Source organism: Zootoca vivipara, chromosome 4, assembly GCF_965207765.1.
Source record: "Zootoca vivipara chromosome 4, rZooViv2.hap1.1, whole genome shotgun sequence".
NCBI lineage: Eukaryota > Metazoa > Chordata > Lepidosauria > Squamata > Lacertidae > Zootoca > Zootoca vivipara.
The window spans coordinates 44,768,540-44,840,628 of record NC_142587.1 but is presented as its reverse complement, the minus strand read 5'-3'; the positions used below and the strand labels follow the sequence as shown (position 1 = coordinate 44,840,628).

The window sequence follows — 72,089 nt, the reverse complement described above, 5'->3', positions numbered from 1 at the left end:
CCCCTAAATATGTTTTGGATATGTTTTGGACAGCGGCGGGGGGGGGGGAGAGGAAGAGGAATTGCCATTGGGCAGCCAAAAGTGCTTGCACTATTGGAACTGTTTAGTTGGATACTACGGTATGCTTTATATCCAGGAAGGGCAGTAACACAGTAATTCTTCCAATTCTTCCTGGTTTATCATATCTGAGAATCACTTATAAATTTCCAGCCACCAATCACCACTGAGTTTGCTCATAGAACTGCAACATTACACATTTATAGAAGGTACAAAGGAGTAGATGAATCCCAAGCCGGAATTAAGATTGCCGGAAGAAATATCAACAACCTGAGATATGCAGATGACACAACCTTGATGGCAGAAAGTGAAGAGGAATTAAAGAACCTTTTAATGAGGGTGAAAGAGGAGAGCGCAAAATATGGTCTGAAGCTCAACATCAAAAAAAACCAAGATCATGGCCACTGGTCCCATCACCTCCTGGCCAATAGAAGGGGAAGAAATGGAGGCAGTGAGAGATTTTACTTTCTTGGGCTCCTTGATCACTGCAGATGGTGACAGCAGTCACGAAATTAAAAGACACCTGCTTCTTGGGAGAAAAGCAATGACAAACCTAGACAGCATCTTAAAAAGCAGAGACATCACCTTGCCGACAAAGGTCCGTATAGTTAAAGCTATGGTTTTCCCAGTAGTGATGTTTGGAAGTGAGAGCTGGACCATAAAGAAGGCTGATCGCCGAAGAATTGATGCTTTTGAATTATGGTGCTGGAGGAGACTCTTGAGAGTCCCATGGACTGCAAGAAGATCAAACCTATCCATTCTTAAGGAAATCAGCCCTGAGTGCTCACTGGAAGGACAGATCGTGAAGCTGAGGCTCCAATACTTTGGCCACCTCATGAAAAGAGAAGACTCCCTGGAAAAGACCCTGATGTTGGGAAAGATTGAGGGCACTAGGAGAAGGGGACGACAGAGGACGAGATGGTTGGACAGTGTTCTCGAAGCTACGAACATGAGTTTGACCAAACTGCGGGAGGCAGTGGAAGACAGGAGTGCCTGGCGTGCTCTGGTCCATGGGGTCACAAAGAGTCAGACACGACTAAACAACAACAAATGAGTAAGTTCCAAGACTCAAAATATTTACTGGAATCCAGTGCACACCTCCACTGCATATACAACATGCAAGTAGACAGCCCCTTTATCAGGGGTAGGCAACCTAAGGCTCGTGGGCCGGATGCAGCCCAATCGCCTTCTCAATCTGGCCCGTGGATGGTCTGGGAATCAGCGTGTTTTTACATGAGTAGAATGTGTGCTTTTATTTAAAATGCATCTCTGGTTATTTGTGAGGCAGAGGAATTTGTTCATCCCCCCCCCCCCCAAATATAGTCTGGCCCACCACATGCTCTGAGGAATGGTTGCTCACTCCTGCTCTATATAAACAATTGACATCATAATTCTAGAATGTCAACTAGGCGAAATTGTTCAACAGAAATCTAATTTGATAGGTAATAATCAGTAATAATTGTACCATAAATGACCCCATGCCCTCCCTAATCTCTGTGGGTAGTTTTGGCAGTTTCCTTACTTATCTCTTGCAGCTCCCCTGAATTTAGGGAAGAGGGGCTGGCAATTAGATAAGCTTGCTTTTAAAAGCAAACCAACCCAATTCACATTTTCTGTAACAATACATGAACAAAAACAGAACCATCCTTCAAAACTCTTATTTGAATTTCAAAATGCTTTCCTCCAGCCAAGTAAAGAGTACAAAAACATGACCACCACCATATGCTAGGATAATGTTGGCATCTGTCTGTCTTGAGTGTTAGCAGCACTGAAGTGACCTCCCCAGGACGCAAGTCTGAACAGTGTGTATGGAGCTCCTGGGCTCCCCAGATGACACAACCCCCTTCTCGGCCTCACTAAAGTGGTCCAAAGTAAAGTAGAGCAATACATTTGGCACCAGCTTGGGTGCAGGAGTTGCCAAAAGGCACCATCCAACCATCTTAGGGACTCCACTCAATATTTGCTTTCCTTCTGCTAGATGGGTCCCATCTGTTCCTCACTTCTCTCTACAGCACATACAAAAATCACCTTCTTTACTGTTCTGCCTGCCCAGAGACTGTCTTTGCATTGCAGAGGGAGTCCCCATCTCACCAAGGGTTTGATACCCATTGGCTACCCTCATGTGGTTTTGCCATCCAGTCAAAACATGTTATATTCATGAAAATAACATACAAAAATGTATTATATTAGGGGAAATTAGTTTGCAAAAATGTGTATAGTGGGAGAAATTCACACTAAAATGCCGATGAATTTTTGTGAGGATTTCTCTTTAAAAAATCATTAACTGATGGGGAGATACTGAGAACTAAACTTAAGATTGAAAAATGAGAAGCTTGAATAAATGAAAATGACAAATTCGCCCATCCCTACAGTGAAATTAACTCTCCCTGCAGTGAATAAGGCTGATTCTTGTTGCTTTTATTAACCTAGCAGCAAACATGGCTTGTAGTTTATGGATTAGAAGTTCCAGTGCCAGGCCTTATTGTTGCTTACTTGGCTCCTTATCCCTGATCTCTCGCTGCTCCACTGCAAAGCCATCTTGTCTCTTTGAATACAGTGGCCTGTCAAGAAGCACTCATTATGCAAAATGTGACACCAATTTCTCTCACATATGCTGCTGTCAACAAGCCCAGGGGAGTGTGGAGTCCCTGTTTCTCCCTTTTGTTCATTATGCTTTTTGATGCACCATGGCTAATGGCTTGTGAACATTCTTGTGTTGAGCGCTGGGTGCCTTTAGCAGAATTCCTGCATTTGGCAGAGGAGGAGATGGGCAGCTGCTGGGTTCTGTTACACCATCTGGATGGCTCTTTTTTTCCTGGACCCGGCAGGGACAGGAGATTGTAAATCTTGACTTGCCACTTTTCAAAGGGTTAACAAAAGAATTAAGGAGCTGCATTAGCATCAGAGAAGGAGGGCAGCTCAGCTACCATGGCTTACATATGTAGGGTGTTGAGAGATATTTGTCACTGTGCAGTTGAGGCAGCCAAGGAGAAGGACAATGAAGAGTGTTACGGAAGCAGAGAAAATTATCTTTAGGGAATTTAGAGTTGGGAACACAAATAAGCATTTTAAAGAGATGATAGTCACTCACAACATATTCTTGTTTTACCAATGATGTTGTGATATTCCTTAGCCTCAGTAGATTATAATTTGGCAACATTTATGTTTTGTTTGATTCCTAGGCCATGCCTGCTTCTCCACATATCCCAACATCAATTGCCCATATGTCCAATGTGTCAAATCTGCAGATGATTTATGCAATGTGCCCTGTGCCAGGCGCCAGTTTTACTGTCTTCCATTGTCACTGAGGAGGTGGAGAAAAAAGAGGAAGAGATGATGGGCTTCTCTGGGTCTCTGTTTGACCTTTGATGACTATATTTTCATGCCTACCATGTTTTTGCAGGATTAATGACCTCTGTCTGAGGATAGGATCCCAACTAATGCTGAGTCTCCCACCATATCATGAATTCACTCAGCTTCCTTTCTTGGGATGGCCAACTCTTCCCAGTGTAATGTTGGCTGTGGGAGTGGCCTTCTACCCCCACCCCCAGCCAATCACTACCTAGCAGTCATAGCTTAGAGGACAGGTTGGCATGGTTATTGTATGTTCCAAGGATTCCACAGGCAGGAATGGGAGACATGATTTAGATTTGTTGTCTGATGGTTTTAAGTATTGCATTAGATATTGTTAGCTCTCCTGAGCAAGGTATGGCAGAATGCTTACACTATGGATCTTTGCCAATCATTTATAAGCTTGCAAATACTACACTGAAGTCTTTTCTTTTCTGAGAGACTCCTTCAGCATAAGGAACAGGCTTTTGGGAGGCTAAAGGCAATGCCTGAACGTTGTCAAGTTTATGACACAGAAGCAAAGTAAACTCTGGAGTGTTTACCAAAGACATCTTCTTTTCAGAGCGCTTATTATGTTTATTCTTCTTTCCCGTACTCAGTTATGTTAACAGGGGTCTATAATTATCAACTATCATTTACATGGGGAGATTGATTAGCACAATTAGTCACTGAAAGGTAATTTTCATCACCAAATACTATATGGTTTCTTTTCAGCTCTTGATTTGTGCTTCCACTTGGTTATAGGGCAGATTCAGCTCTGCAGCAAAATGTTGTTCCTAGGACAAAATGCCTATCTAAATATAGTAATCGTTATGCATATATGTGTGATAATCTGGGTGCGTATTTATATATGTAATTTAAAGGAACTTTATGAGTTCATCAGTCACCGCTACGCTAATCAGGAGAAAGCATTAGATATGATTAATAAAAACTAATTTGCATCTGCAATTAAAAAGGTGACTTCAGTTCTCCATTTTTATATATGGATTTCATCCTACCTGCTCCAACGTTGGAATTATTTGAAATAATAATTACCCTTGAAAATCCTCTTGGATTTCTGAGAAAACCTCCATATCTATATTTACACACATACATCAAATTCCAAAAGGAGGTTCTGCCGATGCAATAGGGAGGTGATACGACCACACTTGTAAATCACACCATTGGTCTAGCACAGCCTCACAACCCCTCAGTTTAAAGGGGAAAAGCTTAAGAACTGCCTGTGTTGCATCAGACAATGATTCATTGCATCAAGCATTCCGCCTACAACAAAGGCCAGCTAGACACTTCTGAAAAGTCCGTAACAAAATAGACATACCCAGTTCATGCTTTTTACCCCCAGGAGAAAAGAGAAGGGCTCATTAATAGAACCAAATGTGGCCATGTACTTTGAAAGTTGGATATACAGCTGAGATCCTTAGAGAGAATTCCTACCTCTGCCATGCCATCTTCAGCTATCTTTCCATCTCACAAAAGTTAAGCTATCCTGACATACCATGTAATGCTGCCATGAGGATGAACCCCAAAAGCCATCGGAAATTAAAAGCAGACATTCTGCCACATTCTCTGGCCATTTGTTCTAGATTATTGTAAGGTGCTCGAGGGGAGGCATTTATCGATTTTTGCTTCACCAGCAACATCCCCTTGTGTGCATCGATTATGCCAGTCTTTGAAAAATTAATGACTGGACACCTGGAGTGCTTATCCCACCCTGTAAGCCATTGGCAGAGAACACCCCTCTGGCAATTACCTCAGAAATTAGTCTTCATTATTCGTTCGTTCATTCAAAAACATTTATACGCTACTTTCCTCAATATGAAGTCAGTTGACATAAAAAGCACAAAACAACTGCAAGCCACAGTTAACATAAAGCATGGTGGTCAGCAATAAAGTTGAGCAACAAAAAGAATTAATCAAATCCATATCTAAAACCTACTCAGAAACACACACACACACATTCTATAATTGTTTCATGAATACCCTACAGAGGTCATCACATAGTCTTGGAGAATTAACACACAAACCAGCCGTTGGATATTTTACTTCATGTAACATAAATACCCAGAACAGGGATCCGATAACACCACCAGTGGAAGGAGATAATCATACAGGAAGAGGTAGTGTCCCAATCCATAAATGATTTTAAAGTATTGGTCCCAGTCCATAAATGATTTTAAAGTATATACATTGCATATATAAATTGCACAGATAAATTATTACTAAGGTTTCCTATGTTCTTGCTCCTCTTTTCACTTCTATACTGTCTGCAGCTTCTAAGTTGTCAACAGGGCCGGCCCTAAGGCAAGGCTGGGTGGCGCAATGCGCCAGGGCGCCGGGCCGCCAGGGGGATGCCGCGCTGCTGCGCCTGCCAGACAGCCATGCTGGAAAACGGGGCGGGGGGGGGCACCGGAGGGATCTTCGCACCATGGTTCCAGGGTGCCAGATATGCTTAAGACGGCCCTGGTTGTCAAGAAGGGTAGCCCTACACAGGGTGTTTATAGAAATCATCTCTAAAACCCCATGTAAATTTCCTAGCATTCTGAACTCCTACAGGCTCTATAAGTCTCTGGCTTTGGACCATTCCAACTGATCCTCCCCACTTGCCTTTGCAATCATATTGTGGAGGCACATATGGAAACATAAATGCTCAAGGGACTACCAGTATTTGGGTGGCGTGTGTGCTCTGGTACAGAGATGTTTGATTTCTGCACTCTTGAGAATTACTAGACTCTCCGGGGCTAAACAGTCCAACCACCTTCTGGATGCATAGGCTTCATAATAAAGTTGACATAACCAGCAGCATAATAAGCTTCACAGGTACAGAGCGTGCAAAATATCACACTGATAGTGATGCAGATGTTTCAGAGAGATCTAAAGCAAGAGCTTACATGTCCAATGTGAGCTTTCAGTCTGCATTAATCCTTGTGTGGTGCTTGGCTGCATGAGCATCAGCGCAAACTATCAGTATGTTCATGGTGAGTCCTTGCAGGAAAGAAAGACTACGTAGCTAAAAATAAGTCCAAAAGTGATGTGTGAGAATTGGCTCTGAATTATTCGTGGGCTGCAACCCAGGTCCAATCCTCATCACAGTTACATGGGAGTGAATCCCAGCAAGTCTAATGGGATACTTTTTGGCCCAAGTGCCATGGAATACATTACTTGCTGTTAATTGTTTTCTGAGATAGTGGGGTGACATCAACAGCAGTGCTTATGAGAAGTGTCGGGATTGCATACTAATAAAATGAGAAGTGATAGGAGTCCTCCCCCCCCCCGCTACGGTTTTGTTAGCAATTACAGTACCTTGCAGTCAAAAATTAATTAGCACAGCTTATTTTGTTGACATCTTTTGTGCTACTTAAAAAAAAAAACACCACCTGACTGCTGAACTAGAAAATATCTTTAAATACAACAGTGCAGTCACCAAAATGGAGCACTGACTCTGAGCTAACTAAGAATTTATCTAACTTGGTTTCCAACAAAACAGCTCGAATAACGGTGATAGGATCTTTCTGTTTTTCCTTTCCTAACGGCTTTTACAGATTATTTTATTCTGGAATTTTTTAAAACATTCTTACCTTGACTTTCAAATTATTCCTCATTATATGTCAAAATTATGCTACTCAATTAACTTAACCTCTTATTTATAACTAAATTTTTGCAGATATCTCAGGTGAGGGACAGACTTTGTATTTCTATGCAGAGCTATGTTACTGGAACAAGTACAATTTGCACTAACGTTCAACAGCTCTAAGAATATAAAGATGATATTGTCATAATGGATCAAAAGAACTATCTAATTTGTCAACTATTTAACAATAAAAGCTGGGGTGATCACCTCAAATGATGAGGCGAATATTATTTATTGAAATGCTCTTCTAACTGACCTATCTGGAGGGTTTACAGAGCTCAGCCTCATCCCCCAACAGGGGGCATAAGAAGCTAGATCACTTTGCCAAATAAGGATACCATGGATTTTGTGCTCCTGTGCTTCTATCAAAACTAAAATCATTTTGCATTAAGAAAAATGATGGGGAAATACACCGGGAATTGTGGGATAACAATTGCTTGATGTGACATCATAAAACCTCCCTGCACACAGATGAGAATTAATGTTCAATAAACAACCAATGCCATTTAACTTCCCTGCAAACTTTCTGCAAACAAATCAGTATCAGTGTTCAATAAACAGGTTATCTGTAAGTGATCAGAGTTTGAAATGTTTGACTTGTACCCAAGACTGCCAATGAAACTTGAATACGTGAAAAAGAAATGTTCCATCAGAGTTTGCATTAACTTTCTAAATTCTATGGAGAGCATGCGAATTGATTTTCTGCAGAACACACAAAATAAATATGTACAATTAAATGTCTTTGGGAATGTCTAAAACTAATAGAGAACTGGTAACAAAAGGAGAAAGAGATTCATTGAATAAGCTTGTCTGTCAGTGCAGTGGCAAAATCAGATTTGCAGCAGCACAGCTGAAAAATGTGCCATGGTTCCTCTTTTTATATTGTGTCTGTCTTCAGCTTTAAGAAATGAGGTCTTGGTCTGCTTTAACTGAGACTCCTGCCCAGCTAATATAAAATCCGTAATACACAGTGAAGCAGAAAATAGAATCTAGATTGCCTCCTTTGGTCTGGAGATGTGCAAAATTTCATTGAAAAAAAGACATACTTGAAACGGGTCTCCAAACTGCAAACAACAAGGTTAGCTTCCAAAGTGGAACTGAGAATTGAAATGCTGTTTCTAGCACACCGGCAAAAGGAACATGTTTTCTTAAACAGTAAGATCAAAATCCTCTTCAGTAATGAGTATCGGAATACTATTGAAAAGCTGGCAGTGGGCCAGTATAGAATATAATCTCATTTGTATGGGTAGCCTAGGAAACTTTCAATATCTACAGATGAACAGGGAGATTTATTTATTTTATAGTCATGTAAATTGGTATGAAAGGCTCATAATATTTGGCATACAGGGTTGAGTGGTGCAGTTGGGTAATATTAGCCTCTGGACATAATGGGTGTTTCTTTAAGAAGGAATGTGTATCACTTCACTTACTGAAAAAGGTGGTTCACCAGCTCTACTGCTCATTTTTATTGAGTGGGACCCTGGACTTCTGCCTCAATGTCCTGCCCTGAGGGTACCATTGACAGTGCTGGAAGAAGGAGACAACTCATCTGGTCATCCTAGTCAGTGGTGTGGCATGGGGAGAGACGGGGGTGGTTGCCCCAGATGCAAAATTGTTAGGGGCACAACAATTCAACACCCAGTGCTTCCTCAATACAGCTGTGTGCTCCTGTTGAAAGCAGCTTTCCCATGCAAACTAGGAAATGACCTCCCCGGACAACAGAATGACTCTTCTTTTCTTATTCCTATGGCTGCAATCACCTTGGTGTTGCGGGTGCCATTAGGCAGTCAAATGTGCATGCGTACTCTGCTCGTTCGCTTTTGTGCAGCCCTGGGTGCTGGCAACCCACGCTACGTCACTGATCCTAGTACATGACTAATGAAAAGCTCATCCAATCATGGATATGCTCCAGCATATTCCTTCTTCCCTTCCACAGCTATATGCGACCCAACTGCCTGACATAAGAAGGGCCACAGCTCTGTGGCAGCAGCGGAGGAGGAGGAGGAGGAGGAGGAGGAGGAGGAGGAGGAGTTTGGATTTGATATCCCGCTTTATCACTACCCGAAGGAGTCTCAAAGCGGCTAACATTCTCCTTTCCCTTCCTCCCCCACAACAAACACTCTGTTAGGTGAGTGGGGCTGAGAGACTTCAAAGAAGTGGGACTAGCCCAAGGTCACCCAGCAGCTGCATGTGGAGGAGCGGAGATGTGAACCCGGTTCAACAGATTACAAGTCCGCTGCTCTCTGGATCTCTGGTTTTTGGTTCTCAGATGATTTTGGGTTCAGGTTCTAGCATCTCCAGGTAGGGCTGGAGATGTTCATTGTCTGAAACTCTGAAGAGCTGCTGCCTGTCATTGTAGACACTCCTGAGGTACATGGACCAACAATCTGAGTCAATACAAGGCAGTTTTCTACCACTGTGCTCTTGGGGTGGGGAGCAGCATTGACCCATGTGTGTGGTGTGCTTACTTCTGCTCCTGGCACGTTTATCACATCGGTTTATGATGTTCTGATGTTCCAGTGGGATGTCCTGATGTTCCACAAAACTAATATTAAAAATCCCAGTGTTTCTTCTAATATGCCTTGCTAAGTTGCTGCCGAGAAATGAGTGTAGGACTCATTTGCTGCCACAAGGATAGATTCTCTGGTGTGCTTCCCTACAGTTGGAGAGTAATTGTGACGTAAAATATATTCCAGTAAATACAATCTCTCATGTTTTTGAATTTCAGGCCAAATAAGCAATTTTTAGCTGTCTTGGTTTTGGGCATTAAAGATTAATACATCTAATATAATTTGCGTATAAGCAAGCCATTTTTCAACATGCACACCAAATTGGATCATCTGATTTATTCTGGATATAGCAAGGTTATTGCAGTCATGTTAAACCCCATTGCCTTGGGAATGGAATTGAGCGGGTGGGACAGGCCATAGCTTAACAGAATAGAAATACCTTCTGCTGGTCTATCTGGTGGTTGCAAGTGACAATTTTACCATATCAAAACAGTCCTCTAAAGGCAAAGCTATTAATCTTTACTGGATTATAAAGGGAGCATGTATTTGATTCTGAGACAGCCTAGATGGGAATGGTGGTCCATCCGGGTCACAAGTTGCACATGTTCTCACTACTTCAAACAGTTTGATCCTGCATCCAACAAGCCCTATGTTGCAGGGTTGGGAAAATAAATGTTTACCACATGTTGGAATCAAGTAGACATAAACTGATAGCTCCTTTTTCAAAAATGCTGATTTGACAGCTTTCAAGTGCAGATCCTCTAAGCAAACTTTCTTCTCACTAGTTTCTTGCCATCATATTGCACCTCCTTAGCTCCAGGTGACCTTCATGCTGTTCCAAATGCCATCTACTCTGCCCTTGCTGTTTATTTGCCTTCATGCCTTGCCAGATTTAAAGATTTTCTGTTCTTCTCTTCTCTCTCAGCTCATGATCCCAATGTTAAAAAAAGAAATCCTAATATGAGGATAGTTTCACTGCTTTGTTCTTAGATGCTTCCTCGACCCCCAATTTTTATCTGTGCAATTTGATACGATGCCTCTTTTTCTGCTGCCAAAAAATCATATTGCTTTGTCTTTATGGTTTTTACACTCTGGAGTTACAGCTTTCATTAGTGCATGATCGGGGCTTATGGAAGATGAATTGACAAGCCAGTTCCCTTGTGTTTTCAACTGTCCCATTATCTCTTATTAATTCTTGTATAAGGTCTCATACATGCAATGTTCAGCAAGACTGTTATAAAATGTTCAGCTGCTTCCCCTCATTAACAACACACCCTATTAAAGGTTGCCCTTAAATGTGACCTGTATAATATTATGTCTCCCTATAAAGTTGCCATCAAAAGCATTTTTTCTCCATCTGGGGCATAATCTCTCTGTTTCATTTTAGTGAGAAGTGACGTGTCAGGTATGATCAGCATTATCACTGGAGTCTGACGTTAGCACATTTATGTAATGTTCCTGTGATTTATTGCATGGGGTGGGGAAATATTTCGAGTCTTTGTATAGTTTTAGTTCTGTTGTGTGCTTAAAAATACTCTGTTACAGCTGAGTTGCAAATCCACATATCCCGGGACAATTCTATTGATTGCTATAGAACTACAGTGGTACCTCTGGTTAAGAACTTAATTCGTTCCGGAGGTCCGTTCTTAACCTGAAACTGTTTTTAACCTGAAGCACCACTTTAGCTAATGGGGACTCCCGCTGCTGCTGCACTGCTGCCGCCGCACGATTTCTGTTCTCATCCTGAAGTAAAGTTCTTAACCCGAGGTACTATTTCTGGGTTAGCAGAGTCTCTAACTTGAAGCGTCTGTAACCCGAGGTACCACTGTAATCTGAAATAAGTGGTGATTGCCTCTGGTGGTAAAGCAGAACCATTTCTGCACTTTGTTCTCGTACCTGTTGGTGGACCTCATTATAGCCCCCATGACAGTCACTCCCCATGGACTATGATCTCACTTCAAAGCATGCCTAAAACTCACCTGCTGCAGCTGCATTTTGCACAGGGAATATCAGTAGTGATTGGGTTTGCTGTCTTTCTGGGTAACTTGTCCGCCATATTGATCTGCTCATTGATGAATTCCTGGCAAGCTTCTGAGGAATCCTAGGGCTCACCAGGGTACAGTTTGAAAACCATTGGCTTACTATACCATTCATCTCCCATAAGGAACCAAATAGGCTTTCATTGATGCATTTATTATTATATTGCTTTTTAATTATTTATAATGTGCGTAGGGCTGACTTTTAGGGTCAAACCCAAGGCAGCTTTCAACACATAAATTCACAATTTGAAATCAATACTGTACGAGTTTGAAACCATAAAACATAAAAAACCTATTAAAAATAAAACCAAAATACAAGGATTCAGTCTAGTAAGTAAATCAGATATTAGCACTGTTCATATACACAACAGACTAATAAGATCTGCATTCAAGAAAAGGCTGTTTACAAGTTGGTCTTTAGAATCTGATGCATTTCAACTAGAACAGAGTTCCAAAGGTGTGAGGTCATAGTTAAAAAGGGCTATGTCTCTTTCCCACCTGTGGGCACGCAAGCTGAGGCTCGTCTCAAAGTATGGGCAAACTGGTATAGATGAAGGTGGAAAGTAGTTTTGCTTGATGCTTTTTAAACATGATGTTTGGCTGCCAAGTCTCACCAAGCCCACTGACCATTACCCCTACCTTCTGATCTGTGTGGGTACAAGTGATACTGCCAGACACAGCCTTCAATACATTGCAAGGGACTATGAGACTCCGGGTAGAAAGCTGAAGGACCTTGGTTATTGCCCAGGAAGAGAAAGGAAAACACCGGAAGTAAACAGATCATATCAATAGGAAAGATTTGGCTTCCTGGACCACTGTCTCCACTTCCACAAAGAAAAACTTTTGGCAAGAGATGGGTTTCAGCTCACAGCGGCCAGCAAGAATGTGTTTACTAAGAAGAGAAGACTGAGGGGTGATATGATAGCTACTTTCAAATAGTTGAAGGACTGTCACATGGAACATGGAGCAAAGAACACCAAAGGTTGAAATAATTTTCACTAAACATAAAAAAAAAATTAATTATAATTTGTATTTCAGTTTTACTTGAGACATTATAGTTAAAAAAGATATTTTGATTATATAGAAATGACATTTTCCTGGGTGTAAATGATAAATTATTAAAACTTCACACTTCCTTTTCAGTGGTGTTACTGAATTTACACATCCCAAGTGTTCAGGGGGGGTGGGTTGGGGCAGGATACGAAACTGGTGGGAAACTCAGGAATAATTGCATATGTCTATGCACATGCACATGTGCAATTCGGCTACCTTCAACACCTCAGGCACTTTAAAATGCTGTCTGACACTCCTTTTTAAAAAGTGTTGCCTTCTTTCAAAAAACAGAAAAAGAGAAGAAACGAGAATGAAAAAAGGAAACCTTACTGAATCAGATCAGTGGTCCATATACATAATATCTTCCTCATTTTATCTGCCAGCTCTAGATCCTTTAAGGAAATGTATAAAAGTTCAAGGTACTAATTTATTTTGTTGTGTAACCTTTTGAAAAAAAAAGATTTTAGAGAACAACATCCATAGAAACAAAATAAGGGTGCATTAATAAAAATGCACAAGAACATCCCTTCAGCATATTTTCTTTTCTCCTTAAGTTGCAAAGTAAAGTCTTCAAAATAAAAAATAAAAATATAAGACAGGTTAATGAGGTGGAACTGGAGAGAGGGAAGGGGGGAAAAACTACTGGGGGAAGAAATATATGTTATCTGAGGAAATGCCAGAGAGCAGAGTGCCAGATTCAATTAAAGTATTCTAATTTTCCTCATTTCTAAAATACAGTCCATACTCTGGTTGCCAATAAAGACAAATGTGAGGATGTGTAATAATTTGCAATGCAGGGAAGATGCAAAAGGATTAATCTGTTTCTGCTCTCCCAATCCCAGTGGGTAGCTGGTCCCCACTGGGTTTTGTAGGGCAGAAAGCAGAGTAACCAACAATAGGTGGAGCCAGAGCCACAAACAGGCAAGCCAGCTAATTCTAGTTTCATCCCCATCCTCCTCCTTGCTGATTTCTACAAGGGCAACACAGGCAGTGCCACCCCCGGAATGGATTTAAGCAGGAAGGGAGGCAGGCAGAGAGTTCTGAGGTTTTCGCAGATGGCACATGCCCTGGGTGAAAATAGTAGGGCAGGGCGGGGAAACCTTTTGCACTGGCACTAATCCTTGTGCTAGCACAACTGCTTAGTTGAAAACTATTCCAGGAAACTATGATTGGTGGAAGGGACGAGTATTGTCAAGTCTCCCTATCCTATCTATAGATGTGCACATGCACAAAAAGAAACATGTAATATTTGCCTATTCTCAAGAATGTTTCTCTGACTATATGCATTTCAGGATTACACAAATGGGGGAAAAACAAGTGAGAAGATTGTTGAAGAAACAAATTCCTAGCAGTCGTCTGCTATGCAGCATCAGTATATGGGGGTGGGGTGGTCTTAAACAGGATTGATATAAAAAGAAGCAGTTAGAGAAGAGACCTTCTAATGGTTTAATAAAAGCTAAGTCTACCTGAACTTAGCTGGCCATCAATACTTTTTATTAGTCTGTCCCATTCCATGTGATGAAATGAATGTCACATGATATAAATTCATTTTAAGAAAACTATAGCCTCCTTTCTGGGCTTGTAGCTTGTAATTTTAAGTAAGCCCACCATGGCCTATCCTGTGGGCCCATAAAAAGTTCCTAAGTATCTGATCAATCCTAATGAAGTATTTATGTGGAATTATCACTAGCAAGCTCAAATACCATGGATTATATATGGAAGAATGGCCACTTTAATAATGTTTATCCATCCCCAGAGTGAAATTTGCAAGGCCTGCAACTTCTGTTCATGTCAGACTGACTCTTAATTTCATTTGTCCCCTCTGGTTCTCATCTGAAGCAAATCAATAACAAATACACCATATTCTCTTTTTTTACAAGCTAGTAATAGGTTTATCTACTCCTGTTTACTCCCCATCAGTGTGGCATCTCTCTCTCTCTCCCTCTCTCTTTTTCTCTCTCTCTCTCTCACTGGAATCCTGATCCTTTTAGATTTGTACAGATGGAATTCCATATTAATGAATGTTTGCTATTTACTGAGGGTTGATTCATGTCTTGTCTCTTGAAAACATTCAAATGACATTGCTGATCCCAGTAGAACACACACTCAATTTGTGTGACTTGGTACCTCCATGTGAAGGCTGCATGTGGAACTACCATGATTTGGACAACTGAGATAACTCAGAAGAATCGAAGAGTCTGAAACCCAATTGGATCACAGTGCAGAGCTAGCTAACAACCCTGGCAACTGGCCATGCTGGCTACGGCTTTAGAGTCAAACAAAATCTGGAGGACACCACATCGTCTACTCTTGCTAGAGTGGAACAGAAGACATTAATACTTTCTTCTTCACAGTTCTTTCTAGAACTTGGTGTAAATGGCTTTTAGAAATTCTCCACCCTATTTGTGGACAGGGAAAAGGCGGGGAGAGTAGACCAATTCATCTATATTTTTCTATGGGGAGGATAAATTCTTCAACAATTTGCTGGGGACCGAGCTCACTCTTTGTTTTCTTTTTCCTTAGGGGGAAAAAAGGGTTGACACCATCAGCCAGCATTTTGCACCTTTCACAGTGTTCCAAACTTAGCATTGCTCCAGGGCATTGTGGGTGTAGAATGGCAGCTGTCAAAAACAAACAAATTAAGCAGAGAATATTTGAATGAAATTCTGCAAAATTCTGTATTTTTCCAGGTTTCACTTTTTAAAAAATATAAAAAAAATTCACTGAAAACTCTTTTCAGAAATGGTGGCTCAGATCTAGCTAATACTTGTTGTTACATTCAGTAAGCCTTTGAAATAAGATAGACTAACAAATACTGTATAGGACTTTCTCGATGACCAAACACTGCTAGAAACAGATGCATATTTCTGGTGTACCTTTCCTTGTGCAGCTGAGCTAAGGATCAGATATTGTCAGCCAGGCGTGATTTTTCTGCAGCCTGTAGAAATACAAAATTTCATGGATTCTCTCTCATTCTGTTCTTTACCAGTAATGATGGAAATGAGGTCATTGTCAATCATTCACTGCAGACCGAAAACTAAAGGAAATCTTACATGCCCTATGGTTTTTTAACTCATTAGGACAGAGTACAGTTGGGGGGAGCTTTGATGTTTCACTATATCCCTCTGTTTCCTTCATATGCAGGTCCACTCGGTCAAAAAAGCAATGAAAAGAATGAAGGAATTTTGTCTTTAATCCATCATATAGCCTATAACATTTTCTTTCATTTAGTGATTGCTGTAACCTCTGAAAACCACACTTCTGAAAACTGCTTAGTCACACTGTTAGCCTACTGCTCTCTTCATTGGATAACAGGATTTTTCTTGTATATACTAGATGTTACTGGCACTATAGTTAATGAACGTAAGGTTCTTTGACAGCTATGTGCAGCTGCACTGTAATAATAAGATTCCTGCTCATTTGAAAGAACGATGAATGGGGTGCTTGGCAGAGGGGCCCTGAACTTAATAAAAAAGAATATTATACATTTGTTACTGAACTTCTCATAGCTATAATTGTAAGACTGTGGGGTTGATCTTCAGCTGCGGCATAAGCTTTCGTGAACCAGAGCTATTAACACAGTAGTCCAAGTCCAAGGTAGTCCAAGTATGGACAAGTTGCCATTCTGCGCTTCTTTGGAGAAATGTATGGGGTTTAATACAATATTAATAATATCCTGTAGCCTTCCAGATGCCATCATCTTTGATTATTGGCCATGCTGGCTAGGGCGGAGGGAGTTAGAGCCCAGAACATCTGGAGGGCTACAGGTTGCCTATTTGTGTAGAGCCTAAGGTAAAACTTTTCACCTGATAACAAGAGCCTGGTAGTGTCATCTTGCACACAGACCATAGTCCAGCGACTACTCCTATTGGCTCAAACATAGAATCACAGAATTGTAGAGTTGGAAGAGATCCCAAGGGTAATCCAACCCCCTGCAATGCAGGAATCACAGCTAAAGGATCCCTGACAGATGGCCATTCAACCTGTGCTTTAAAAATTCTAGCGAAGGAGAGTCTACCACCATTGAGAAGAGGTGGAGTGCAGTGTACTCCAAAGAATTGTTACATACTACCTCCAGGTGGCGCTGTGGGTTAAACCACTGAGCCTAGGGCCTGCTGATCAGAAGGTCGGCAGTTCGAATCCCTGTGACGGGGTGAGCTCCCGTTGCTCGGTCCCAGCTCCTGCCAACCAACCTAGCAGTTCGAAAGCACGTCAAAATGCAAGTAGATAAATAGGAACCGCTACAGCGGGAAGGTAAACGGCGTTTCCATGTGCTGCTCTGGTTCGCCAGAGGTGGCTTTGTCATGCTGGCCACATGACCTGGAAGCTATACGCCGGCTCCCTTGGCCAATAATGCGAGATGAGCGTCGCAACCCCAGAGTCGGTCACGACTGGACCTAATGGTCAGGGGTCCCCTTTCCTTTACCTTTACCTCTGCTGTGAACATTAGATGGGGAAAGACTATGTGTGGAAGTGTATCTTTTATCATTTCCTTTATAAAAGAAGTGGCTGGAATACGAGGGTAGAACCATGGAATGAGTCTGGGGATGCAGGAATGTGGTTGCAGATCTTGGGTTTCTATTTTTGTCTTGTAAAACCACTCCTTCCAGTAATGACATTTTAACAAAGTGCTGACTTCGAATGGCATTGACTGGAACCACCATCCAACTAGAAGGATTAGGAGGCACTATCTTTATGGGCCTAAAAGGAACTTCAGGTAAGCTGGTTGCTTTTCAGAGACTGCGTCATCTGTAGCAATTGGCACAACAAATGAATCCAAGGTCCCATAAACAAGCAAAAAAATATGAAAATAACAAAACAGCAGCAACAACATCAATTCCGCCAGTAACAAATGGATTCTTGTTCCAGCTTGCTTCCAGGCACGCGTGAAGTCTCAAACTATGAGTGAATTAACACACTCCGTCAGCCATACAAACAGAAACAATCTGAGGAAAAGATTCCAAGATTCAATGTGAACAGAATTCTAACAGGCAACAAAGAGCAAAATTAAGCCAGTTCCTCAAGTGCATTGGCTTGGAGGGTTCGTGGTGACTCACTTGGCTGCGCGGGGTAATATAATGTCAGTAGATAATAAAGAGTCCTCATAATCACGAGCGCCTTCTCTTTGCTGCAGGATAAATGCATCAGCACTTGCTGCCCATCATCTCTGTTTCTCAGATAACCGTCATTTTCACAATGTATAGCATCTTAATCAACTGCTGCCTTCCACTGCGCTGTGCATTATACACTTGTCTCATTCTGGCAGGGACTAGATAAAAACACTTCAAGTTTAGGATCGATCCAGAGCAGCATCTGCCTATGTCCCCCACTGGTCTATAATGGTGGCTGAGGATTGTAAATATCAGGCATCAGCTACGCAGATCAGGAAAGGTTAAAGCTAAACTCACAGCGACAAGGAATTAACTGAACAAAGGAATTAACTGGACCAGTTTTCAGCTGCAGGCTAGGCTGTTGCTTCATTTGCACTGGTTTCTTCTCTGAAGGAAGATCTCCTAGCCTGTAGAGACACCTCCTTCAGGAAATACAACTCCTGTTCTATATGGCTGTTTACAAAAATTATAGACTGGAATTTTCAGAGAGGGAAATGATGGAGAAGCGCAATCTTCATTAACACTGGGCAAGTTTGGAGAAGAGGAGCTACTGCCCAGAGCTGAAGGTGGTGGTGGGGCAGATTTTTGATGTGCCAGCCATGGATCTTAAAGCCTCTAGCACTCTATCCCCATAAAGGCTATTTCAGAGCTTTGTACTGGCTACCACAAGTGGGAGACCTGTCACCAGTAGCTTTCTGCCTACTCGGGGGGAGCACAGGCCTCCACCATAGTGAACCCCAACCCCTGGTGGTCCTCTCCACCAGCAGAGGCCACTGTGCAGAATCCTGTCCCCCAACCCACACCATGCCATCCATCGGCATTGGGAGTTGGGGTTGCAGCCTGGATTCCCCCCCCCCTCTTATGCTACCTCAGTTGTTAAAGGGATGCACAGATGAGATTATTATCTACTCAACTAAGAAAGGTTTATTGCTACTGCTATTAGTTATTCCCCTTTCCAAAATAGCCAGGGGAAGCATTAAACCTTTACTGTGGACATCTTTGTAGCCTGGGATTATTGTTTATATTATAGCTGGGCCCAAGAATATATTTTATCATTTTATAATTCCTTCCTCATTTTCTAATTATATTTTCATGTTGTAATTAATAATTATCATCAGGTGGAATGAATGCTAAGATTAGCCCAGCAGTCTGGTAGGCTTATGGATCAATGTCTTGTAACATACTAATTGAAATTTTACGAGACAGTAAATAAACCCATGCCCTTATTTTCTTTCTTTCAACCTTCAATTTTTAAGTAGCATTTTTTAATACCAGCTCACAGTATAAATGGCTGTTTTACCCCAAGACATTTCTAAAGTATTAGAAGACTGGAAGTCTAAACCAAATTTTAAATCCAGTGCATGATCCTCAAGCCCAATAGTTCAGAGTATTCAGAAATTGGTGAATTTGTCTTGGACCAAGGTGTTCTGTACTGAGAAACAATGTGGTTAAGTGTTTGCAGTGTAGAGATGAGCAGATATTTTCTTTTCCATTGCATTAATTTTCTGTAGGTTAACACTTATCCATATTCAAGCTCAATTTGCAGAACAGACAACACCATTTTTGAAGTGGTGCACACACGATTTGACAGAAACTCTGAATTATGTATCTCCAGCCCATTTATAGACAACCAATAGGCAAAGGAAAGAAGAAGAAGAAGAAGAAGAAGAAGAAGAAGAAGAAGAAGAAGAAGAAGAAGAAGAAAAGGAATATTTATACAATTGTAATTGCATGATTCAGATAACTTTAACTAGAATCTTTATGAACTGGAACATATATGCATTCACAGTCTTAAAAAAAAGAGAGAAACAGGTGGGGACAAAGTCAACTTTAAAGATGGCTAACATGAAAGCCTCTGGAGCTACCCATCTCAAATTTGGCAGGGTTGATCCCCTCTGTAGGGGCTACTATGACCCCAAATTTCATGTACCCACTTGAATATTGTTTGTGAGTCATTAAAGTGCCACAGGACCTTTGTCTGCTTTGGGTGCAACATAACATTTGCTACCTCCTTTGGAATTTACTTAACAGAACAGTTGTGGTGATAAAATAAAAACTCTACACACACTTTCATGAGCTCACCAGGGAAAGGGAAAGATACAGATGTGAGGAATGCAATTTCTTCTGCACGCTTTAGGAATGCGTGACAGTGCTTCATTGATGTGTCCCAAGGTAGTGGTGATGATCCTGTTGTCCTGGCCTTGAATAATCCAGGTCTGCCCGAATATATGGTACATGTCTAGGCAATGTGGTGCAGAATACATTCTTGTGATATATTACCATGGTGAAGAAAATATATTACCATGGTGCGGAAAACAGCTACAGCATGTTTGTGCCATAGAATGAATTGCATACTTCATTGCAAACCCTGACCCAGAAACATAATTTCGTGTCTCTTCTTTAGTTCTTTTGGGAAATAATTACATTTGAATCAAGACTAACAGCTGGAAACTGTTGGCTTCAAACGCATTCCTTCGCCTCTTGTTTTCTTCACTATTCTTTATGTTTGCTCTCATCCCCCCTGCCCAAAAGGATTCATTATTGACCTAGAAATAATGGTTCATTAGAACTGCAGCAGACTGACAAGCTTTTAAAATAATAAAAGAAGAAGAAACCACACAGCAGTGATCAAGTATGTTTTGGGAAAATTCTTTCACCTAACCCTAAATACAGAGTTTAGGACAAGACAAGCCTGAGCAGTTTGATTAGCAGACATTTCTTCTTTGCATGTGATCAGGGGTGTTCTGGAGGTCAAATCACACACTTAAAAGATGAGTTAGAATCCCTTATAAAAGGCTGCCTGGGCCATACATTCAAAGGAAGCAACCGTTTGCACAGTGAAGTGTTTATTGCTTACATGACATGAAACCTAGCATGCCTCTCAGCCAAGTTGGAATCACTCCCAAACAAGCACTGCAGATTTAATCATGCTCCTGAAAGTGTTTGGATTTGGGTTTTGTCTGAACAAATTGCTAGAGAAATGAATGCAGCCAAATTAAAAAGAGAAGTGGGTGGGGGAGAGAACAAGTGTGGGGGTGAACTGGAAAATGGATTGATTTCAAAACTGTGAAAATTGATTTAAGTCTACTAGGGATTCAGAGGCCTCTGGGGCATATTAAAAAAAAAGAAGGAGGAATGATGAAAAGGCACGACAAGCATAGCAAATGAGGATAGATTGATGGTGTCTAGAGTACAATGTATGTGGAACGAAGCTGTCTGGACTCTAGTGTGGAATAAGCAACTTTAAAAAAAAACTAGGGTGAATGAAATTGCCTGTGGTGGAATGATTCTCTTTAGATTTTTGAAAAGGAATGGCAATACAGAAGTGGGACCTGCAATAAAATAAAATAAAATAAAAGTTGCAGTGCAGAGTGCTCCTCTTTACTGTCCCAGTTAGTCATTCACCAACAAACCTCAGTTCTCTGTTCTCTTGCTAACTTATCAGTCAGTATTCCACAACCACTGAACATGCTCATGGGGGTCCCACCCCACTAAACATGTTTTGTTCTTCTGCAAACTGTGGCTTTCCGCAAGATGATGATGCTTCCCATATCAGTTACCAATGGCTACACAGGCAACATCACTCAGGCCTAAACATTAGAAACAGAGAAAAGGAGTGGTACCAAGAAAAAAACATTGCAGTGTGGAATGCTCCTGTTCATTGTTGCAACGTATCAGCTCTGCTCTCCCAAGATATTCTGGCCAATTCCATTCCATATGGCTTTCCATTTCTTCTCTCCAAGTCAAGTCAGCATTCCAAGGTTGCTGAGTATGCTCAGTGCTCATCGGGGTGCCTTTGGGGGTTCCTTTCCTTATGTCTCTCCACATAAATACTTTTTGGACTTCTACAAATCTTGGGCTTTCCCCAAGTGAACTGATACTTTCCTCTTTTTTCGAGGATGAGGTCATTTGGGATACATAAGCAACAAGACTCACTCCTATGCAGTGTAAATGAAAGGAAGGAAGATCTAGCTAGGAATAATGGTGGGATAACAGTCTACAGTGGAATATTCTTTGATATATTTCAAGTGAACTGTTAATTATAGAATTATTAGGGTGATGTCAGGCAAAGGCAAACTCAGCCCTCCAGATGTTTTGAGACTACAATTCCCATCATGCCTGACCACTGGTCCTGTTAGCTAGGGATCATGGGAGTTGTAGTCCCAAAACACCTGGAGGGCCGAGTTTGCCTATGCCTGGGTTATTGTTTTTATTCTGTGCTCTTCTTGTACCATTGCATTTAAAGATTGCTTATTTTCTGTGAATTGCTTTGGGAACCAACGTATTTGTGGGAAATGCTACATATAAATAAAATGACTGACTTTATTTGTTGAAAGACTTATCAAAACAGCATAAAATTATAGCATGAAGACTAGAAAGACAGAATCCCAATTAGAATTAATGTCATTATAATTCACTACTGTCACTTCAAATGAAATGCTTCCTGCCAATCTCTATGTAAATATCTGAGTGGATGTTTTATTTATTTATTTTACACCATTTCCTACTCCAGGGTGAAGTTATGGGTGTTTTCCTTGCTTTGAATTCACTGCTGCCAGTTACCCCTGCCATTCCAACGTTTCATTATTGATTGTATCATTTTTTATTAAGTTACTATCATTATTGTAGGGTGTTGGTTGGTCTCAAGACATTATTGAGACAATGCTGTGATTCTACCCTAAACACTGTCACGCGCCAGCCTAGTTATTATATTTTCATCCATAAATAAAAGCCCTCCAATCCAGGCATGGCAATTCAATTCATGGGCTTTGCTCCGCATTCATCCCACTGTAGCGAATGAGATGCCACTATCCCTCCACACAGTGCTCTATAGCACTCGTATTTGATATTTATTCAGCACTAAATAAAGGAAGCAGGGAGCAGGTTTCGAAGAGAGATTTGAGGAGCCAAGGGACCACGTCTCCATCGACCCATCACTCCAGAAATCCCTCCGCCGCCGGGCTGCTTTCAGGTTGCCAGTCCTCCGCTTTCTATTCGATTTGTTCTGGACCTTTGCAGCCCCCGCGGGGAGTTTGCGTCAAAAGCAAAGCAAGGGGCTCTGACTGGGGGACTAACAAGAGGCAGCTGAAGATGGCAGGTGGCCAAGAAGAACGGACACACATCCCTAGAAAACCTAAGTTTTAAAAAACTTTTCCCCACCCGTCTGAAAACCGTTTCTTGACACGGGCTAGAGCCCTAGGAGAAAACTCCAAAGAAGCTTGGAAGCGCTCGTCTTTCCTTAAAAGCCACTCGGACGCCACAAAGGCCGCAGAGAGCGAGCGACCCGCCCCAACCGCCGCCGCCTCCTCCTCTCGCCACAGGGCGAGGAATGCGCGGCGGAAGGGCAGGGGCGGGAAAAGGGGGGCGCGCCGGCCGCTGCCCGGGGCGGCCGAAAGCCTTTCCCGCCTTCTTCTTTCCCTGGAGGGAGCCCTGCGAGTGACGTGCGCGCGGCTCGACGCCGGCCGCTGTGCAGCTCCTCCCGCCCCTTCCCCAGACAGGGGGAGGGAAGAGGGGAGGAGTGGTGTGCTGCTGGGGAGAGCCGGGCTTCGCGAGCCCAGAAGTGGCGACTGGAGCGAGCTGCCGCCGCTGCCGCTGCCGCCGCCACCTCCTCCCCTTCCTCGTTCGTACCTGACCGGCAGGACAGCAGCAGCAGCAGCAGCGAGGTCCGCTCGGTCGCCTGGCTCGGGCGGCGGCGCTGCTAGCCGAGGAGCGCCTGGTTCTCCGCTCGCCCATGGCTTCCTCCGGCAGCGGCATGGAGGAGGTGCGCGTCTCGGTGCTGACCCCGCTCAAGCTGGTGGGGTTGGTGTGCATCTTCCTGGCGCTGTGTCTGGATCTGGGAGCCGTGCTGAGCCCGGCCTGGGTGACGGCCGACCACCAGTCTTACCTCTCCCTGTGGGAGTCCTGCGAGAAACTCAACAACCCGGAGACCTGGCGCTGCATAACTACCTTGAACAGCGGTGAGAGAGAAGGGGGGGGACCTGTCCGGCACCTTTTACCTGCCTTCTTCTTGACTTGAAATTTCCCCCCCGTCCCGCGCCTCTCCCTCTGACCCCACCCATTGCAGCAGCGCCCCCAACATCTATTCGGAGAGTGTCCTCCCTGCTCCCCCCTCCATCCCGCCCCTAGAATAGCATCTCCTTCCCTCATCCCCACCCGCATCTTACCCGCCACCCGCTCAGGTTAGCCTTTTCCTCCGCAGCCCCGGACTTCTCCTCTGCCCCCGCTTTGCCCCCCTTTCCTCTCCAGGATCCATCAGCGCCACCTCTTAGCAGAACACATTTTCTTATCCTTAACACTTATGCTTCCATAGCGGTAGCCTCGCGTTCTTAAAACGCCTCTTTTGTCCCATCATCCGGAGTCGGCAGTCCGTTTGTTACCCATGTAGGGCATTGTTCATTGCCCTCACATTGTCTCTTGCTGCCCACCTGGATCCAGCACAACCCGCCTCTCCATCCCTGACCACTTTTTTATCCCACCTGTCTTCACAGCACAGCACACTCATCCCTGCATCCTAATTTGAACCTACTCCTTTAAGCCAGTTTTTCCCTCCCACCTCATCTCAGATCCTCCCCAATAGTCTTTCTCACTGCCCAAATCTAAATGCCACATTCTGCTTTAGTTGTGATCAATCCATCATACGTGCCCTCAATGCCCTTCCTTCCCAGCACTCCATGAGCTGCAGTCTCAAGTCTGCCATTCCAAGTTCCAATCCTCTACCTTTCCCTCTTGCTTGTGCTGAATTTTATGCTATATGTCTGCTTGCTCATTTCCCCAGCTGTCCCTCCTCCTCATAGCCCCATGTAGACAGAGAAGCAATATGTTTAAATGATGCATCTGTGAAGCAGGCAGTTAAGTATTTACATCTACACACATACAGCATTATGCACTCCCTTTCTCTTGTCTTGGACGTCACAATACGGCAAGGGCTAGAAAAAAGGGATAGCTTTTTCAAAGCATTTGCATCACGGGATTCCCTGTTGTTATTTTTAATGAATTGGCGTGTTTTGTTCTTGAAAAGAGCCTCAGTCCTGCATGTTGTGGTGTGAAGGTGGTTGTGGATTATCTTCCTGCTGTTTTTAACTTCAGATCAGTATTTTACCCTATACATTACCCAGTTCCCAGTCCTCAAGCTGAAGCTGACATAAAAAGTTGTGGCTTTCAGTTCATTGAATCTGTAGCCAACATAAGAAGCAACACTCTCCTGTCACTGTATTCTGACACTTTCTCTTTTCTGTTCTTCCTGTGCTCTCCTCCTTCTCTGTCCCTGATGAGAACTTTCACTAGGCAACATATGCAGCTTTGTCTCTCAGCTCCCCCCCCCCAATGTATCTTGTTGGCCTTATTGGCATTTAGGCTGTTTCATTTTTTTCTTTCAGTAAGCAAAATAGTAACTCCCCCTAATGGAAAAATTGCCCCTTGAAATGAGCAAGATTGTTTCAAAATCATCCCTCCACCCCCATATCAAGTGGCTTGCTCAGTCTCAAAAATCCTTTTTGTGAGAGCTGCTTCTATTTTCCACTGTATCACAGCTGCTTCTATAATCTCTATTGGAAACATCTACAAGTTAAACTGTAGCCTTCACTTACTAAGCCCTAAATCTGGTTTTGAATCATGTATTACCCTTGTGTTTTACGTAATTGTGCAATAAGAGATTGGTTTCCTATTGGTTTGACTGCCTACTGTGTATTTTGCTACATGCCTTTGTTTCTTTGAAAATTCTTTAAAATGTTCTTGGAGATCTTTGCTTCAAAACTGCAGCAGAGGTCCTTTCTTTTATTTTGTACTTTTTATCACTCCATCAAGTAAGATTGGTGTTGGATGAGGTTTGCTGTCAATTTTGTCATGTAAAGTAAAGCATTTTTTTTTAAAAAAAGAATTGCTTCTTCGCGCTGTTACCAGGGAGTCTAAACAAACTTTGTAACAGAGCTGTATTTTTTAAAATCTCTTTTCCCCTCCCACCCCAACCCCTGAAATTTATGTAGGAATGTCAGCTTTGACTTGATGTGTCTCCTTAGCAACAGGAATCCTTTTGCCCCTTTCTCTGTCTTCTAAAATGATATCCCTTGATTGCATAAAGACTTTTCAGATGAATTGGGTGGAGGTGGGAAGTGGGGGACTAAGTTCCAGTTCAGCTGGGTTTACTTTATTTCCTTACTTTCAAAAGTATGAGGGATTAGAAAGGTTAGATACAGTAGTGCACAGATCAGCATTAGAGGACTGCTAAGCACACTCCAATTGCATCTGGCAGACATCTCCCTTTTTAGATTTTTCCTACAGGAGAAGTGTGAGTAAGGGGAATGGGTTGGATGTGAGCTGCAGGCTCGTCATTGCATTTTCAAACAATAAATGAATGGGAAGAGCAGGTATTTGTTGTTGTGTCTTCCTGAATGGCTTCCTGCTCCTTCAGGAAATTTCAAGGCTCTCCCATTCTATGAAGTCATAGACTAAGCTTTACTGATTTTTTTGTGTTTAAAATAGTTTTCCATGTTTTACAAGCTGCTGGGAATGAATACTGAGTCTATTTTAAGCAAGACCTTTCCTTTAATTGTATCTGGGTCTAGAGTCAAGCTTTGAAAGCTTTCCTGAAATATGAGAATGTGCACTGTTTACACAGACATGCATATGCACAAATGTTTGTCCTTTGATACAAACAAATCCTCTGCACAAGCTGGGAAAAGGCCCTCGTTGCATTGGGTGAATAATGGATTGGGGCCTAAGTCTATAGTGTGATTTGTTCTACATTCACAATAGCCCTTTGTTGCTAAGAACTTAGCCTTTTTTCTTCTGCATAAATCAAAATATCCCTATTCTGTCTATCCCCCTCATTGCAGGCAAGGCTTTTAAGGTGTGAAATAATTGGGATATACTAGAAATAAGCAGAAAGAGCTTCCTTTAGGAAGACTTTTTAATTATGACACCAGAGCAAAGAGCATTGTCACTGGAGATACAGAAGGAGCCAGAGGCACAAGGCATCTTCCCCCCACAGTCTTAAAACATTTGCTTCATTGTCCCTTGAAGGAGAGCACCTCAAGTGGCACAATCAAGGGCAGCCACACACCAGAGCCTGCTAAAGCATATCCAGGGTTTAATTAAAAACCTTTGTCTTAATTAGACTTTAGGTCCTGACTGCTCTCAGAGAGGGCACATTTGGTTGTATCTGCAGCAAGGAACATCCTCTGAGCAATTACCAGAAAGCAGTCTCTTTGTCCAGTTTTGCTAACGGCCAGCATATCCCTTGTTAACTATATAATGTGCTATATAGCTGTAAGACTAACTGAGCATCAACATGTTTCTGCCAACACTGCTAGTACTAAAGTGGGAGAGAGGGCTGTGTATATATTTTACATATTTCAGGAGGCATCCAGCCATATTAAATTTGCCTGATAATAAACTAGATGTGCAGTTGTCCCCCATCTGTGCAGATGATTTGATTAAAAAATGCATGTTTTGATCATGGCATTTTAAAATAAGTTGGTAGATTTCAGCTAAGATCCCAGACTCCCGGGCAGCCCTGTTGATTTCTCTGGAGCTACATGGAAGTAAAATTGTGAAGAGTCATAGCTTGGAAGTCTGACATGGTTGTTTTGATGTAGATTAGGCAATTTAAAATAGCAACATGGCTTATTCTTACATCAGAGCTACCGTATGTGTACGTGCATGCATACTGTATTTTCTTATGGCATTTAACGTGTGAAGAATGTAGCCCACATGTATGGCAGACTGCATTAGGTTTTCAGAGCCTTTGCTGTAGAATCGTATGATGTTCGACATACTATGTTGTTTATTGCAGATCAGGCATACTACCTTTGTAGTATTGGCAAAATTAAGTGGCACTTTGAGATACGGTCTTTCTAGAAAATGTGTCTATTTGCTTAAGCACATAGACACATGCATTTATACAAAAAAAGCCTTTGGGGAGCCCGAATCATCAAAAGTAATATTACACTGAGAAAAACATAAACAAACATTATAAAGCTTTCTTCTTTACAGGCTATTATTGTTCTCTCTGGTGAAACATGTATCATAATGTTTATACAGCAGCATTCAGATCTGTTCCTTATAACTTTTGGGAATCCATAGGACTAAATACTTACTAGTTTCATCTAGGATCTTTAAATGTATTGTTAAAAAATTGATGCAAATGAATTACTTCTTTATTTTCACATTGCATTTAGAATATTGGGGATTCAAAATTCAGCCCAATCGAATTGTTATTTTAAAAGATAAAGTTGAATTGATAGCTTCTGGGGTTTGTTCTTTGTTTTGGAGGGGGAAATGAGGTGAGATCTAGCTTTACTGAAATATTGCAATATCCCATTTTAAATCTATTATACACTAACTAACCTATGTTTTAACAGTCATAATTTGTGTGTCTGCTTATTTTGCATGAGAGCAGCTGTTCCAAGCAGAATTGACAGCTCAAAAGCAGCTTCCTCCTGGGAATATGTAGATCATGGCTTTAACTGAGTTGATAGTGATGGATATTTGCAAATAGTTCAGCAAGACTGATAGTCACAACACACTGTTCTTTCCTGCCTTCCTGGAAATGTTTTCTTAAAACTGAAAAATAATAGCTAAGCAGAATGGAAAAAGCAATTGTTAACATAAAAAGTTTTACATACTCCATGGCCAACAAGCTGTATAAAAGGCAAATTCATGTCTTACTCTGAAACATAACTAGAAGAAGGCTTTATTTTAAAGCTTTCCAGAATGTACCCTCTTTTCTCAAAGGAGTAATTGTGATATATTGCATAGGAATGCAAATCTTTACAACATCCTTGCATCTGTGGTGGAAAACCCCCCCCCCCCATTTTGAACTGTTTCTACAACTTCAAGATACTTCCTCTGCCTTTGCAATCCAGGAAGGCTAATCTACATAGTGTGGTGCTGATAACACCAAGGCTGCAGGTTCAATACCCTTAAGGGCCACCTGCATATTCCTGTATTACAGGGGTGGACTGGATGACCCTCATGGTCCCTTCAAACTCTACAATTCTACGATTCTCCTACCGGTAAATCTTTTCTTCTCTGGTGGCAAGGCATGCAGCAACTGGGGATGTCTAAATGGTTCTCACCTGCAGCCATACCACTAAATAGATAGTAGTTACTTTGAGGAATTGGATATAAAAGTGCAAAATAAGATTTTAAAAAGCAAACACATCAACATTTCTGACACCCCAATTTAGAAATCCTTATCCAGTTCAATGGATTCTATGTATAGTGGTACCTCTGGTTACAAACTTAATTCATTCCAGAGGTCTGTTCTTAAGCTGACATCGTTCTTATCCTGAGGCGCGCTTTTGCTTTTGGGGCTTCCCACTGTGCACACGTCTCTGGTGCGCAATTTCTGTTCACATCCTTGGCAAAGTTTGCAACCAAGAACAGCTACTTCTGGGTTAGCGGAGCTCGAACCTGAAGTGTTTTTAACCAGAAGCGTATTGTTTATTAATTTCTACAGATTTGTAGACTGCCCTTCATCACTTCAATACGATCTCAGAATGGTTTCCATCAATTCACATGCGTACACACACACACACACAGCAAAATAAAAAATAAAAACAAATGTTGAAAATGTTGAAAAAAATGCATTTAGCAAAATAGTAATGGGGTAACAGCATAAAGCATGAATAGTAATAGAGTAACTAGTGGTTTTTGGTTAGCTCCAAAAGCCCATGTTATCTTTACCAGCCAGCAGAAGTCCATAAGAGTCTTCATTATTTGGACTTCCAGAGGAGGGGACTTTCAAAGTCAGAGGCCACACCAGAGAAAGCCCTGTCATGCACCACCATGTGGTGGACCAAGCCCATTGAAGAGGCCACAAAAGCGCCCCCCCCCCTGATTAGCTACATAGCCCTAGACAGATGGCAAAGTCATGGACAAACATGGGCGGCTTTAAAAGAGGATTAGACAAATTCATGGAGGACAAAGCTATCAGCAGTTACTAGCCATGATTCTGTTCTTTGTCCACTGTCAGTCTATATATAGGATTGCACTTCTAGGAAAGTTTGCTCATTTGCCGTTAGCATTGTGTGCCAACACAATATCAGGAAAGACACACAGCCACCCATGTTTCTTTGATTATGACCTACATGTGAGTCTGCACATTATCACTTGGTCCTGTGAAGAGACACTAACACACACAGGAATGGGGCGTCAGGGAGCAGCTTCCACAACTGCCTCTTCGTGTTCTTGCACCTTAAGAAGCATGTGAGCAAAGGTTCCTGAGATGTCACCCAAATCAGGGGGGAAATACTGATGGAATATATGGTGAGTGGCATAGAAAAGGGAGGAAAAAGCAAACAGTGCAACAGACATATGTGCAAGTATTTTTCCAGCCCTATATGGAGATGCCAGAGATAGCCTTGGGCCTTCCTCTGAGTTAAAGCCCCTTTCTCTGTATCTCTCATAACTTTTCTAGATCTTTCTGGGAAGTTTGTGCTTGGACCATATCATGTATAAGCCAACTGTTGTGTTCGGTTTTGTTTTATTTTAAGTATGGAAGAAATCTTCAGTGAAGTGTATCCTAAACTAATTTATCTTGCCGTTACTGCTTTTGTATATTGCAGCATTTAAAATTTTAATGCCTGCTTCTCCTTTAAATATTTTTAATTGGGCTTCCGGAATTTAAAGGATGCTTTTACTGCTAGTGATAATATAAGTAGTCTAAATATTTTATGAGGTTTATATTTAGAATCAAGTGGACTGTAACCTTGACTCATACTCAGTTGCAAAAGATGAAGCGGTAGGATTCATATTCATAATCAAGTGGGAGGAGGGAGGTGCTATCTTATGCAATATTGACTTCTTCAGTCAATATAAGGCAGTGTTTTTTCCTAGAAAAATAGATGCTGGTACTTACCATGAAATTGTTATAATAAGTGCCACACTTTCTAACAACAGCAAGGTACCAGTACGCCATACCCTTGAAGTCCCCTGAAAAAAACCCACTGATATAAGGAATAGTAATTATTGGATCACTGTCAAAATGAGAAACAGTAACAGGTGGCATTCCACAAGAGCCCCTTCAGTTTAGTGCTGTCAACATATCATTATTGACTCTGATGAAGAAATGGAGAATATAGAAAGTTAGGACACAAACCAGCCAAAGTTAGCACTTTATACATTTCAGTGGAAAAGTGAGCCCACATGGCCAGCTCTCTTCCATTGGAATCAATGAGAATGACCACTTGCTGAACCGTTCTTCAAGTTTGCAGTGCTAGAGAACTAGAGACAACTGCAATGCTACAGAGCACAAGATAACAATATTTTATGGTAGAGAATTCTGTAGTTTAGCATTTTCTCACTACCCAGCTTCATTGGATGACCCCAAGTTCTAGCACTATGTGACAGAGAGAAAAGCATACCTTTGTCCACATTCTTCAACACCATGAATAATTTGTACACTTTTATCATATGTCCCCTTAATTAAATAAGAAGTTCCAAATGTTGCAACTGTTCGTCAAAAGGGGACTGCTCTCCAGCCTCCTGATAGTATCGATTGCTGTCCCCCTTCACTTTTTCTATTTCTACAATATTATTTTTAGGATGAGGTGACCAGAACAGTACATGGTATTTGAGGTGTGATCGTACCATAGATCTGTATAAAGGCATTACAATACAGGCAGTTTTATTTTTAATCCTTTCTTTAATGATCCCTAATATGGAATTAACCATTTTCACAGAAGTGTGTGTGCTTGGTCATCATTTTCACTGAGCTATCCTCCACAACTCCAAGATCCCTTTCCTAGTCAGTCACTGCCAGTTCAGATCCCATAAGTGTATTTTTTGTCCAGTTTATACTTCTATTAATGTGTTTTTGCTATGTTATTGTCCATTTACCCTGTTTGGATAAAACCTTTTGGTGCTCTTTCCAATCCCTTTTTGTTTTTACCCCTTGAATGATTCGATGTTGTCAGTAAACTCATCCACCTCACTGCTCACCCCTAACTAAAAGTCATTAATGAGCAAGTTCAAACCCAATATAGACCCTTGGGGAATCCAACTTATTATACCTTACCTTGTGAGAACTATCCATTTATTCCTTCTGTCTCCTTCCTGTTCTTTAATCCATTTCCAGTCTATAAGAGGACCTGTTCTCTTATCCCCATGGCTAAGTTTACTCATAAGTCTTTGGTGAGGGGCTTTGCCAAAAGTGTATGGCCAACTTATCCTGTAATTCTCTAGATTCAGCTCCCTAGCTTGTGAGGCCAGTGTGTGCAAAGATACATGCATTGTATCTATTGTACACAGTTCAAGTGCCACTTTGGTTATGATGCTTGGTTTGCCTGATGTCTAGTTATGACACTTGGAAATAAATAAAATGTTATTTAAGACAAGTAAAGAGCAGTTACTATGAAAATAGAAACAGAGTAACAAGAAAAAGAAGCAGCAAATCTAGGGGGGAGAGAAAGAGCTGGAGGGCAGACAAACACAACACATGAAATCAATGAGATAAAACTAAATAGCTGAAAGAGATCATGGAAGTTACTAAGGCATGAATAAAGTTGACACAAAATGCCTTCATTCAGTGGAATGATAGGAAAACTTGACTATGGAATTGATACTTCACACAGTTATAAGGGCCAAACTAGATGTGATAATAAATGTGGCTTTGCATTTAATATGCAGGGTTTTGGTTTTTAAAGCAAATCACATCTGCTGGGGACAAAAGTAATCATTAATGAGTTTGCATCAGACATGATATTTACGTTGTTGCTAATGCAGTGTTTTCTTCCCAAATACCCAATTCGGAGGAGATGTTTTCCTCAGGCCACATCACTGGCAGAAAGGCAGGAGCAACAAAGTGTGATAGCCAAGACAGCTGATGAAGAATAGAATTGAGGGGTTTAGGTATAGCTACAGTGATCCACACCTTCAGTATTCTTACTGGCTGAGTCTGGGGAAAGATGCTGGGCTTTGGCTATCAAAGAAAGTAGGTGTTGCTTAAAGTTGGCTCCCAAAAGTGAAAGTGACTTTCACTCCACACATTATTATGAACACCTAAGGCAGCAGTGAAAATAATGCATGCTGTGTCGCTTGAAGTTTCCAAACTTTTATATAATGGTTTGGGTTTTCTTGATTTGTTCCTTCTATACTGTATTATAGGAGAAACACAGTGTCCCACGCCACTTTCTGAGAACAAAGAGTGGCTCAGATTTTAGGGTATTTACATAGTACAGTTGTGTGCTTTTACTTTGGGTATATTAAATGGTTTAATTGTCAGCCTTCTCTTAAATGACAGTTATCTAGTTACTTTCAGCTTTCTGTCTAAGGAGGTGATTGGTAGAGGGCAGTAACAAAGAGGTGCAGAAGGAGACATTACTATTATTGTTTCATTTTATACCCCCTTTCTCCTAAAGGAGCCCAGGGTGGTATATGACTGCTGTGGAAAGTGGAGGTTTCTATTGTCTGTGTAGAAGTGCACAAAGAAGTAAGAAACAACAGCATGAATGTTTAAATTCTGATAATACTCTGATACAGAAGTAGAGTGTGGGGTGAAAGGTAGGATATTGTGATATTTTGCTTAGATTAAACTGATTTGTTGCGGAAGCTCAATATAGAATGAAGGTTTGTTGAATGCACTCTAGCAGCTTACCTGTGGTTTGTTTACTGCCATCATAATGGGAAGTCATGTACTGTTTGCTTACAAACCTTGGCTATTCTAACTGTGACTTAACATTGCATGTGAATCCAGCATCCTTCCTTAAACACAAACTACTCCACCTCAAACTCACACCAATGTACAAAGGCACAAGGCAAGAGCAGCTGGAAAACAAGTCAAAATTTGGAGAAGCAATCCATGAATGTCTGAGGGACCAACTAATGGTTAACTTGAATTAGTGTTTTGTGTGATCCAGGCCTTTTTATTTTACACTTGGACAATCTAATCTTACAAAACAAGACACCACAATGGGGAACCACTGAGGTTGTTATAGCCACCAACATCACTATGAATACTCTTTTATCCTGAAAAGGAGAGAATGGGCAACTGTTGTGCTGACATGAGGTGGATATAGTGGCATGAGAAAGGGAAAGAAGGTCTGAAATTGTGGTGCAAGGGGATGAAATATTTCCTTTCTTCCTACCCCCCAAATACTGACCTTTCTCAGGAAATTTGATTACAAGCATGATAATAAATTTGTTGTACATCATGTGAAAAATTCTTTTATTTTTACTGTTCTACTTTAAGTTGTTGTCATTCAGTCTCTGAAGATGGTGATACTATTTTATACCTGTTATGATCTCATTCAGGAGGATTGCAGGCAATGTTAAGGTGTTGCAATAAAACCCTTTTGCACGGGAACATTTCTTCGGTGGTGGCATAGCTGCCAAGTTATCCCTTTTTAAAGGGATTTTCCCTTATGCTGAATAGGCTTCCTCGCAAGAAAAGGGAAAACTTGGCAGCTATGGGTGGTGGTGGTGAATTATTTTCGAGGATACCACAGTATTTTCTGAGCCTGCCTTTATTCAGACTATCCTGGCTACACTTCTGAATCCTAACTGGAAAAATAATGATTGTTCATTGACACTGTCACAAAAAAAGATACTTTCTCCGCTCCAAATTTATCCCATGTAAGTGAAGTGCACAATGGGAAAACAGATATTGCATAAAATAAAGCAGGAGTGAGAAAACTGTGGCCTTCCATAAGACTATAAGAAGAGCCTGCTGGATCTGACTATTGGTCCATCTAGTCCAGCATCCCGTTCCCATAATGGCTGACCAGATGGCCTATGGGAAACCCACAAGCATAACAGCACTCTTCCCTCCTGTGGTTTCCAGCAATTGGTATTCAGAAGCATACAGCCTCTGGCAGTAAAGGTAGGACTTGTAGCTAGTGACAACCGTATCCTCCGTGATTTGTCTAATCCTCTTTTAAAACCATTCAAGTTGATGGCCATCACAATCCAGATGTTGTTGGCCTCTAACTCCCATCACTCCAACCTTTGGCCATGCTAGTTCTCCATTTCTCGGCTTAAAGCATTTGTGGCTATCCAAAAGAATTAACTGGGTTTGCATCAGTTTTTTTTGAAATAGTTGCTGTAGATTATCATGTCTTATTTTCAGTTCCATACAGGAAAAAAATTTTTTTTCTCATTCTAGGAAAGAACTGAAGCATCATAAGTACACTTTCATTGAACTTATGTTTATTGGTGTTATTATACTTTAGATTCAACCACTTAGTGGGAAAATGTATTTACCCAAGAAATCATCTTCTGCAGAAACATAGACGATCAATAGAAATAGTTCTAAAATTTATATTTTGGTCTGGTGCTAAAGCAGCATTATATTTTAAATTTCAAAGGTTTGTATACCCTAGTGCAGGGACATCCAACTCCCAATAGACTGCGATCTACTCACGGTATTTAAAAAACTGGCAGTGATCTACCCATTGTCCTTGGGTGGACCAAAATTGTTGAGCTTTTTTTAGGTAGCCAAATTTGTAGAGCTTTTTCTGTAAAGCAAAAGTTGTTGAGGGTTTTTTTTGGGGGGGGAGGAGATCACTGAGGGGTCAGAGATCAGAGATCTACCAGGATCTACCAAGAATGCCCCGTGATCTGCCAGTAGATCGTGATCTACCTGCTGGACATGCCTGCTCTGGTGTGCTGGAAAGTCTGACAAGTGATGTAATAACTATTATGTTCAACTGTGAAAATCCCACTGGGTAGCGATGTACAGAATCAGGCTGTGACTGCATTTTAAAACAGATAAAACCTATGTAAGACATTGCCCCCTTTTTAAAATCAGCAAAATATTTTCTTCACATAACCAGCAGAGATATTTTTTTTAAGTCACTGGCAACGGAATCCTATGCATATCTAATTTCCCATTGGGTTCAGTGGGGTTTACTGACAGGTCAGGATTTTAGTCTAAATACAAATTTCCTGGATGATCTTGCCATATGTTGGTGTTTGGGTAAACTATTTCCCTGTACAAAAACTAAGGGGAAAAGTCATCTTAGAAAAGTCCCTTCATATGTTAAACACAATGTCTCTCCCCCAACTAAAGGGGCAGTAGGCCCTTGCAGCAGTACCTGCGCTTTAGGGTCGGATTGCTCCCTGTCTGAGAAGTGAAAGCCTATATATGTAACGATCCAAACATGTAGACACGAAGTGGGGAACTTAATGTGGTCTGTGGGCCAGAACCTTATCTTTCCTATCCCCTGTGGCTTGACAGGTGGCTGTGTTTGCCCAACTATCCATCATAATGATGTCCCATAATAACCTGTTTATGTCTGCATCAGTGATCAGCTGGTTGTTGTGGCACTCTGTGCAAGTCCCTTTAGCCCAGAAGCATCTTCACCTGCTCCACACTTTACATTATATATGATACCATGTATAGGGCAGGTGGGCACAGTTTGGTCAAGGCAGATTCATGGGCCAACTGGGGTTGGCTAATTAGACCCATTGGTCAGAATTTTCCATTTAATGTGTGGGTATCAGGGACAAAGCCCAAGGAGCTGTACAACCTTGGGGTTGTGAACAACACAGACTTGCTGCCCTGTTAATCACATGGGCCTTTTCACAAAAGGGTCATAGTGTCTTAGACTAAGGAATGGCCATCTGAGCAAGTCCTTTATGTACACAGCTTCTAAACATTAGTGGCTTCAATCTGCTTCATAGCACAAAGGCAGATTTAAATATTTCTTGCATTGGGATTGCCTACATGTTTAAAGAGTTGTCAGTGACAGCAATGATAATCTGTATTTCTGAAGTTTGGAACAAGTTCTTGTAAATATTTGTAAAGCATACAGTTTGCTTTGTAGGGCTCTGATGCTTCAGTGTGGTCAAAATGTAGATATTAAAACCACTTGTTCTGAAATTTTGAAACTGTACCAGGGATTGTAAACTCACTGTGTATGGATGTAACAAACTCCTGTCTAATCTGCTTTAACATAATGAAGTGTGTGTTACTGAGTTACTGCTGAACTCGTGGGAAGACTGTTGGCTTCACCACAAACTCCCATTATATTGCAAGGCCACCCTTCAGCCCAGTTTAAGAAGCTTATCAGATGTACAGTTAGTTGTGATATTATTGGATAATGAAACAAATGGAACAAGAGTCTATTGCTATACATTCAATACTTAACTTTCATCCGATAACCTACATAACTTTGTGCTAAAAATATATTGGTGACAAATACAGAGAATTCTGTGCTTATGACTTGTTGAAATCAATAGGACAAATTGGTTGTGACTAATTTAGGTCCCATTAATAATTGGATCATAATTTCTTTGGATTTGTGTAAAAATGAATTAGTTCTACCTTTTTAATTCATGTATCTTACATGGCTGTTGTGAGTATAAATGATAATAGCAGTTGCAGAGCAATTCCTGTTAGGAATCACCGCGGTGCATTGTACATGCCTTTGAAGACTTCTCAGAAGGTTCAGTTGGTGCAAAACAGTTGTTAGAGAGCAGACTTGAAACTGGGTACTGTATTTGGAACAGATCTTGCCAGTCTTAAATAACAGAATTGGCTCCTAGGCTACTTCAAGGCACCATTCAGATTTCTGGTTCTTACATTTAAAGGCTACAAGGACTGTCTTGTGCCAGGACACTGAAATCTTTTCACGAGACTCTCCTTTGAGTGCATCTGCCATGAGAGATGAAGCACATAGTGACCTAGAACCAAGACCTTTTTAAGTTTTAGAGATTTCTCCCCAGATAGACTTTCCTCGTGTCAAGTTTGATGTCATTTCAGAGTCAGGTATAACATTTTTCTTTGCTCAGGCATTTTCCATATTGTAGTTTTCTGTTGCAATTCAACAGAGCTGTCACTAACCTATTTCAAAAGCTGTTTTATAGTCTGCAGTTTTAATGTGGTTTTATTGTATTTTTAAATCTTTAGTTATCTACTCTAAGGTTCCCTAGCTGAAGAACAGGGGGGAGGGGATAAAAAAATAAAAGAAAGTTAATTGTGACATAAACTAGATCTGTTCTATCTGAGCCACAATCCAAATACCTTCCATAGTTAGGAGTGGTATGCATGATACATTCTTGTGTATTAACTCACTGCACTGCCACAAAACTACAAAAAAAAGAGTCTGTAGGTTCACATAGGGACACAGTGTGAAGATAGTTTAAATCAGCTGCCGCAGGAAAAGTGGCCTGCATGCAGTGACCTTACTCAGTATACATTTCATATACAGTGCATTCCTCTGCTATTGTAGACCTATTTTGCCATTCAGTTATGAGGCAGGAGAGCAGGGTCATTTTCACTAAATGCACCCCTACTACCATTATGACTCAGGCAGGCCCCTCCCCAATGCTACCTGGAGACTGGGGACAATGTGTTGTTTCCAACACTGTCCATGAAGGTTAGGAGTACAGTGATTTGACTGAGGACTTTTCTTCCAAGCAGGTGTGAAAAAGTCCATTTCATTCAATGGGATACTAGGGAATTGACTCTTAAACAAAGGTATGGTGATTAATCATTTATCCGTTAACTGGCTATCACCAATTCACCATATGTCCCTCCTACCATGATATCATTCAGTAAGCTTTTTTTTCTTTTTCTTTTGAGTGGCGGAGTTGGGGGATCTATATCTGTTTATGTAAGACCATCACATGTCAAAGGTAATGGCTTGTATCCATGTATTAACAGTGTGTTATAGATATAATGTATTAGGTAATTTTCTCCATTCCAGTTGTAATAAAAATTGACCACAATGAATGTATCATTATGCAATTATCCACACTTCCATTACAGCTTTGCATATAGAATTACGTTAAATCTTATGCATGACTTGCTTTCATACCTTTTAGAGGCTCTTGCCCAGGGCCTCCCAAATCCTAAGGTGAATACAGACTAAGCCCCCACGGTTTGAGGTCACAAGAGACACCCTACTTGCTTTTGGTTATGCTGCCCTGCTGCAGACTTCCTCCCAAACATTTGGATAGTGTTGGGAAGTGGCTGGTGCAGGGTGCCTCATGTGATGTAAATCATACCTAACTTGAGCATCCAAATAGGACTTGTTTGAACCAAAGAAAGCTTTTGTTGAATTCTCTCATAAGCCTTCAATTACTTACATCTCTCCGTTTAACAGTACAGTACTGTTCTGTTCTGGTGTGTTGAGTGTTTTGGTTGGGGGGGGGGAAGGTTGCATAAAACATTCAACTACCTGGCGTTCTCTTTCTAAAGTAAAATAAATATTATACACATGTGTGACAGAATTTGCTCTTGAATTTGAGAGCAGCTCTACCCTTGCCTAAGCTCTTGCTACATTTCATTAGCTTGAAGAGCCTTTAGAACTCTTGCATTAAGAAATTCTAAATTAGCTAGGGGATTTTAATTCACCACACTCATTAAACTGACTTTGAAAATCTCAGCCCAAGATTATTTGGTGTATTGTGTTTAACCTGATTTTGTGCCATCAATTATATAACATAATGCCCTATTTCTTTTGCCGAGAAGTCCTGTTTTAAAATTAATACAACTGTGGGATTGGAGACCATGCAAACTAAGTTCCCAAAGTTATATATATAAAAAACTTTTGTCTACAAAAAGCACAAAATCCTGCAGTCTAATTTCTTGCAAATTATTGTTATTACCCAGGCTCACCAAATACATTTTTCTGTGTGAGGCAAAGAAGCCAGTGGTGTCCCTTCCTAAGTCAACTTAGGAAGAAAACCCCCCACACTTAAAGAATGAAATAAAATTACTGTATAAAGCATGTCCAAGGTGGTCTGAGGACTTCCCTGACTTTTCTTTATTTATTTTGAAAACCATTTAGAAAGTGGTCTTCCTGCACTCATTGAACACATTTCACTAAAAAGCTACTGGAAGACGTAGTGTGGTATGACAGAGTACCCCTTCCTGGGTAGTTAACAAGAGAAAAAGATGACTGCCCCCAATGTACATATGGAGGCAGCCATCTCTCTCTCTCTCTCTCTCTCTCTCTCTCTCTCTCTCTCTCTCTCTCTCTCTCTCTCTCTCTCTCTGTGTGTGTGTGTGTGTGTGTTTGCATAGAATCATGAAGTTAGAAGGAATCCTGAGGGCCATTTAGTTCAGCCTCTAGTACAAGAATCTCACCTGAGTAAGATCATTGACCTATCTAGTGCAGTATTGTTACTGCTGACAGATCTCCAAGAGTTCTGACGGCTGTAGATCTCCAAGAGTTCAAACAAGGGACTTTTCCATCTTGACCTGGAGAATGTGGGAGCTTTTGCATGGAAAGCATGTGCTCTGCCACTGAGCTACAGCCCTTCCCACCACCAGGATCCAACTGTGGGGCCTGTAAGAATGGATTCAGTTCCCCTGTGCTCCTATTTTCTTGCAAAATAGCTGACTAATTAGATTTTATATTATAAATAGCCTCCACACACTGTTGAACTGTGTTCTGAATACCTGTTTTAAGATTAGCCGTCGGGGCTCTTCTTTGCATTCCACTGTTAGAGACTCATTTGGTGGTGAAACAAGATGGATTCTTCTCTGTGGGATGCCCTCTGCTTGCACGTCTTCTGACATGGTTGCCATTTTGTTGCCAAGTGGAGTAGTTCCTGTTTTTAGGTTTTTAATGAGTATCCGTTTTAGCCTTCTCCTCTGTTTAGCTGACTTGAACTTTGCTTGCTTGTGTTTTTTTAAGTTGTATCCTGCCCTGTATTTGTACCAATGAATAACAGGCTATAAATCTTCAAAATAAATATAAATTGTAGCCTGGACAGGTTTCTCTGAAACAATAGAATTGTTTTGAATCAGAAGTATCATTTGTTTTGGTGTATTCGTGTTTCACCCATCATTCAAATGCACCTTAGGATTATTGAGCCATTAATAGCTCTAGCTAACTAACTGTTGAAATTCAAGTGTGTTCATAGGCGCCAGCTCCCTGGGGCCCTGGGTGCCCAGGCACCCACAAAATTCCACAGGAGCCAGGCACACAAAAGATTTGGTGTCAGGGCCATGCATGCTGCATGGCACCCACAGCCCTGGGCACCCATGGTCACAAGGCCAAGCTGGTGCTCCTGAGTGTGTTAATTTGCAAATAGCCCTCTGATGATTTTACTATGAGTTTTTCCATTCTAATTTAGTCATACCAAGTTTTATTGAGCTCCTCACTATTGTAAACCTTTTATAACTAAAACTACAGTTCTATCACACTTCCCTGGGAGAAAATATGCATACGACTGTGCTGCAAGTTAAGGGGAATCCCATTAACTACTATAGGAAAGGGGTGAAGAGATAAATGGTCAATATTATAAGCACCCGATATCTGCATTGCACAGAATCTTGCAGTTTTTCCTTTAGTACCTAAAATAGAATACAAACAGACAGCATCTTAAATCTGACTAAGAGTACTGTCCCGAAAATCTATTTTTAAAAGTCTGAATGAAATTGTATTTTCTGTTATGAATAAAACCTTTTTGTGTTTACTGGAGTCTTGGTTTGTCTTTGCATTTTACATAGACATCCTTTTTATATGAGTTACTATCTAGTTTCAATTATTTGTGTTTCTTTCTCTCTGCAGACTGGCAGATCGCTACACTTTCTATGCTCTTGGGTGGTGCCGCCATAATTCTTATAGCTTTCTTGGTTGGATTAATTTCTATCTGTGTGGGATCCCGGAGGCGGTTCTACAGACCAGTTGCTGTCATGCTGTTTGCAGCAGGTAAATCAAACAGATTGGTTCTCTGGAGCATGCTAGAATTTCCTAGCTGTAGTTTTACGTTTGTGCAGAAAAGAGTGACTCATTGTGCCTTGAAAGCCAATAATCAGATCATTGCCCAAGGATATTTCAGAAGTTCTTGATTATACAGCATGATCAACCTTTGCTTACATGACAAGGAATCTCTAGCACCCATGGCCAAGTCATTCACAGCTCGGCATTCATGTGCAGTAATTGATTCCTTAACTCAACCTGTCTTGCATTCTGGAGCGCTATCATGCTATTTTTTAAAACGATCCCTTATTTCTCATTTGAAAATTCAAGAATATCAAGTGATCTGGGGGTTCTTTACATAGACTGGGCTTTTTCAAATTGTTCCATTCCCTGATATGTAAAAATAGTCGGAGATTGACGTGATTTAAGGATTATTATCAGAGTGTCAGTTCATTCTTATCAAATTCTTCCATTCAGTTGGGTACATACCTTTGTGGTGAAAATCTGTCGCAAACCAAGTTGAACATGTGGAGATTTGTAATCATAGCTGCACTTATTTACAGTACTTTTGAATATGGAGACGACTGCTCATTCCCCATGTTTGCGCTGCAATTCATCGTAGGCTCTCTCTACTGAATAATAATAATAATAATAATAATAATAATAATAATAATAATATTTGTACCCTGCCCATCTGGCTGGGTTTCCCCAGCCACTCTGGGCCTTTACCCCCTTATTATTACCTGTATTTTAAAATATATCTTTTTTATTGTTTTAATTCTATTAGTGTTCAACTGCTTTTTAAATTACTATCTTTTCTGTTTTTACTTTTTCTATTTTATCTGTAAGCCACCTTGAGTCCTGGTCAGGGGGAAATTATTAATAACAATAATCTACAGTATGAAGAATCCATGAACAGGATTGTATTGAACTGTCAACTGTTCAACAACCCACAGTCCAGCTACTTGAGCAAATGAACTCTATGTGCTGTTATATGACAGAGGTGCACTACTCTTACAAGAAGTCTATTGGTAGTAATCATCACTGTCCACATTCCAGGCCTTTGTAAGGACAGAGCTATTAACAGTGCAAATTATGTATGTTTAAGTGATAATAAATCCCACTATGTTTAATGAAAAAGTTACAGCCTGTATGCAGCAACTTTTGATGGTGTTGATGGTTTTCTTTCTTTCTTTCTTTCTTTCTTTCTTTCTTTCTTTCTTTCTTTCTTTCTTTCTTTCTTTCTTTCAGCTTAATGCTATTCTTTTCAAATATTTGATTGTAAAAGTCCCTTAAGTACTTAGTCTCAAAACCATCTGTATGAAAATAAATAGGATTAAACTGAAAGGTGTTTATATCTTCCCCATGCTTCACAGGAAGAATCAATTTCATTGTGTCAGATTTACTTTTTGTAACAGCCATCACATTGTAAAGCCTTTATTTTATTTTGCAAAGCTTCAAAGGAAAGAATTTGTGCTTGGAAATACTTTTAAGATAGACCCACATAAACAGATCAGCCCAAAGCATAATGCAGTGCATACTATCTGCATTGAAATCACCACTTGGTATGCACTTCAGTGTCCTTTGGGTTAGCCAGTACAGTTTTTTCTCCCTGAAGTTTTCCAGGCACAGCACCCCTCCATTCTGTCAATCATATCTGTGCTGGAACTGAAACAGTAAGCCTGTATGATATCCCATAATGGAGAGAATGACAAGGCCATCTTCTCTGCTAGATGGATTTTAAAAATCCATTTACAAGGAGGTGGAAAGATAGGTCCTTAGTATTTCAAGAATTGAAATAGTGATAAGGGGAAGTATCCTACTGCCCCCTGCTGTTTCTATTATTTTAGTTAAACCACTGTAGTTTAGCAGAGGGCACCTGAGTTTAGGCTACCAGAATTCTATATCTCAATTAGTTGTCAAATAAATTTGCAAAATAGATTCATGAAATATATTGTTTTTATCTAGCATAATTGATGCAGTGCTGGCAACAGAATGGTTTACTAAAATGAGTTTTAAATTGCTTATTTTTTTTTTAAAAAAAATATGTCTTCTAGGCTTCCTTTTTCTATTTTTTTTCCTAGCCACTTCTAGTTGTTGCCTTCTGTGTAATTCCACAACAATATGGAAGCCACTAGATCTCAGCCTAGATGAACAAATTATATTCAATTTAAAACACATGGGCCAGATTCAACTGATTAGCTGTGCTTGCAATAGCCAGCACAAGGAGTCCCACTTATGCACCAGGGCTTCCTCCTCTCACCCCCAAACTCCCTGCTCCCCATCAGCTCTGGGGGGGTTGGGAGAACCCCTAGGGCAGCAGAAGGCAGGGGGAAATAAGGTTCTGCTTGGCAATAAGAAATGTTTGTGCTCCTATTGTTGCAATGCCAACTTCTCTCTGCCCCCAGCATGCCAGTACAGCACATTTGAGAACACAAGATCCCCATACAATCGAAATAGCACTTTAAACATGCTATAAAACTTAAACCACACTCAAATAAAACAGCAAAAGAACATACACATAAATTAACAATTTGGTGGAGTGAAGATGTTCCAAAAAAGGATACAATGAAAGACAACTGACAAAGGACATTTCTCCACTACAGAGTCCTGCTTTAGTTGCCCAAGTATGGATCATATAGCAGATCTATAGCAGATTCTAATGGACTCATTAGAAGATCTTGGTGTTTGTTTGGGAATTATGGGGCAAGGCAGTCAAAATTTGTTTGGAATGACATGAAAGAAGGCATTTGCTGGGATAGACATGAAAGAAGGCATTTGCTGGGATAGCCAGTGCTCAGATCATTTAAACCAGTGGCTTGAGTTGAGTCCAGAAACTAACTGGTGATTCATGAAGATGTGTCAAATGATGTGTAAAACAATCGCACCAGCCTGTGCCTAACAATAGGCATTCTATACCAATTGAACCAAGTTTTGATTATTGATTGATTGATTATATATTAAGTACTATAACAATTATATATAATTGTTTACTTTGGCTATATATATGCAGCATACAAAAAAGCAGCAACTGACAACTCAAAGAAAATGTTTTAAAATAAAGGTGTTACATTATTAAAAAGTTACTAATATATATACACAGTATCAATTCATTTTGCTACTCACACACACACACACACACACACACACACACTCAGCCTCCAGGTTCTCACCCCAGGGTCCAACAAACTCTCAGCTCACAGTTATCTTGACTGTTTCGATCAGCAGAATTGGCACTACTACAGGTGCCACTTAATACCCATTCTGCCTTTGCAAGAACTCTGCAGTTGTTCAGCAACCACCCACTCAAGTATCAAGTATTGTATGCCTGCCTATAATTGGCAAGAGCTGCAGGATCCAAAGACAGGGACTATTCCACTGTTCCTTTCAAGTCAACAGGGGTCCAAATCCAGACCAAGGCTGCTAACCTTTCATGGCTATCTGTTACAAGCCAAGAAGAGAAAGGATAAAGCGGGCATGGATTCTGTGGGACGGATGTTGCGAGGAGGGGGAGAGGCAATTTGCTCCAATGTTTAAAGGAGGAGGGTGGCTCCTTCTTTGCAAAAAGAAAAAGAAAAGAAAAAAGTCCTGAGATATTCATACAGGAGCACAGGGGTTGTCTTAAATCCTGCACAAATCCACTCTCTCTTTGAACTCTCTAATGTCAGGGGTTAAAGGGGAGGTAGGGAGATTTGCAAAGCCATCCAAGGGATTTTGACAGGTGGGCAGCCCTGCCCATCTATTGAATTTGACCTGTGAGGCCAAACCTGATAAGGATCTGGCCTGTGGAGCCAAAGAGATCCCCCACCCCTCAGAGGCAGAGAGCGGGGCGAGCCGCCCATAGGGGTGGGGCGCACCGCGGGGCCTCTGAAGTCTGCCTGCCTCCTTCCACTCAGCTGCCTGGTGGGGGGAGACAGCGGGCGGACCGTTTGGGCAGTGTGGAACCTGCGCGCGCCCAAGCCACCATATCTCTCCCAGGAGAGATGTGTGGCTCGGGCATGCTGCAGGCCCTGCAGTGAGTGCTGCCCAGCATTTTGTCACCCCCCCCCCTCAGTGGTGACATCCAGGGCGGACCACACTCCTTGCACCCCCTTCCCAAGCCCCTGCCACCTCTGCATTACAGGGTTAAAGAGGGCTTCCTGGTATAATCTAATGCATACTTCTTATTAGCTACCTAGTTGTACCTGTTACCCTTGCCATAGGATCTAATTCATAATTGTAACCATAGTCATGTCAGCTGACATTTGTCATCCACATCCAGAACCAATGCTCTGCTTATGGCATCTCATTGCTACTTGTGCAGGTACATAGACTTTGTTTAACTTTTGTCTTTCAGACAGTTACATAGACCTGATAAAATTTCGACCGCACAACTTTGCTTTGGTAATAATCAGTGACGTCAAGGCTATTTCTTACTGGGTACTTACTGTTCAAAACAAATATTTGAATGTTACAAATTATTAGGAAGCTTTATTGCACTGTGTGGAAGGTAGGAATATGGCTATGTCAGGAATGTAAGGTATTAATTGTAGGTTATATGTATTTTAAATGTGCAATTCCAAATGAATTCTGTTGTAATTAGCTGATAAATGATATTCTTTATTACATTGAGTCATATAATTATAAATGAGCTTTCCTAAATTATCTATCTTCATCATCCCCTACTTTATTTTTCCCACTCTTTTATGATCTATTTATAGAAGCCATTAGCTTAGTCACCTGTGTTCTTCTGTTATCTGCAGAAAAGGGAAAAGGATAATTGATATGGCTTATTCTTCAGAACCCTGAAATATCAGGCCATTGCCCTGTACCAGAAATATATGTCTATATACATAGGATTATATTTAGATTGCCATATTCTCTGTGGGCTAAATATAGTACGTTGCAGTAGTCTAATCTGAAGGTTACCAGAGCATGGACTCAATAAATTTTAGATTAAATATATTTTACATGGCCTGCACATTCCACCAGGGATGCTGTGCAAGGTTTATTGAAACAAATGCGGTTTTATGTGAATTGAAATGGCTGCCACTGTGCTTTTGTGCTACTTCTGTCATTTCAACAGGACTTGTTTCAGAGAATTTCCAACAGCATTATGCCCATAAATTGGAAGCTAAATTCAGGTTTGGAAAAACCAGCAGCTACAATGCTTACTGGATCATATCAGTTCACCTGGAAGATGAAGGAAACCATATCTGAATGTTTTCTCTCCTCATATACATAACACTTAAGGGAAGATTTGGGAGCCATAATCAGTTCTTTTCTTTTTCCAGTACTTTTTAATTGCTGTCAGGATACTAGTTCTATGGCTATTTATTTCATCTTCTTCCTCCTGTTGTTTTACAGTGTTCATTGCTGTTTAACAACAGTTTGCAAAACTAAGTTACAGTTGCAGCTTACGTTGTTAGCCTCCTTGAGCTTGTTGAGGAAAGACAGGGTATAAACATTCTTAATAAAGCAAACAAATGACTAAAGAATCCCACCTTGTCAAGGTTGGGAGCCAGTGAAGTCACAGATTGGCACAGAGTGCCTTCCATCTGCTGGTGGCCCAGCTACGCCCCGTCTGGACAGGGATAGCCTAACTTCTGTTGTCTATCCTCCAGGTTAGATTACAGCACTGCATTATATGTGGTGCTGCCTCTGAAGATGGTTCAGAAACTTCAGCTGGTGGAGAATTCAGTGACCAGGTTGCTCACCAGGGCAAGGCAGTTTGAGCACATAACACCAACCCTGGTCTGACTGCACCGGCTGCCAATTCAAAGTACTGGAACCATACAGTTGCCCAAAATCAGGAGTATGCTACTGACAGAGTTCTGATCCTTTCTATTTCTCAGAAATGTGTCGTTGTTGTTTTAGTTTCATGCCAAGATTGTTCTCATATCAAAATTGCACTTTGAAAATGGTACAGTCCAGGTAGGAAATCAAGATTGCATTTCTAAATGCAGGTGACTCTCCACTTAACGTGGGGGTTCCGTTCTGGAAGCCTGATCGCATAAGTGAAATCATGTGAAGTGGGGAGTCCCCTTTAAACACCCTCTCTCTCCAATCCAGACCAAGCAGAATTGAAGCTCTGGGCCTGGCTGAAGGCTGGAGGATGAGTGGAAAAGCAGCAGCAGCAGCAGCAGCTACTCTTGCTGCTGTTTTACCGCACACACCAGCTGTTAGGCAGGGAGACTGAGCGGCCTAAAGAAAACCCTGCTGTGCATCTGGTCTCTTCAGGGCTTCATCCACCCTTACTGACATCCTCTTCTGGCTCCAGGGAGAGTCTTCTCATGAGCCACGAGAACTCTCTAACTCTAACTCTCTCCAGCCATTTCCAGGTTTGAATTGAATTACTGGTATTTATTTATTTCCTGCCAGACACATATTCATGGTTGCACATGAGCCAAATGAGTGTTAGGGGGGGGGGGTTGCCTGTAGGTAGTATGCTCCTAGCGTACACCAAAAACTCCACCAAAGGATTAGTGATTTAGCATTTTTTTTATTCTAAGAAAATGTATGAAGCCTTGTATTTGACTTTTCCTCCCTTTTCTTTCCCCCCCAGTGGTTCTTCAGGTGTGCAGTCTCGTCCTTTATCCAATCAAGTTCATCGAAACGGTCAATTTGAGAATATACCATGAGTTCAACTGGGGCTATGGACTAGCTTGGGGTGCAACTATATTTTCATTTGGGGGTGCCATACTGTATTGCTTAAACCCTAAGAACTATGAAGACTACTATTAAAGGGGGCTACTTTAAAAAGCAGCAGCAGCAGAAGAAATAACACAAGGATTGTTCTGTTTTTTCTAACTCTGTGTTTTTAGAACTTTTGTAGATTGTCCAGGAGTCTGCCCTGTTGATTTATCAGCCTTTACTTTGGGCTACAACTCTTGCAATTAACTTTTTAACACCCCTTTAAAAGAATGGCAACAATTACACTTGTTCATCAGTACATTGGCAAATGCTATAAGCTGCTGATACATTACCTTTGGTAAGCAAAGATCAGTACCACTTGAGGACGGAGGTGGCAGCAGTCGTCATGAGAAACAAGCTGGAATGAAAATATGGCACCTGCATTTGCTGTAACCTGCAAGGGAGTAGCTGGCCTAAGTAGAAGCTCCTTTGTATTATACATGATTCAAATTCAAATTACACCACTATGTTGTATTGGTGCATTGGGACTTTTGCTGAAACAAACTTCTAAATGATGGGATGCTGAGAAAAGCGAACATAGTTGAAAGTACATATTAATCAGCTATTTCCTGACAACACAAGTTTGTACATTTGGCAATCCACATTTTCCTGCCAGCGGTGGTATATCAGGAAGTCAAAACTTGGAGCGCATTCTTCTAATTATGTGGTTGGACTTTGTGTCTCGGCTGTAACCAAGTGTAAGCAGAGAAGGACACTGAATCTGTTGACTTCCGTGAGAGAATAAAAAGAAGAGAATACATGCATGAGATGTGCTAGTTCTGAGCATCTTTTGATTTCCAAACACTGCAGTAAGGTTTCCATAAGGAACAAATATTTTTATAGAAGGCGTTTATTGGTGTTACTATCAAGAGAGAACATAGATCAGCTCAACCTATTCTTAACAGTGGGCTGAAACAGTAAAGGTTTGAAATGAATCTACTGTAGATTTTCAAGAACTGTTTCTGAATATTGAGCAGTCTTCAAAATATTTTAATGAATCCTTTCCCATATGAATTTCTTCTCAGAATGCTTGATTTAAAGCTTGATGTGCCAGATTAGAATAGGGTGAACCAAGTGCTTGCAAAGTTAGAAAACATGGCGTTGGCTTCATTTAGATGATGAAGCTGGATTCAACTACCTGTTCTGTTAGCAGAAACCAGCACAAGGACTCTTGCTAATGCAACAAGACTTTCCCCGTTCTCCAGTCCCTCCTTCAAATCTATTATGGAGAGTTGGGAGAACCCCCAGAACAGCACGTGATGGGTGATTGTCCTATCAGGAAAGCAGAAATGTTTGCACTGATGGAACAATCTCCTTAACACTACATGGAATTCTACCCATGGTTTATTATAACAGGAATGAGCGTAGGCAACCCTCAGGCTTGTGGGGGGGGCATGCCCTCTCCTCTTCTGGTTTAAAATATTTTCATATGGCTTTTTATTAACTAAGGCTTGTTGTCTTGTTAAAACCCAACAAAATGTAAAATGTAAAGGTAAAGGGACCCCTGACCATTGGGTCCAGTCGTGACCGACTCTGGGGTTGCGCGCTCATCTCGCATTATTGGCCGAGGGAGCCAGCGTATAGCTTCCAGGTCATGTGGCCAGCATGACAAAGCCACTTCTGGCAAACCAGAGCAGCACACGGAAATGCCGTTTACCTTCCTGCTGTAGCAGTTCCTATTTATCTACTTGCATTTTGACGTGCTTTCGAACTGCTAGGTTGGCAGGAGCTGGGACCGAGCAACGGGAGCTCACCCCGTCACAGGAATTCGAACTGCTGACCTTCTGATCAGCAAGCCCTAGGCTCTGTGGTTTAACCCACAGCGCCACCTGGGTCCCCTAACAAAATGTAGTTAATCCTAATAATGTTTTGCTCAAAACAAGCCATCTGCAAACCGTGGATGAAGCTGGTTCCACATTTTAGGGTTAGACATAACACTAAAGTGCAGTTAATCAAAATATCAGTTAATCTGATATCACAGCTTCACCAGAGAAGAGGGCTTCACTTTGGCTTTTTCACATCATGATAAACCATGGTTCTAGTTACAGGTAGGTAGCCGTGTTGGTCTGACACAGTCAAAACAAAATAATAATAAAAAATTCATTCCAATGGCACCTTAGAGACCAACTAAGTTTGTCATTGGTACAAGCGTTCGTGTGCCTGCACGAAATTGGTATCTGAAGAAGTGTGCATGCACATGAAAGCTCATACCAATGACAAACTTAGTTGGTCTCTAAGGTGCTACTGGAAGGAATGATAAACCATGGTTAATCATTATATCCAAATGCAGCCATGATGTCTATTTGGCAGAGGCACTATGATAATGAGATAGTTATGTATATAAAAAGGCCAATGTAATATTGTTTTAAAATGAAAGTTTCTATAGATATTAATATGATATTAAGATGGAGTAGAAGAAAAATATCTAATTTCCAAATGGTAGTGATTGGCTCAAAAAACATATACTGATAGGTGGATCCCAATGGAGGGAAGTTATTACAGAGTTTTATTGGTAAATGAAATCATTAAAATAAATAATGCTTTCTATGACACAACTAAAAATTCCTGAAGAAGAAAAATATACTAATGTGGGAGATTGCTGTTTCACTTATATTTTATTTTTTAAAGTAATCCAGTGAACATATCTTTTCTGTAAGAGACTAGCTGTTACAAAAATTCTAATTTAACAGTATAGTATCAGTATCACTATTTTCTCCTCAAAATGTAATGGATTGGCTGACAATTATTTGCATTGATCTCAGCTTGTTTAAGTTATTTCTTACTTAAATTTTGCAAAAAATATATATAAAGTATTTAAGACCCAAGATTAATATCTGGGGTAGAAAATTTAAATCACAACGTAACATTTATTTTTGTTTACAATCAGCTTATTAGGTATTTTCAATTCTGAAAATATTTTTATACACTGTATACAATTCTAAGATACATATTTAGAAACAATTATTTTTGTTAAATGGAAATTAAGATATATCCTAGCATGGATTTTCTTTAAGAGCACAGTCCTCAAAACTATAGAACTATAGTTCTTTAATGTTAAGACCTCAGAAGTAATTTTAATTACAGCAAATCAGAGAGAGATTAAAGGTGTGTTTTATAAATCATAAAACCATGATAAATATGTTTACCCATGCCATTATTAAAAATGCAATATTGTTTTATAAAAAATAAACTGTACTCTGATCTGTGTGCAAACATAGGTTTGTGCATGATGCAGAGGGAGCGGTAAGAACCTGCACATTCAGCAACAAGAGTGCATCTGTGGTGATCCTGGAAAAACCACAGCCTTTCAGATGTTGTTGGGCTACAGCTCTCCCCATTCATGACCATGCTGGCAGGAGTTGGTAGTCCAGCAACATCTGAATGGCCACAGGTTTCCCCACCCCTGCTGCACTACACATACACTGGCAGAACCGACTTATTATTAGTGCAGTCAGCTCCTTCTTACCCTTCATCCTGCAACAGATGCTAACCATGGTGATAGGTAGCTGATGGAGCACAATAAGACAAAACAAAACAAATTATCTGTATGTAGCTATAAATTCATCCAAGAAGGATAGAGGGTATTTAGAATGAAAAGGAGAATCACTGAATGTGCAGCACAGGTAGCAAAGGATTTGGGCAACTGAGACTGGAATGTACATTCACAGGTGACTGAAGCTTAAACAAGCCAAATTTAGCAAGTATGGTGGCATATTATTGTTATATTCTGGACTGGGATGTTAGGCTATTGTTTGGCTCTGCAGAGTTGTAAATATATATGCGATAATATAAAATTTCGAGCTTATGGCATTGGAAAGCCCAGTTGTGGCCACCATTTTCAATGATGGTGCCATATTTTTTTCTTCCATAATATAAGATACTTCTATTTCTGTGCACACTCCCATATGCACTAGAGCCCAGTGACAATGCTTTGTATGATGAAAGGCATCAGTTCATTCATGTACAGCAGGGATGGGAAACCTGTGGCCTTCTGGATGTTGTGGGACCTCAGATGTGATCAGCTTCAGCCAGGGGTCATTGGGGTTGTGGTCCAACAACATTAGAAGTGCTGAGAAAAATTCATGGGCAAGAGTTTGGATAGCTGCCGCCAGAGAAGATCGTACAAAAGGCAGTTTCATCTTTTTATAAGTAGTTGCCAGTGTGGGGCTTTCATTTTATTTCAAGTTGTAAACAGTGGTAACTTGTAGCTGAAGTGAAGGCCTGACTCTATTCCATAGGTTTAACTTCCTTTGACAACTTGTGCCACAGAGTCCTGCTGTTTGTGTGATTTGATTTACCGCACATTACATACAGGTTTGTTACTGTGCCCATGGTTTAGATCGGTGGGGAAATAGTTTGGTCTTCTTGACTAGATACTCCAGCTTCCATTGAAAGAAAATGGACTACAGTATAGCATTGCATTCAATGTTAGAGAAGACCCCTTGAAATTAATTGACAAAACTATTTTAGGTGTGTTAAATTCTGTGGGTCTACTCTGAGTATGGCTTAATTGGATACAGTTCATAATTTTACTGTGTTTTTGTAACAGCAATCAGAACAATTAGCTATAGCACAAGTACAATGTTTTTGAGTCTTTACCATAAGAAATACAGGAATTTTTTTTGAAGGAATGAAAAATATTTCATCTTGCCCCACCCTGTTGTCCCTGTTACCTCAGTGCAGATTTTAATGCTTCATTTACACCTTTGAAATATTGACAGTTCTACCTTGCATAGGGTTTCTGTACTGAATTATAATGCACATCAGAAATACCCTTTTCTGTCTACAGGATTAGACACTTTGGTGTTTGATTGTATTTGTAAAAGATCACATTTTAATGTATGATTATCATTATTGTATTGAATTGTTAGCACTCAGTTGTATTTGGCTTTATGTCACTAACAAGATGAATTCTCACACTACACATATATTGTTTTCACTTGCAGATGCGCGTGCACACACATAAAACTATATATAACAAAGCTGCAACCAGGGCTAGATATTTGTATTTTTAAAGCTTAAAGTATTCTGTCCGGTGCTGACAACTATCTAGGACCTCTCTTGGATTTCCTGCACAACTACGTTCAGCTTTTGTAAGCTCAACATGTAAATTTTAAAGACATAAATATAGAGAGAACTATGTGTTTGAAATATAAGTGAGAGATATATAGATATATATATATGGATTAGCATGTAAACTGTATATTATTAAACATGCAATGAACTGACTGATAAAGTGAAGTTTAATCTTATGACTAGCAATGTAATTTATTCAGACTGTATTTTTGTACAGAACAGTGCACACTAACCTATTGCCTCTGTGTCCTCTATAATGCCTAAAACTGTGCCTAGAGATTTCATTTCTGTCTCTTGACAATGAACAATGAAGGGTTCTTCATGCTGTTGATGGTATTAGTTTCTTTAATGTTTTTATAATTTATTTTTTTTCTAAGTGTATGCTATGTTTTATTAAACAATCCATCAAAATGTGGTTTATCTTAGTCATGGGGAAAGCTGTAAATGTACTTTTTTAAAAGAAAAAGAAGAAATCAAAACTTGGTGGGGTGGTTTCCCCCCCTTTCAGTTTGTAGTATTACCATTTCACAACTTTTGTAGCTAACATTAGGTTGTATGCTGAAAAAGTAACCCAAATAAAAAAAATCCTGATACATAAATATAACACACTGTTTGTCTTATGTACATATTTCAAGTATTACCAGCTTCCTTAGATGCACCTGTAGAGTAATAAAATGTGTGAGATGAATGCATGGCATCAAGCTAAGCACTGTGTGGTTGGAACACTCCTCTGCAGTGTTCTGCTTGGCAATGGTCTTGTTCCTTGGCTCTCAGAGATTAAAAATGCATGAACTAAACTTAGTTTGGTGACCTGGCCAAAGGAACAAACTAGGCACTGATTGGTTTCCATTCTTGTGCAGCTTGCCGTGTCGCTCATCTTATATTTATCTGATTAACTTGGGCTTGTTCCAAGGTAGGTGGTAGAGAATGGCAGTCCCAGTCTCTTATACCAAGCTTTCTGAGTTACTGTAGTTTGTTGTGGGAACAACAGGAAAACAATACCATTCTTTCAGTCTAAGCCACAAGACTACATCAAAATGAAACATTAGAAGCCTGGAAATGCTGTTGGAATCTTGTCTGTTTCGAGAGACAATGGAGTGTGCCTCTGGGGGTGAAGTCAAACCACTGTGTTAGCCATGCCAAAATGACCACCCTGGGGTTCAAGCCTGGGCAGTGTCCTGGGCTGCCCAGACAACAGGACCCACTTCTTGGCCTTGTTAATGCGCTCCAATGGAAAACAGAGCAATATATTTGGCATCAGCTTGGCTGCAGGAGTTGCTGGAAGGAGGCATACAAGGCACAATCCAACTGTCTTAGGCCCTCCACTCTGGAATTGTGTAGGGTTTACTCCTCAGTCTTCTTCTGAACATATCTCACAATACAGTGGATATTTAGGATCTGAGTTTTCCTTCTAGATGGGTTACTTTCCTACCTCCTAGATGTGCTTAAATGTTTTCTATGGGATATATTTCCTTAAACAGCAATTTAAGCTTTCACATTTCAGAAGTCTTTTTGCCATTCAATATGGTCTAGGCTAGGGACCCAGGTGGCGCTGTGGTTAAACCAATGAGCCTAGGGCTTGCTGATCAGAAGGTCGGCGGTTTGAATCCCTGTGACGGGGTGAGCTCCCGTTGCTTGGTCCCAGCTCCTGCCAACCTAGCAGTTCGAAAGCACATCAAAATGCAAGTAGATAAACAGAAACCGCTACAGCGGGAAGGTAAACAGCGTTTCCATGTACTGCTAGCCTGTTAAAATGTTCCAGAAAACCAAGTGAAAGCAGCTGATAAGCAAACAAGGCAGAACATATGTTCTTCCATAGGTAGTAATCTTTCATGAGCAATTTATACAAGTTTATTTTGCAACAGTGAGTAACAACAAAGATCATTATAATAAATATCTGCAGCATGATGGCATCAATAAATTCTGTCTTCCCAGTCTCCTTTATACCTTTATGACGACTTTTCCAATCACTTTTCCAATTTAACCTCTAATGACATATATGTTCTCCAAGTCACTGAAATGGTAGCAAGCTGATGGACTTACATGTTGCATTCTTGAATTTAAGCCAACTGAGCACCACAGAAGTTTGCTGAAATCTTAATTCCAAGTGTTTCCAAGTCAGAATGTTGAGGATCAATAGCTGAAAGTGTGCCTGAGTATTAAGAACTGTTATCTTAATAAAGGAGGCTGTATGTTGCAAGTAAAATGGAAGTGAGGTTTGATCACACATTGCAGGATGCTGCACTTTTAAATTAAATGTTTGAAGTATAGTGTGGGCAATATAGTCAGCGATTAAAAACAAAAATCCACAGATTTTATTTGATTTCAGTGCCAAGACAATAGATACTAGGAGATAATTAACAAGCCTTACAATTGTCTTTTGAGCAAGTTTTTTATATATAAAAATAGTTTTCATAACTTATTGAGAAGCCTGAAAGCAGTTTAGTTAATTAATTTTTCTACAGTCAAGCCAATATGCAGGTCTGCACTAAGCTATCTGGATGTATTGGGATTCAGACAGCTGACATGTGAGAAAAGCACAGTTGCTTCTCATAGCCACAATACTCCTGGTAGATGAATAAAAAATACAAAGGACTAAGATTAACTAAAGCTGTGTCCACAGCCAGTCCTATCTTTGGTTCTTAAAGCATAGCTTCTCCAGTTGTTAATTACCTGACAATCATACGGCGTTCTTAAGGTTCACACATTTTTTGCTCTCAGCCTAGCATATTAATTGTACCGAACAAAGGCTAAACTGTTCAGCGGGGAAGGAAATGTGTCGTCTTTTCAAGCCAAGACTAACAAAAAAGCTGGAAAATGGTGTTCTTTGTCCAACTCTGTCTGTGCTGCTGACCTTAGCTCTGGCAGACATACTGAATAAGCTCTCTACTATTTGCCAGTTAAAGACAGCACACATTTATAAAATATATATTATAAAGGTACCTCTACCAATTAAGGCTGGAACTTTCCTTTTTTAAAAAAAATCTATTTTAGCATGTGCTGGAACTGTTGAAATAATAATAGGTTAGCTAACCAAGAATGCTGAAGAAAAATAAAATAAGGCTCGCAATACTTCCCAGGGATTTTTTTTATTACTGTACATACCTATAGTCTGTTACAGACAATCCAAAATCCAGAATTTAAATAAAGAGGAATCCAAAGGATATTGGAATGTCAGAAGAATAACAGACTGGAACTGAGCCAGTTCCTTTCATCCCTGTTCCATAACATGCCAAAATGAAGGTGTGAGAAGGGTTCTGATAAAGAGATGTGGTCATGTAAGAGGAATGTGATCCTCTGATCTGCATGTATTAACTATGGGGAGACTAACTAGATGCGCACCCTGTTAGTCTCACGTCACTGGCCTATCTGGCCCTTGTATTTTGTATTATTATTATTATTATTATTATTATTATTATTATTATTATTATTAGTTCAACACTCCATCTGTGAAACAGAGCAGTCAGGCAGACATAAGACTTACACATAACTCTATACATAAAGGCACCATAGCTGCCAAGTTATCCCTTTTTTACAGGGATTTTCCCTTATGCTGAATAGGCTTCCTTGTGAGAAAAGGGAAAACTTGGCAGCTATGAAAGGCACATATCAAAGCTTCACAATGGGCTGGATTGTGCCCAGCATAGGCCCAATATCCGATTGTTGAGTCAGTGGTGAAGGAAACATAGGGAGGGTGGAACAATCACAGTGGCAAGAAGGGCATTATTGCTCCATTTCTCTGATCTACTTGGGATTTGTTTGGCCCCCTCCCTTCCTATTTCAGCAACATGTTGGAAGGGTGGGAGATAAAGCTTCAGAATAATCAAAATGACATAAGCTTCTGCTTCTGCCACAGCAGGTAAAGTGACTACCTCATATTATATCTTTCTGGGTAAAAAGCTTTCCTATATTCTGCATTCAGCTGCAGTCACATTCCATCATTTGAGAGCACATCCGTTCTTCTTTCAAAGACTCCAGCGCACAGCAATTATTTTCTCATGCAGATTGTAATGCAATATTTTATTGCTGCCACTGTTCTGTGCCAATCATTTTACAAATCCATCGTATCACTTGATAGCTACTTTACCTACACTGGGTGAACAGAATTCTTTACAATGTCCTAGTGGAAACTTAAAGCCATGGTCTTGCAGGGTTTTACTAGCAGGAAATAAAATATTCCTTGGGGGAACTACAAGAATCCCTTCTGTTAAACAAGAAGAAAAAAGATTCAGATTGTAGGATATTGCAGTAACTTGGCTCAGTGTTGGTACAACAGGCCACTTTCCTTCATAGATATAAAATGAATAGTTACAAGCTCCCAGAGTGACTTGGCAGTATGAAGACACCATGCATATGGCTTACAAATGCTGCAGGTAATATAGATTGCACAGGTAATATCATTTTGTTTAGAAACACTTCATCTCTTTTTGGATGGGTTCATTCAATAAATAAATAAATTGTATCTCCTGGGGGGCAGGGAGGAAGATATGACTCTGCTATTCATCTTTGGTTACATTAACCATGACTATCCTTCATTCACCTAGCCTTTTCCAATACTAGCTGTGACTTCTTTTTTAATAACTGCATTGCTGCAGAGCGCAGAAACTTTCCAATACACCTTGCTGTGCCTCAGCAATTTTATCCATCATTGAGGTATTTTTTTTATTAACAAGGCAGCTTGAGACTTAAGCCTGCTGAAGTACTCTTTTAGATTATTCCCAGGCCTCTCCTGCAATCACTCTAGCATATTACCTAATCCCACTAAGTTCACAAAATGCTAAAATGTGAAATGCCTGCATACCTTTTCACCAATACTCTGTCATAGGCCACTGATTTTGACATTAAAGCATATGAAGAAACCTGCTGGTTCAGTCAATGGCCCATCTAGTCCAGCGTCTTATTCTCACAAAGGCCAACCAGATGTCCATAGGAAGCCCACAGTCCGGGCCTGAGCATGGCAGCCTGCTCCCATCTGCAGTTCCCAGCAACTGGTATTCAGAGGCACCCTGCCTCTCAACAGTGGAGACGGAAAACAGCCATAGTGAATACAAGCTCCCTTAAAACACAGGTTCAGATTCCTTTTAAAATAAAAATTTATAGCATACCTCCACCCCAAAATTCATATGTACAATACCACCTATAAATCATAATCACTCAGTTCCTAATAATTCATAAATGAGTGTAAATAAGCTCATTATTTGAATCCATTCCAGTCTGGTTTCTAGCCCGGGGTGGAGACTGAAACTGCCTTGATACAGAACTTTCTCAGGGAGGTGGAAATAGCAGCTGGTGCTGCTTAACAGGTAGTCACCAAGAGAAACTCATTGAAGTCATTCTTAGTATTAAGAAAAAGAAAGAACAATCTGGTGCTACATTACAGTCAGTGGTAAGCTTTCCTTCTACAAAACCTTTACAAATTTGCTTCCCCCCATTTTTTTTATTTAAAAATGTTTACCTAATTAGGTAGTGAAGTAAGGAAGGATTTTTGTTCAGCTGTTGTGTGACATGCCTTGAGTTCTTTGAAAAGTTTTGTACAGTGGTACCTCGAGTTATGAACTTAATTTGTTCTGGAGGTCCGTTCTTAACCCAAAACTGAGGAGCACTTTCGCTAATGGGGCCTCCTGCTGCTGCCGGCACACAATTTCCGTTCTCATCCTGGGAAAAAGTTCTCAACCCGAGATACTACTTCCGGGTTAACAAAGTTTGTAACCCAAAGCGTTTGTAACCCAAGGTATCTGTGAGGAGTAACAAGTAACAGAAGGGGTTAACTGTGTACTATGTACCACCTGACCACTGAGGAAGATCATATTACAGAATGTGCCAGAAGTGTTTCTGTGTGTATCAGTTTGGTTTCGTTTTTGCCTGGGAGACGGTCGCAAGATGTCTGCGCTCTCACCAGGTCGTTTGTTGTTTTCTCTTTAAAATAAACTCCAGTAGTTATTAGAACACCTTGGACTCTGTGTGTTCTTAAGAGGCTTTTTATCCAACGGCTATACAAGTTTCCGCTGTGTGAGAAGAAGAAGAACTCTGCTGTGTGTTTTACTGCCAGCCCGGGTCTACGGAGCAGAGGCGCTAGAGAAAGCGTGCCGGGCGGTAAATTAGTGGCTCCTAATTGAGTCATAAACAACTCAAAGGAGTCCTATACCCGTCACTGTATAATACTAATTCTTGTCAGGACTGGACTGGGTACTCTCCAGGTTATTTTCATCCCTTTGATTCTATAATTCTGTGGAACAGGCTTTTTAACACCCGCTTTCCTGTGAACTACTGTTGTTCAGAAATCAATATTTTAAATTGTATTTTTCTTCCAAGTTTGTTAACATTGTTTCTTCGGATATTCAGCATGGCTATGTTTCGGTGGCCAAGTCAAATGCCATCAAGATGACAAGTTATCGGTTCAGCACATGCCAAACATACACAAATTGTTCCAGAATGTAGCTGTCACTAAAACAAGACTGCTTTCCTGGTGTAAAGATGGCAAGTGAATTGTAACAAAACAGCACAGGGAGAAACCATCTCCATTAAAGCGGGGGGGGGGGGGCTCTGCAAAGAGGTAGAGAATATTATTACATGCCCTAACAGTATACTGAGAGTGAGAAATAATAATAATAAAAATCAAATTAAATTAAATCTAAGGTGAACAGTAAAGGAATGGATATGTACTTTCCTGTTTATTCTGGTCTTGAATCTTAGACTGCAGTTAAAGGTAAAGGGACCCCTGGCCATTAGGTCCAGTCGCGGACGACTCTGGGGTTGTGGAACTCATCTCACTTTATAGGCCGAGGGAGCCAGTGTACAGCTTCCGGGTGATGTGGCCAGCACGACTAAGCCACTTCTGGCGAAACCAGAGCAGCGCACGGAAACACCGTTTACCTTCCTGCCGGAGCGGTACCTATTTATCTACTTGCACTTTGACGTGCTTTCGAACTGCTAGGTTGGCAGGAGCAGGGACCGAGCAACCGGAGCTCACCCCATCATGGGGATTCGAACCACCGACCTTTCAATCGGCAAGCCCTAGGCTCTGTGGTTTAACGCACAGCACCACCTGCGTCCCATGCTACCTACCAGGTAGCATGGATGAAACAAATTGTTGCAGTTTTCTCATACAGTACTGTAGTTATATCCCACCTTTTTTCTGTTATGAAACCCAAACCAATGTGGATGTCATTCCCAGATGGTCACCCACCTAGGCACTGAGCTTCGGGTCTGCATTGCTTCAGCATGGTGACAGTCTCATGTACCTACAGACTATCCCCTGGCCAATGAAATAAAATTTTATTTTTGTCTATAGGACAAAATACAGTACTTTTCTGTACATTGCTGGTTGCTAAGTGGATGTTAATGAATATGGCAATTAGGAATATGAGATTCAAATATGATAAATTCATTCCCCATAAGCACATAATCAAACATGATTTAAATCAATGATTACCAAACTTCCCCCCCCCTCCCAGCTACTTGAAAATTGCTGAAGGTCTTAAAAGACCACTTAACAATTTATCTGCCTGTTGCAGCAATTATAATGCGCTGTGCTAGACACTGTATGGCTTTTAATTGCAATACAAGAAAAAACAATATAAGAAGTAAAAGAAGAAATAAAAATACAATTGAAAATCAATATGAAAATGTAATACAATGGATGTGCCCTCTCCCATCTTCAACCACAACTCTGCAGTCAGACCATGGACCACCTGAAAGATGCATTGTTCTATGGACCACTGTTTGGGAATCCTTGACTTAGGCCAACACATTTAATATAGCAATACAGTATATTAATATTAAGAACCCAGTCAGATATTTCCCTGAGTATGGCACAATGACATTGTCAAGTAGCTGCTGAGGGCTATGCTCCAGTAGACCCTGTTGTCAATCCCTGGTGCTTCCTGTTTGCCCTGCTGCTTTTTCTGAGAATGTCTTGTCCAAGGACTCCCCAAAATCTGGAACCAGCACAATATAATGAGACAATAGGATAGTTTTCAAAGATAATGAAATAACTCAGTGTGAAGAACATTAAAATTATAGATTAAAAATCAGGCAAAGTAAAAGCCCCTTCCTGTATTTGGAGTTAGCCAGCACTGTAGTTATTTATCTATTGTTGATATTCCTAAAAGTCTGTATCTTTCACCCTCACCTGTAAATTGTGACTCTGTAATTTTTGTTATGACTCACATACAGTATCTTGTTTACTTTTCACATCATAAATGTCCTCCAAAACCACTCATGGTCACAACCTTCTACTAACCTCTTCATTGATTTGGTAAATCTCAGCTTTCACTCCCACTTGTAAGGTCCTTTATAAGATCTATTTTTCAAAGGGCTGTTTCATATAATATTGGGAAATGCCACAGAGTGTTACTGCCAATACTTCATGCATTCTTTCAAAGGCTCATGTGGTTGAAGGTACTGAAAGAGGGTACTGGCAACAACTGAGAACACATTGACAGGTTAGGGGGATGCAATATAGCAGAGGCTTAGATTTTAATTTACATATTTGGGAACATTTGCACTACTGTTAGTATTCTACATCAGTGCCTCAAATAATTTATCACTGACAACTGAAACCAAGCTGATTACTTAACAGAAACATCTGACAATTTGCATGTTCTTTAATCATTCATCGTTTCCATTTGCACTTGGCCACTATTTGCATTATACCATTACAAGACATTAACACTGAGCTTTCCCTTCTCTTACTTATAAACAACACATTTTTATAATAAATGTATTGTTTGTCTTCCTACCCCCTCCTCCGCTTTTGACACAGAACAATATTACTAAATTGGTATCACAGAAGACATGCTGATATTCCCCAGATGCAGCAAATTACTGAGATCTAGTTCATTGTTGAACAAAGTTCAGCTTCGTTGTAAGTTATGGACCTGAGGGAGCCACAAGTACTAGCCTCTGTACCCCAAAATGCAGAAACTGTGGGTATGTTTTTGGTAGTATTAATTCACTTAATGAAAGCAATCCCAGGCCCCCCAAATTGAAGAATTTTATCATTCACTTTTGTAGGAACTGGATGTATCTAGAAGCATGCATGCATAATTAATACCTTGCACTGAACAGAAAAACTGGGTTAATAGAAGATGCTGTGTCGTTCTTCTGTTTTACCTGGTATTCTGAAGTCTGAAATGAAGCATAAATTTGTAACAATACCTTATCAATTGCCATCCTTTTTATCCTACTCCTGTTTTCCTTCTGAATGATTTGTGCTATGAATTAGGCTTACATTTAATCTATTTTAAGGCCACACAAACAGCTAGAATTCTGTGAGATTTATTTCTGTGTACACAACTGTTACTTAGCTGCTAGTGCTGCTGTTTCACTACAAAGGAACTTGCAGTTACAGCAGGAAACCAGTTTCTGTTTTGAAAAATACTTAACTCTTCCTTATCACTCATATATATATATATATCCCTCTTTTCATTTTGAACTTTATCTTAACACAACCACATGCTTTGAAACTGCTGAATCCCCCTTAGATAAAGAAAACTCTTTTGACAGTTTTGTTGTTGTTTTTAGAATATATTCTAAATACAAATATCTGCTATGGGGAATGATTGCTCAAAACAGCAAGCAGATGCAATTCCGCCTCCCTGAGTTCCAGTCTGTGTGGCATGCAGTAATAGGCCCTGATCTAGCTGCAGCAACACACAACTCATACATACAATTTAAATCGTACCCAACTTTGTTCATTAGATAGAGATGTGCATCTTATCCTCATTGAAAGGTACATCCAGTCAGTTCAACAGGACTGGATATTTCTGGGAGAGATGCATTATGCTGCTCCAGGGACAAGGATGTGGGTAACAATAAGACCAAAATACAGTGGTACCTCTACTTACGAATTTAATGCATTCCGAACACACATTTGTAAGTCAAAAAATTTTGTAAGTCGAATCCCATAGGAATGCATTGGGAGAAAAAATTCGTAAGTCGAAGCAACCCTATCTAAAAATTCATAAGTGGAAAAAATCCTATCTAAACCACATCCAAGATGGTGGACAGAGCTCCATTTGTAAGTAGAAAAATTCATAAGTAGAGTTATTTGTAAGTAGAGGTACCACTGTACATGTATTACATCATAACACAGCAATATAGGTGAGGTTTGGCATGGCATTGTGGCAAGGATCTGTTTTCACTTCAATCATCCAATGTTTTGTTCAAAGACAATCTTTCTTAGCACAGCTGCCGAGGACCCAATATGGCACAGGTCAGGTCATGTACCTGGGATCCAGCTGGCAGCCTGAAGTGAGTGACATCACCACCCAAGCTATGGCTGTGACCTGGTGGAACACCTCAGGACTCCGTATGAGAGTCCTCCCTATATGTGAGATGCCATTTCTGCCCAAGTGGAGACAAAGACGAATGCTTAAGAAAGCCAGCTTGCCCCTGAGAGAAAAGGAAAAACCTCACAACCAAGAACCAATTGTGAATGAGAGTAAAATACCTTTCTGGCCCTGAAAAACCAGTGACCACCTAAAACCTCAGTAAAAGGTGCTAGACTGAGTGAGAGTGGGTTGGGAGAGCTCAACGAGGGGCAAAGGCCTGGTTTGGCACGTGACAAGGTCCTTTAAAAGGCTGTCCCTCCACCCCTCTCCAAGATCCTGTAAGGCCATGTAAGACCTTGCAAGCTCCAGGGAAAGACCAGGCCTCCCTCATAACTGGAGTCAGCTGCACTGACCCACACATTGGACCCTGGCATGCAGGGGCTGGCAGAACCATGCTCTGTGAACATCTGCATTCACATCAGGTGGGATGTGTGTGAAAAAGCCACCTTTTCTGCTTGGATGAGCAATACACACTTTAGAAAATAGTTCCAGTAGCACTGTAACACAAGCAAGTCAAAGTGGACTGAAATAGAGGGTGCATTGTTCAGCTAACAAAAGGGGATTCAGTTACTTGCAGAGTTCCTGATGTTTTTTTCCTAGATTTGTTAGAAAGAAAACAAGAGGCAGGATACTTATCAAGGAAGATGTTGGGGGGTGGGGAATACCCATAAGATGATCATTCTGACCACAACCAACAAAAGATGCAAAATAGATTTTCCTTTGTGCTTGAATCTTGTCTGTTAGGTACCGTAATTGATGAGTAACAAGGAGATTGCAGTCCATGCTCCCCTATAACCTTTCTTCTTTGACATATTTTACAAGGTCTTCAGACTCTTCTCCGCTCACCCCAAATTTCTTACTGTAAACAGGAGTGCATTTCCTTCTGTAGCTTTAAGATATATGAAAATAATATATAGATGCAACTCAACTGTTTCTGGGTTTTAAAAAAAGCAAACAAATTAGAATGGAGCCTTGGATGATGGTTTGAAAACTAATGTTTTATATAAATATGCTATGGAAAAATATAGGAATTAGATTCTCCCTCTCCCTTAGAAAATGGTAGGTTTGCAGTGATGTCCATTGCTATATTGTAACAGCTTTGTAAGCAGTATTTTTCCAACTCTCTTTTGCATATCTCCGCCATAGTTAACTGACCCTTCCAGCATAGTAAATATACAGTAACAATTTTGAGGTTAGAGTTGAGTTTCACAGGATTGTAGACAGAACGTGAGTTGTGTTTGTTGTTCCTGCAAATGAAATAATAAATCCTTTCAGGAAACCACAGCATGCAACCAATCGGGATATTCAAATTAATCCCTATGCAGCTCAGGCATAGCTATTCAAAGAGATAATTTTTCTCTTCCTTAAGTGGGAAAGGTATTACTCTTAACAGTAACAGGCAACTAAAATCTTACTTCAGAGCATCCTAATTTTTCTTTTTCTTTTTTTCTTTTTAACTACATGGAAATCTGAGTCTAGAGATGACAAATACCAAGCAGAGATTAGCTGGCTGTTTTCACCTTCCAGGTCTGAGGAACCTTTTCTCTGTTAAGCACCACATTTCCTCAGAGGTCAAAGCCAGTGGTGGGCAGAATCAAAACCAACAATTTTCATGGCCATCCCTTTCTTTCTGTTTCTGTTTCAGCCTCCTCTTCCTTTGTCCCACCCCGATTTTCTCCATGTTGCCAAAGGATCACTGTTGCAAAGTTCAGAACTGAACACCCCCAGAGGCCTTCTTCTTCTCCTCCTTCCTTCACTCCTTTCGGGTTTTTTTGTTTTTTGTTTGCCCTATTTTCCCCGCCCCCCACCTGCATGAAATGAAGACAAGGGTCACATGGGGGCAAAGTCAAACGGCTATATTAGCAGCACCGAACTGACCTGCACAAGGCACAGCTTGGGTAGTGTATATGACAGCCCAGACCCCATGGCCTGCCTCAGCCTTGCTGATACGATTCAAAGGAAAGCAGAGCAATATGATTGGCACCAGCTGGACTGGATTTATGTAGTTTACTCGTTAACCATTTCTTCTCCTAAAGATATCCCACAGGGCAGTGGAGGTTTAAGGCCAGGATTTTCCTTCTCTAAGGTGGGCTACCTTCCCAGATTGATGAGCGCCACCTGCTCCTCAAAGCATGTGCAGAAACCACCTTCTTGACTGTTGGACCCACTATTGGTCTCATCTGCTCAATCTGCCAGATCTTGTCTTGCAGGGAAAGTCCCTAACTCACCAAGGGTTTGAGACCCATTGACGACCCTCCCTCTCGTCTCATTTAGCCAGCCAGTCAAAGCTCTTCCTGTTGTGTGGCCACTGTTGCATGCTTACTGCTTCTAGGAGCCACAAGTAAGAGCTGGGTGCAGGATGGGAACCAAAAGTGGACAATCTACCCCAGAAGGAGCATGATGTGTCACCCACCAAAGGTACTCGCCCTCCCCTTATATCCCATAAACACCCTCCTGGTTTTAATTCTTTGAAAGGCAGGCCAAGTAAATGAAAGCAGTACATGGCACATAGGCTTTCAGCCTGTGAAATGATGTGTCTCTGCATATGTGACTTGGGAAATGCTCCTTTGTAAAAGGACTGAGATGTCCCTGTTTCCATCTGTGGGGTGCAACAGGCACAGCTAATGGACAATGGGTGCATGAGGCCGATTTAAAGTGTCCATATTGTGTTTCTTGAGAATTCTAAATGATCTCAGGTTCAGATCCACATGAGAGATGCTTTTATAAATGACAAGCCAGAGGATGTCTTCTGTTCATAGTATTTCGGTGAGTAAACTAGTAGCATCCATTCCCCATGCTCTCCCAGCAACAAATATATATTTTTCTGGACAATGGATGAATGGTTTAGCACGTTATGTGGAGGAAAATCAATGCAAATGGTTCACCTAGGACCATCTACAAGACCTGCTGCATTGGCTTACAGGGACAAAGTGGTATTTAAGAGGGCATGCTTGCTGCTTTGTGACCCTCTGTTTGCTATATGCTTTATTCTCCATCTCTACAAAACCCACCACCAGACAAGTCAATCTTAATATAGTTACTAAAAGGTTTATATCCTGCATACAGCTTGTTGAAATGATCTATAAAACCAGAGGGACTGTGCGTATTATCTAGCACAACAGATTCCTCTGAGCCATTGATAATCCTTGCAATTGCCAAATTGGCATGTTTTGCTTTCTGCTGTGGGGTACCAATACTTCAACATAAAAACGAATTCATTTCCTTCCCTTCTGAATTCCTTTCCCTTCGTCATTGTGCTTTATTTGATTCTACACAACAGTTTTTGTCTCATTTTCCCAGGCTTGCTGGCTGATGCTGGTGATGCATTGGCTAGTTTGCATGAAATAGGTGGACTCAGATTTCTATCATGTTAATACATGTTCAAGCATTGCAGTTTAGGGGGGAAAGAGATGCCGCCAACATTCTTGCATAAAAAGCTAGGCAGAGCAGCAAAACTGAAATGCTCCTTTGAAGGAGAGAAAGTCTGTCCTGTTGCGCTTGTCTCTTAGATGCAGCTAGCCCATTGTAGCAGAGTGGGCTCCCATCTTTTGAAATAAATAAGTAAATAATGGGGGGGGGGGTTAATTAACTAGAGTCTTCTGGGTCAGGAGTAAATGCCAGAGTGAGTGTTGAGGCAAAATTTATCCATGGTGGGGAACGTCTTGCCCACAGGCCTCATTAGGCCTAATCTGGCCTAATTAGATTTGGCTGAGGAACTTCATTGTGGCAAATTCCTATATGAAATGACCTGATTGGACTAATAGAATGATTGGAACCAAGCCAGAAATGCAATAGAACAGAATTATGGAAAATGTCATGGGAAAGTGACATAGATCAAAAACAGATGTTTCCCCCCTACTATATTTTTGGGGGAGCTGTTTGTCTCTTTGTCTGCCCTCTATGCATTTGGACACCTCTTCGGATATCATAATCTAATTTTGCATGATGATTGCTGAGGCCGAGGAGCAAATCTTTGCCTATGGTTGGATACAACTGGGCACCGATTTGAATCAAGATGGCGTAAGGAACCCTTCCCAACTTGCACTGGTTTTATCCTCTGATTTCAGAACTGCACTGACTCGCTTGGTTTCTTAGCTTTCCTGAGCAACAGGGGTGGTGCATCCCATTTCACCAGGCAAAATGGGAAGGTGTTACATGCCACCACTGTGCTGCCAACTCCTTCCCCGCAGCCTCCCTTACCTGGGTCACATGGTAGCACCTGCAAAGCAGAGGCAAGTTCCACCAATATCTCATTAAGTTCTTGCAAGGTCTCGCTGAAAACCACTGGCCCTGACATCAGGCAGTTTCTGCTAATCGTTAAGGCTTTCTTTTACAATAGTTTAGTCCTGATCTTTAACCTACTCTGAGCCCCAGGACAGAGATCCGTTTAAAAGCTAACCAAATTATGAGTGCTTTGCTGTCTTGGAAAACTATCTACACTTTTTGAATTAATCTTCCCTGCAGCCATTTCCCCCTGGAGATACAGGGAAGAAGTGCAAGGTCAGCTATCTATCCTGCAGTTAACTGCATTATAATGTAGTTTAGATTTAATGTGAAAGGATGCTGTACCTTTAAGATAACTTCAAGGCACATAATCAGTACATATTACTTTACCATAGTTATTTATAGGCTCCAGACACACACACACACACACACCATCTGTAAATTATGTTTGTCTCCCACTTCTTAAAAAAAATACATAATAAGATTTGTTTCCTAGATGTTAGAAAATAAGCAAGAGCCTATTCTCATTTGTTCAGGGGTTCCCCTTCCCAGCAAGCAGAAGGGATATGCTGAATCACTAATGAATAATTCACTTAGGCTTGATGTTTTCAGTATGAGCCAATTGCTAAATGCTGCAGGCTTCTCGCTCAGCCATTCACCTTGTCCTGTATCAGGTCAGAGGGAGCAGAGAAAACAGATCAAAAGTGGCAATCCAATCAAGACCAGCATGGCTTCCCTTTCTCTACATTTCACCCAGCTCATCACATTAAATTATTCATACCATGCCAAGTCACATTAAAGTTTAGTGATATCTCAGTTTGACTGCAGACTACAGCAAATGTGTGGGTAAAGGGGCAGGGAGTTCTATAGCTTGGGAAGTCTTTGGCAACACAACCTTCTGCAGGCCTATAATATTTTGGCAGCTGCAAAGTAAAGCATAAATCACAATTGTGGACTGAACTGGTCTCAGACAATATGGGATGGGACCTTACAAAGTCAGTATGGAAGGGAGAATGTTGGCAGGTTTTATTTCTAGTATTTGCAGTGAGGATGTATAGAATCTTAAAATGAGAGGCATTCGCTGTCCTTTGCTTTGCCTGGTTTTCTCTTTTCAATCACTTCCTTCCAAAGACACTTTTCTTAACAACAACAAAAATGTTGTGGCTCTAAAATATGCTTTGGGTCATCACTTTAATATCTTTCATGAACCAGATGAGATCTTAAGTTTTTCTAAGTATGATTTAACTTCTAATGAGTTTGGTAAGATTTCCAAATGAGTGGGGAGTTATCTTTTCTTAATCTTGTGTATATTGTAACTGACCTTGATTCTTCCTGTTTGCTGTCTCTGACATGTCCTATATCTGCTCACATTCCTAAAGCCACACACAAAAGAAAAACACAAAATAAATGCTGTAATCACAGACCTAAAACAGGAAAATGGCTGGCAAATGCCAATACCCAGTACCTTAATACAATAATGCAGAAACTATTCTGCCAAAAATTATCCCTTCTACACACTCTTAAAAGTACAATGGTATGTGTTGACTTTAAATATTCTCATACAGGAGTTGCACTGGAGTGATTAATATTTACTGCTTCAGGAACAGCCAGATCATTGTGGTTATTGATGGCAGTGATTTGATAAGAATATTAACTCCTTGGAATTCTACAGAATTACATCTACTTTCAGTCTTGAGGCATGATACACACACAGTCCCCTCTGCAGTAAGCAAAGCAGACAACAATTTTCATCTTAACTGCTGAGCCTTTTAGCGGCCATTTCCTGAAAAATATCCAGTTATCAGAGCTTCTGGAAGGGGAAGTGTTATGTACTGAGCTGAATCCTAGAACAATAGGATCCAGGATGCAGCAGTCTGATTGGTCCGCAGGAGCCACCCAATACAGCTCCAGGTGGAAGTGAATCAGCAACCTGATTGGCCTGCAGGAACAGCCAATCAGGCTGCTGGCAGAAGTCAATTCACAACCTGATTGGCCCACAGGTGCAGCCCTGAAGTAGCCAATCACGTAAGGCCCATTGTGTAAATAATGTATATAAGCAGTCGTTTTGGGGAAAGAGCCATTCTTCTCTTCTTCATCTATTGCTACTACAAGCTGAATAAAGAGCATGAAATTCACTCTCGACTCCGAGTATATTTCAGGAAGAATGAACCAAAGCAAGACTGGGCCAGCAGAGTCTGATACCAACATTGTCACACCAAGAAGTGCCATGTCCTTAGATTCAAAGAGAAATCAAGCATTGCTCTGGCTCCCCAGACTGCAGCTTTTCTTCTTCTACCTTCTGGCTCACATCACACAACTCTCCTCTCTGCATTTGCCATTCTAACTACCCCCCCCCCATCCACTTGCCATCTGCCTTAATGGCCCCTTACCTCACCAGGAAGCTAGCTTAGCTATTCCAAGAATTAGATGGGGCCCCAGGCATTCAGCCTACCACCCCACCCCACCCCCACTCTCGAACACTCATAACAATATTAAGACCTCAACCCTCACAACTATTGGGTGGGTGATGACTGGAGCCTAACGGTCTGCCTTGAAGGTTTCACAGACTTACTGAAGTCATCACCAAAGGCAGTGCTTCCATGTTGTGCTCCAAGCAAGAAGGTTAATGCTAAGTCTGATTCCAGATATTGGCTCTGGAGTGGTTCAAGTTTGTCTCATACCATTTCAGGAAGCTTTGATTGAAGAACCCATGCATGGCTGATTGGGTGGTAGCAATTTCGGCTGGAAGTACTTCCTTGTCTCCAGATAGATGTGGACTTTTAAAGTTTATGTGGAATCAATAGGCTTCCGTTATTCTGGGCTCCTCTGCTTCCTCTTTGAGAAAAACATGTTCTGAAGTTCATATTCCATTGATTAAGCTGTTGCCTTGTGTTTGTCCAGAGTGCTCATAGGAGCTCTACTATTTGCTGTGCTGATGGCAGTTGCTTGTTCATAGTTATTGGCTTATCTCCTATGGAAGGAAGTGAAATTGGGGGCACTAGGCACAAAATTCAAGCCTCAGTGGCCAGGCAGATGGCTCTTGGAAATCCATAATCCATTATGTAACTTTGTGCCTGAGCCATATTCCCATCCAAATCACCCCCTGAGCGTTTTAAGGTTGTATTTTACATAACATTAATCATACTCTGCCTTAGGTTTTATGCAGGTAAAGGTTTTGGACAGCTTTTTAAAAAAAGTTTATGGACTTTCATTCACCAGGCCAGAGGAACTATTGAAGTGGTTGTAGCCTTTTAAGTCATTCCCAGAAATCACAGCATGTCCAGGCTGCATCAAGCAGCTCTTTCAGAATGGTACCCTGAATCTTCTATTGTTGCAGAAGCAGGAATTTAAGCAAATAAATTCCCCCCTCTGAATTTGTATGTGCAAATTACATTTGTGTGTGAGAGAGAGAGGTTTGGCTTGCCGTGAGAACACAGGAACAAAGGGTTAGATTCCCGCTTCTCATGGAGTCAAGGCTCCAATTCCAGCCATGCAATTCCCATATCGTGTGTAGTTTGACCCTAATCTGTTGCCCATATGAAAATTAAACAGCTCCCCATCCCTCCCACAAGAATCCTGAACTTACAATCTTCTGTGCAGCGAATGAGTTGACAATGAGCAGCTTGCATACAGTTCCACACAAATTGTGCTATTTGCAGCGGCAGGCAAAATTTCAGCTTCTTCTGAAATGAATCAGGATGACTTGTTTGCCATGAGTAGGCAGCTGCCAAGGGCACAGAAAGGTGGTTGCTATAATATGGCTGGTGAACTGCTACAGAGCTGTGGGCGCTGGTGAACTGCTTCTGATGTGAGCTGTTAGAAAACTCTGGGGAATTATATCCTTACATTTATTTGTGATTTTCATTAAAAAGACAAGATGAACTTAATAAGATTTCTGTAGCTGAGCAATTCAGCTCTGTGTAAGAAGAATTACAAAGCTAGATTTCATAATAAGAGTTAGAATTTATTGGATTGCCCCTGTCTCAACCCTGGAAGAAAATTGAAACCAGCTTGTAAAAGGATAGGCTCTCATTTTCTTTTGGTCAAAAACACAGCCTGATATGTTTCCATTGCTGAGCAATGCCTTTGAATGCCGCTGACACATGGGACTGACATTCACCTGCATATTAAAGTTATTGACAAAATTATTCAAGGGATAGGGCAAAGTCTGCCACAATGCAGTTTCCAGGATGTTTTGCTGCGGGGAACATCAGCTATAAGGCTGGTTCTTCCAGTTTAATCTAAGTTCTGAAATCTTCTCTAGGATAACAATTTCAAACAGACAAAAATATTAACCTCTCTCCTTTCTTCAATAACTTAATAACTGGGTATATCCTGAGGCAGTCTTTCAAAATGTGGAAGAATGTTTTTTCTTTAAAAAAAAATCACCTTCAAGAAAATAAAGGATATCAGCACAAATTTATTTCACAATTACAT

General features: G+C 40.9%; 1 protein-coding gene across 2 annotated transcripts; it reads left to right on the top strand.

The window, feature by feature from the left end:
• Nucleotides 1-22,843: 22,843 nt before the first annotated feature.
• Nucleotides 22,844-53,698, top strand: TMEM47 (transmembrane protein 47). 2 transcript variants are annotated; one of them, XM_088667795.1, is made up of 3 exons: nt 22,844-23,706; nt 41,215-41,355; nt 45,683-45,825. In XM_088667795.1, the coding sequence occupies exons 1-3, from the start codon at nt 23,481-23,483 to the stop codon at nt 45,808-45,810; spliced, it is 495 nt and encodes a 164-aa protein (XP_088523921.1). In that variant the 5' UTR covers nt 22,844-23,480; the 3' UTR covers nt 45,811-45,825. The 2 variants fall into 2 exon arrangements, with proteins under 2 accessions (XP_088523921.1, XP_034972459.1); XM_035116568.3 differs by lacking the exon at nt 45,683-45,825 and adding an exon at nt 47,891-53,698 and having other exon boundaries at nt 22,890-23,706.
• The last annotated feature ends 18,391 nt before the right edge of the window (nt 53,699-72,089 follow it).

What these genes read in the sequence shown, in the direction of transcription:
- TMEM47 (XM_035116568.3), top strand. Translation starts at nt 23,481, where the DNA reads ATGGCTTCCTCCGGCAGCGGCATGGAGGAGGTGCGCGTCTCGGTGCTG. An exon ending in CATAACTACCTTGAACAGCG is followed by an intron (nt 23,707 to 41,214) that starts GTGAGAGAGAAG and finishes TTCTCTCTGCAG; the next exon opens with ACTGGCAGATCGCTACACTT. An exon ending in TGTCATGCTGTTTGCAGCAG is followed by an intron (nt 41,356 to 47,890) that starts GTAAATCAAACA and finishes TTTCCCCCCCAG; the next exon opens with TGGTTCTTCAGGTGTGCAGT.